Below are 72089 nucleotides of genomic sequence, written 5' to 3'. Positions count from 1 at the left end.
GAATGATATGATGGAGGTCGGCTCTGTTCCATCGTTATTCACAGGAGCTGGAGGCTGGTTTCAGAAATCACCTGCATGTTTGCATGTCGGGGATCAAAACACGGATTAATATTTTACGAGGGCATCACTTTCTTCTGTGACAGACATAAAGGAAAAGGGCTACGCATGTTGCTGCACTATATAACCATCTGTTTCTGCACTGTTAATGTTAACCTAAAGTGTGTTTCTATACATCTACACACTGTGTGTGTTAATCCTCTGTTTGACTGTCAAACATCTGTTCTGACATGACATGAAGTGTGTGCGTGTTTGTCAATTGATCTGAGTGTAATTAACTTTATGTGCTACAGGGCATTTTCCACGGCAAACATTAAAGATAAAAACAGTAACCTCAGCAGAACTGTTAACTTCGTCTTTTGTTTGTCATGTAAGTCATTTCTGTGTCAGCGAAAGAAAGTGCATGTTATATGATGGGGCCCCACCCAAACGGCGAGTTTGGGCATCACAGTGGCCCCATTGTACCCAAGAGTGACTGTTTCCCACTGATGTCTGATGTTTTTAGTGGCAGCCGAAGTGCTCTTTTGTTTCCAGATGACTTGAATGCAAAAAACCCTGTCTGTCTTGTTCAGCCGTCACCATGAGCAGATAGCCACGGTGAAGCAAAGGCTAACCAATAAAACACACGCACGCACACACACACACACACACACACACACAGCGTTTCGGGGACACGGATGAGGAGGGCTTTGATGTTTCCTCAAGATGTTTTGTTCTGCGTGGCGGACGCCATGCACCACAAAACCGTTCTCCCCCCTGTGTGTGAAGGCAGGGGATTAGCAGTTCCTGGAGTCCTTCTAATGAAGCCTGTTTGATGTGAGGGCCCAATTACCGTACGGGGGCCGAGAGAAAGGCGGGGTGTGTTCATGTCGAGGGGGGGTGAGGGTCCATCTACTGCGACAGCTCAGATGACCTCGCCATCCTCCCCTTGAGCCCCCATAACCCCATTCTCCAGTTTAGCCTTCCTGTCCCCCTAGTCAGAGTAGAGGCATCGTAAATCTTTACAGCTCAGATTTAAACTATATGATTTGTAGCATCATCTTGATCTCAACCACAAGCAGTTTCAGGTCATATTTTGCTCCTGTCACATTTCACTTGCTCGTCCTGCACCTCTATAGAAAGAAGAAGTAAGGAGAACTCAAAATGTATTTATTTTTGTGTAGTGTAGCATAGCTATTCCATTAATCATTGAAAAAGAAAGAAAATGCAAAGTAAATTATAGAAATTAAATATAATTCATTTAACAAAAATAATCAAATTAATATATGCAACATTTTACAAAGTGCCCAAAAGTCCTACCAATATTGGAACAAACTGTAACTCCACATGCTCTACATATTGAACTATTTACATTTTTACGACCTCTCTTGTCCTCTTCTCTCTGCTCTGTGTAAACATCCTGCAGTCTGTCAAAGCTTTGCTGAATTTTTGACAGGTGACTGTTGATCTCAGCCAAACCATTCATGGTTTCCCAATTGTGCTTAGGAGTGCAGAATTCAATGTTTTTTAACAGGATCTGGTTAGTGAAAACTGTGGGTCTTTTTGGGTCAAAATCTTAATGAGACATGATGGTATGCAACGTATGATTAACCCCTGCTGTCCAACATTGTTCTTACTTTATCTAGCTCACTACCTGGGTTGATGACCTGTGGTGGTGGTCCAGTATCACATTGGAGAACTCCAAGATCAACCTGAAAGGAAACAGGAAGAGCGCAAAGGAAGAACACTTTACAAATAAGGGGGTGGGAAGAGATCAAGTTTTTAATGACAGCAAAGCCAATACACATTGATTGTGTACACTGTGTATTTCACAGTTAAAAATTATTTTGGCCAGTTTTTTTTTTCAGTTTTCCAGCCATTGACAGATAGACCGAAAAGTTAATTTTGGACCCTGAGAACATCTAAAGGATATCTTTGCTCCAAAGACTATTTTAAGTCCTATTTTCACCCCGTGCACCCCCTGAGGAGGCGGCTTTTTGATGCAGTGCCAATGTACGTAGGGAGAAGTTCACCACAGGCAAGAATGGGAGTGTTTAAGAATGAAAGACACGGAGGGCAAAAAGAAACTGTTGAAATGTTGTCCCGTCACTCAGGCCCATATCTGAACAGGAGCAAATATTTGTCTTGTGGGAAGGGAAGAGGTTGGATATGTTAGCACCGGGAGTCTGGCGGATGTGCTGCGTGTGCGTGCTGATTACACTGAGTGAACATGTAGAGCATGTGTGTACGGCTACGACTGTGAAGTTTGTATAAAAGGAGTGTGTGGATGTGAGCATGCAATTATAAACATGCATATACACATGCATGGTTGCGTGTGTGTGAGGATGTACAGTTTATTTTTCTGTAAAGATTGAAGTCCGTCTTGAAAGTAGTTTTAAGAATAGCCTCACTACACAGACACAACAACAAGAAGCTCACTGGTATTTTACTACAAAAACAAACACCTCCTCCTCAATGCACAGTTTAATATTGATCATATTTACTTTAATAGACAAACACGATCATACTGCATGTTGTATTAAGCTGCTGCTGATTGATTCTCAGCCTTGGCACCACACACCTTTAATGCTTCATGTAGAATTATTATCCTTTTGTTTGACTGCTGGGTGTTGTACAATATAAATTGGCCTTGCACTGAGAAATAGGGTTTGTCTTTATTGCGTGTCATGCACTTAATCTGTTTCACATGAAAGACTGTCTGCTATTTTAAGTAAGAAGGACAGATCACGACAGAAGATATGGTAAACAAGGGACTATCCCGCCAGTCAGAGCTTACTCATCGTCTGCTTGGATGAAGTCCGGGAACCAGGTTCACCCACTCAGCACCAGTCTGTCCTGTTTTTGCTGCTATGATCAGCTGAAGTCATGATGTCTGACTTCATCAGCTCACTCTGAATGTTGGATGAGCTGACATCATGCAAACAATTCACACTGTACACCTCAAATGTCACATTTGTGGATCAAAATAGCCGAGGGAAATTCTGAGAGGATGTTTGCAAGTACTGCTACTGAGACTACTACTAATAGTGGCAACAACTGAGAACATTTACTCTAATGCTGTGCTTAAGTACAGTGTTGAGGTACGTTATTTGATTATTTCTAAGTAACCACAATTCAGAAAGAAAAGTCTTTATATTCTACTACATTTATCTGACAGGTCCAGTCACTATTTCTCTGATGAAGAATGAACTTAAAAAATATGATAAGCTTATAAAATACAATATAAAACACAATTGTCAGGACATTTTAAGGGAACTTTTGAAATATCGCTACAAATTAATGCAAATTAAAGCATATTTTTACTGTTTTTGAGCACATAGATTAGGCGTCACTAAGTGGAGTTTCATCACAAGTATGCTGTACAGACTGCGATTTACGCATGGTTGTAATCTGCCAGTAAACAGAGTGGAAGAACTAGAGGTTGCAAACTGAAACAAGAAAATGGAGAGGTTATCAGAGATTTGTTTCACTCGGGCAAGTTTTATTTGTTCTTCAATGCCAGGAATACTTTGGTCTCCCCATCAGTCCACAAGTGTTGTTGCAACTACCACTTATGTTTTCACACTTTGCAGGAATATCCGGCAAGAATGAGTCGAAAACGGCTCATTAGTCATGTGCATTAAATTTTCTCTAGGTCAGAACTTAATTTGGGAAAGGTGTTTTCATGTCCCATTTAGCACATTAACTCTTTTTCGACAAAGACCACGTCAAGAAAGCATAGAAACTTAACAGGTTTTATCAAATTGTGCATTAAAGTATGTGTGTGGAAACATGGCTTATGAGTTGTAGGAGACATTTGACCTGTAGAAGAAACTGTTCATGGTTCAAATGCATACAATTTTCCAATGTTTTACAAAAAAGAAAAAAGAAAAAGAAAGTGAACAAAAGCACAGAAAAGCTCCACCTCAGCCAGCTACAACAGTTAAACACAACAGTATAAACAATCTAAGGGGTAGAGCAGTAGCTAATGAGCTGGTGAGGTATTCTGTGTCCTAAGAAGCAACACGATATTGTTAACACATATCTATTTGAGGCATGCACGTCTATCTTCAGTTAACTCTATGGAGTCTTGGGCTTGTCTTTTCGTGTCTTTGTAAGTCATTTTGAGTGTTTTTTGGTCATTTGTGTCTTTTTTGGTAATTTTGTGTCTTCTGTGGGTTTTTTGTGGTTATTCTGTCTTCTCATTTTGTGTCTTTTCTGGTCATTTTGTGTCTTTTTTTTGTTATTTTGTGTCTTTTTTTGGTCTGCTTTGTTTTTACGTCTGGATGTGATGAAGAAGCCATGCTTTGGCGCTTTTGGAGACTCCAGAGGTTTAATTTATACTTAATGTTTTTGTCCGTAGAGGGGGCAGAGAGGGCTGCGAAAAGCAGTCTGTGGGGTGAGTGATTTCATAAACAAAGACGAGAGAGGAAGTAGATGACACGCAGTCTGCGGCATGGCTGTACTGGGTCAGTGTGGGTTAGTGTGGTCAGAGAGGATGTGTGTGTGTGCGTGTGTGTGTTTGTGTATGGGGGTGGGGTGAGGGGGGTGCTGCTGCGTGCCAACAGGGTCGTGTTTGCATCTCCAGAGAGGCCCAGAGAGGCAAGATCTTATCTGGCGCGTGCCTCAGCCGCTGTTTCCCACAATCTGCATGCTCCACTGCCAGGAGGGGGGTGAGAGGGGAGACTTATGATTATATATATATGTGTGTGTGTGTGTGTGTGTTAGCAGGGGTCCTGTCCCGTCAACTTTACGCCGTTTTGACTGCCATGACATAATGTGCCTCAATACAGTGGCCCCTCTCCACACACACACACACACACACACACACACACACCCTCTTTTTCCCTTTTTTATTCTTCAAAGGCTCCACACATCAACAAGGGCCTCCTTTTCTGTGAATGTGGCATATTTGGCTTTTCATCAGTGCCCCCATTCCTCTTTTATTTTTCTAAAGACCCGCACCCCTCCCTGTCTTTTCCCTCGTCTATGTTTTTCACTTTGATTGGGGCTTTGCTAAGGATTAAGACCCCCACCACCACCATCCCCGGCCCCCCCCACCATTACCACCGTAGCATGCTTTTCTTATGCTGTTTGCTATGAATGAGAAGTGGTGAACCATTACAGGACATATTGCAGAGATTAGATGATGACCTTGGCAGCCTTGTTGAATGGAGCATCTCTTCTGACAGCAAGCTTTGCAGGGAAAGCACACACACACATGTGCACACACACTCACCTACCACTCTTTCATACAGGTGCCTTTGACTATAGGGCTGGACCTGACTTTGACTATTTGCATAATCTTTTGTTGAGACTTTTGGGGTTGGATATTTATTGGGGTTTTTTGACTGTAGAATTAAAGATGAATGCCTTTACATTTTGCTGTTATTTACAGTAGCTCTAGTTTCTCTCCTCTCCTTTGATCTCTGCAAAACCTGTGTGATGTCACGCAGACCTCATCCATGCGGTAAACCATCTGTGATTTAAACCTGCAAGGGGCCCATTTAACTAAACTGCCAATACATTTGTGAATTATGCAGCTTGTTGCAAATATAGTTACGATCTGTGTCTTTATTTTGTTCACCAACCTTGGTGGACTGCACAGGCCTGAAAAATTTAGATTTATTAAACATTTTTGCATTATTCACCACTACTATTGCGCCTGTTCGGAACGGGTCGATTGTGCTTCTTGTGTCCTGAGCAATACGCTTGCCATAATATCTTTGTGTCCCCTACCAAGGCTTGAGAATATGCGTCATTCGCTAACGGCTAGCTATTTGAGACCAATATATTTCTTGGAACAAAAGCATTCATTCAGAAAGTAACATTGTGTTACACCAAGTTTACTACAATGCAGCAGGTCTCTGGTCTCTGTTCCTTCTTCTGTTCTTAAATGTACGATAGCAAGCAACTGAGTGCTGTACCCAACATGCCGTTCGATGGTGTAACAGTAAATAGGCGTCCCTGTCAATACACTACACAGGGTGTATATATCGCACTACTAATAAATATGTCCTCTTGATCTCAAGAGCTGGCAGTACATACTGCGCTTCACTGGGTCGTCAGCAATACACCTGCCAAGTGTGAAGTCGATCGGATGTCAGTTGTAATGAAAATCACAGGACAGACGTATGTCAGAGGTTTCTTTTATTTAAGTTAGAAAACTTAAACAATTCACAGATGTGCAGCCTGTCAAGTCTTCCACAGTGCATTCAAATGAACAGCTATGTCTGTCCATGTTCATCCATGTTTCCCTGGCTGTTTGCATGTGTGTGATTAAGTGTTTGTGTGGGTGCACACGTGGGTTTTGGACAAGCTTCCAGAGGTTAGCTGAAGAAAGCCTGGCAGATTTCAGGGAGTCACACCAGGTCAAACCCAGAGCCCCCTTACATCCACCGCCACCGCTTCAAGGTTAGGAATCTGATGTGTGTGCGTGTGTTTGCAGCCGCCCCCACAGCTGGGAAAAGATCGATGCAGCCTCCATCAGCAGGCTCCTGGCCCCCGGCTGCTACTGTCTGAGAATGAGAGGCGGCGGGGGTGTGTGTGTGTGTGTGTGTGTGTGTGTGTATGTGTGTGTATCTTAGGGAGGGAGCACAGACGGAAGGATGGAGGGAATGAGTGAGAAGCAGAGGGAACAAAATGAGAGGTGAGGAGGAAGGGAGGGAGGGTAGGGAAGAGACGAAGTATGCCCAAGCTGGCTGACTCACTCCCTCCTTACCTCCCGCCCTTACTCACAAACACACATACGCTCTCCCCCCTGAGTACACACAAGCATGCACAGACACACACACTCATGAACACACTCCTCTCTTTTCTCTGCCAAGCGCTCCTGTGCCCCTGCTCATCTGCGTGGGGGGCCCTGCAGGCAGTCTGGGCCCTTACGTGCCCTCTCTTTACACACACACAGATGTACACACACACACACATACACACAGGAACACAGAGGAGTTGATGTGTAAGACACGCTCTGATCCTGCATGCTGATGATGAAAGACAGGCAGCCGGGCTCGTGCCAGAGGGCAAGACCTGAGAGGAACCTCCTGATTCTTGATCCTCCTCCTCTTCCTCCTCCGTCTTCATCACTATTGGAATAATTTGAATTTCACCACAGTTTCAGTGTGCTTGCTATATTTCCTCTCTCATCTTCAATAACATCTACCCAGGTTCCTCTGTTTTACATTTAACGGAAATTTGGTAGACACCAGCATTCAGTAGGTCTCAAGTCGAGGTCTAAAGTTGATCATTTTAGCAGTTTTAATGGAAATAAGCAGAAAAAAACTGTTGTTTGCTTGTGCAGAAACAGAGTAGTAGTCGAATGAACATTCCCTGTATATGTGTGGTTTTACATTCATGCCTCGCTCTGTGTGGTGAAGTGCAATGCTTCATGTTTTTACGTGCATAGCCCCCAGCCTCACACCTGGCCTGGCAGGAGCTCTGGTCCCACCCCTCCTTCTCTGGTTCCTCCATTAAACCCACCAGCTCCAGCTCCACCCCCCACCCCCCTACACCCAAGAGAGGGAGGGCCAGCACAAGACTCCTCCTGGGTTCTCCAATCACATAAACAGTGCTCTCAGGTCTGAATGAAACCTGTTGCCCACATTCAAGAGCAATTTCAAGTGAGGATTCACCATATGTGGGTGTAGGGTGCAGATGGTCTGGGCGATGAAGGCATAAATTAGCCTGTGCAAGGAAGGGAGATCCCCCATTGTTCTGATGGATTGCACACACACACACACACACACACACACACACACACACACGCAAGCCCTCTGAGTCTGGCTCAAGCAGGAAGATCACACACTCTCTGTCACAGCCTCTCAGATCAGGCTGCCCAGAGCTTCCTGTAATCCCTCCTCTGTAACATTAATTATAAACTGGTGCTTTGTGCCCTGTGGACCAACCGTGACTTTCCCAGGACAATTAAAGTTACTCAGTAGAAGAAGGGGATTGGGTAGAAAAGGAGGGAAAGGGGATCAGGGAGTGAGTCAGGGGATTTGACTAGAATTGCGTCTAAGGGTGCTGAAATAAGGCAATGGGTGAGATGAGAGTGGGAGTGTGGGGCAGGGCATACAGGATGTCTAACTTCAGTCGGAGCAGGGATAAGTCATAGGCACTGGAGCCTTTATATTGTTCTGTAAGTGAGGTTTTTAGCATAAGCTTCGGCCCAGAGTCGGGAGTTGAGCAGGGTAGGGTCTGGGTGGGCAAATGCCTGGCCAGGGCGGGTGCGGATTAGCTGCCATCTCAGGGGAGTAATTGGCCGATGTGTGGGAAACACAACCCTGTTTTACTTCTCCACCCCAGTGATTCATGGATGTAATAAAAATGTATAAAGTCTCCAAACTACAGCACGACCGAATTATCGGTTGGCCCATTTCACCATTTGATATTAGCTATAGACAGTGGCAAGCTCAGTCTGTCAGAGTGGCAGGGGTGAAAAAACAAGTAACTGTATGCGGTGGGCCACCAGTGTGCAGGATACATGTAGGGCAGCCTATATGGCTCTACATCATGTTTTTTCAATTTTAAGGGCACCCTAGAGGGCACTTCCTCATATATCATGTAAGGGTAGGAGAAGGGCTGGGCCAAAAAATTTAGTTTCGGTTGTGTTTTAGCCACATGCTAAACAAGCAAAATTGAAGAGGTCAAATTAAGCTGCACACATGCATTTTGTTTACCACCGCTCATCATAATGTCTTTTTCAGCCCTGTGGCTTGCAGCTAAGCCTTTAGCTACCACGCCAAAATGACTGCACAGTACAGCAATGTCCCTGGGGGCTTGCAATAATTGCCTGAATATCTGTCCCACTGGTCACTGACCTTTAACAGGCCACCGAGGCACTAAATCCTGTTTGACTGTTTTTTTACTTCCTGCCAAGCGTGACTTGCTCCGCTAAGGGCACCTGTGCGCTGCTTTGCTGTGCTGGACGACAACAAGTGGAGGGGAAGAAAAGCATAAAATACAGTATGCAGCTGAATAGAAAAAAGACCTTTCTTGCACAACGTGGCTGACCAAGCCGTGTCCCTGCCCTGCCCTTTGCCTTCTGCATAGCCCTGAGATGACTTTACTTCTGCAGCTCACTGAGCCAGAGGCAAACCCTTTCAAGTTGCTCCTGATCTGTTTGCAACAAGAGGGCTGATTTCTAGATAAGCGGAGGCAGGACAGTTATCAGTCCAGCCAGTGAAGTGGCTCATTTGACAGATGTTGTTATCCCAAATGGATCTGATAGGCTGCTGTTTAATCCTGTTAAGGCACCTTGCTTCAGGACATGAGCCCAGCTTCCTCAGTGACGCCCTTTCTCTGAACCCTTGACCCTTCGCTGTGGCTACTGAGTTAAACCACCCTTAGCCATGATGATATGTGGACGTGTCATCTACTCCCACATGTTCCATTCCTGTATGTAACTATCCTGCATTAGTGATTCATGTCCAGTAGAAGCATTCTGGACCAAATGGGAAAAAACAGCTCATCTGACTGACTGGAAGAATCTTCTTTATTCCACCAACGCTTTTAGGTGTAGGGCATTCGTCAGGGTGTTTAACTTGAGCCTGCTGCCGAGTTGTTGTTGTTGGGTTTTTTTTTACATTTGAGCACCTAGTCGGCTGGTGAAAAAGCAACTGCATGATCCTCTTAACATTCAGCACGAATGCAGAAGAAGTGACAATGTTAAACTATAGGACAGCACAAAGAGAAGATAAGGTGGCGAAGGACATATTAAGCATTATCTTTAGTCAACCAGCAACCTGTGTTTACATTATATCTCATAGCGGAGTCTCGGGCTGTTCAATCCTTTTGGCGGATGGGGGCCACAATATTTTACTCCGTGGGGCAGGGACAGCTGCTCAGTGTGGAAGGATCCCTTCATGGGCCCTCTCCCTGGTGCTGGCTGGCCCTGGACACACGTATTTTCTCCATGGCAGTCCACCACCACCGTCTCTCAGTTGCCTTGGACAGTCCCAGGGTGGAGGTGGCTCACGGCTCCACCCTGAGCTTTCCAGCATCCCTCGCCAACACCAGGGCTGTGGACTTAGTGCTAGCTGGGGCCTTTGCTCTCAGCGCGGTTGTTAACCAGACTGGTTAACTGTCACTGTCATCAGTGTGTCAGGGGTCTGCCATGATGTCAGCTACCCCCCTGACTTATTCTGAAACATTGATCCCATCTCATTAGCCATGCATACATTGTATAACCATTGGGGGAAACACAGAATTTTTTTTTTTCAAGTTATGGACCACATTTTATATTTTTATTATTTTATGTGTATATATATATATTATTATGTTATTTTAAGTTTATATTATTATTATTATCAAACTTAAAGTGTTTTTGATTGCCTAACCTTACCTGTGCTGTAACCAAACTGTAGTTGCTATGAAAAATGAAACTGAAAGGTTAAGGGTCCAGTCCTGTAGCTGAGACGTCTATTCTTTGGAAAAGTCAGTTAACAGGACTTTTTGAAATAACCTTAATCACTTGTCTTTATGGATAATCAAAATGATAAAATCTAGAGTAAAACTGTAAACGACCACACAATAAAATGAGAGGACAAAGCAGCAGGTTGAAGAGAGACCGGGAGCACACGCTCCTCCTGCGATCCACGCCAACTGTGCCACAGGCAGAATAGCAGCATAACAACAAGTAAGAATATCTTCCATCTTGGCTAAAGAGAGCAAGGACAGGTATTGCCTCTGTCCACGGAAATATTTTAGAATTGTAAACAAGGCCTTGGCATAACATTACTGCTTTTTTGCTTGCTTTTGTTTACATACCCTAGATACTTTGTGAGGGAGAATGTGGTGTTTTTTCTCTTCTTTACATCTGGAGAAAGGGCTTGTGGTCATTGTTGTTCTTGAATATTTTTTTCTTTATCTTTTGACCCTTCGGGAGTAAAGCAGTGCATCTCTTCAGTAATAGTTGAGTGTTTGTGTTCAGCTCCAAGGGCTCTGTGTATGTGTATTCTACATAGGATAATAGTTAAAGGAACAGTCCATCCCCAAATAAAAAGCAACACTGGTCTAACCTCCACCTCACCTTGAATGCCACTAAAGTTAGGAAGGCCAATAAACCCTCAAAGAGTTAAACTAGGTCGTACTGCAATCTGCATCCTGCTGTGTTTGGTTGTGATTAAGTGGAGTTTCAACAGAGAAGATAATGACTGAGGGTCTCCTACATAATGCATAATCAGCCTCTCAGGACTAAGACATGTTGACGCAGTTCGTTTAATTTAGCCCAGTGTGTGGCGCGTTTAGTTGGAATCAAAAGAATTTGTTATCCAATATGGATTAAGTTGAGTGGAAAAGTGGTGGAGTGAATAGATGTAGTCAGCACAGTGTGGCTCTGCTGAATGAATAAAGATTATGTACACTAGATATCATTCTCTTCATTGTTAGTCAGCGCTGTGAAAAAAAAAGTGGCACCTCTAATGGCCCTTGAGGAGCTGTTCTGAGCAAACCAGCCCTTTTTAAATCACTGAAATTAACACTGCAGCAGCCAACACTTGACTCTAGCCAAACCACTTACATGTCAATGTAAATGCCTTTCCCATAATCCTGTGCCCAGTGGTGCCTGTGTGCAGGCTTGAGTGGGTGGAGAAGAGAAACTGATTGCTGAAACCAGTGCGAGGCTGAGAGTTGTAGCCAGCAGGCCTTCGATCTTACAGCAGCGGCAGTTAGCTCATCTCCTTGTTGAAAGGTGAAGCTCTCTGATGAGGAACAATGGAGCCTGAGATGGGTGTGGCAGCCAGGGAGGTGAGGGGGCAGATAGGGTGTTAAAGTGACTGAGAGGGAGAGACTTTGGCGGGGATCGGGGGCAGCAAGGTGAAACCTGGAATGTAGCAGGGATGAGGTCATACCTGTGTGTGTGTGTGTGTGTGTGTGTGCATGTATGTGTGTGTGTGGAAAGTCTCAAAGGAGGATTTGGTTCACAGCCCCTTGAGGCCCCATCAGTAGTGATGTCATGGGAAACTATTACAAAGCCCCTGTTTGTAAACTCTCTCCATTTCCTTGTTGAAATCTCAGGGCCACATGAAAGCCTCAGTTTTGAACTCCTGAATAAAAACACAACATATCAGAGGACAATCTACTGTAACATTACCAGACTGGAGTAAAAAAAAATACTGAGTGCAAAAGTACTCCAACATGGACAAGATGTAAATCATTACTTGTCCTTTGATGTGTCTTCCTCTCAGTCTCTGTCTCCCTCTCGTCTTCATTACTTATCGTTCCTCTCGACCATAAACATTGAGAACTGATCCCCGCTGCTGTCCTGCAGGAACACGGGGGCCCCTTTCTGTGCCGCGCGGTGAAAACAGATCAACTTGGAGGAGCTGGGAACTTGAAAGGAGGGAGCTAACTACAGGGGATAAACACATTCCTCTGCAACCCGGCCTGCCACCGTTGCTGCCGCCGATGGCCGCTGGCAGTGCAGGGGAGCTCGCAGCAAGAAGCATTGTTGCCTCAAAGCGAGGTGGAGGGGGGCAGCTGAATATCCCAGAGCTCCCTCAGATCTCACAGGCAGCAAGCAGCACTTGACCTTTCCAGCACTAAAGGAATATGACAGCCGTGAAGCCGACAGAGAGAATAGGGAGAGAGGCAAAGAGGGGGGAGCGAGAAGCAAGAGACAAAAGCCACACAAAGTGCAGGCTGACACCAAAACAGTTAGTTTGCAATCAACGTCAGTCATCCCTCTTGTCGGGACAGTTTGATTTCCACTTTTCAAATGAGGCGTTTATTTTTGGCCTGATAACAGGGCTGGCTAAATTGAAATTGGCAGCTCGACAATCTACAGATAATAGTCATCTACGCAGGAGATTATGTGAACAGCCCATTCTTTCACTTTACTTGAGCCCCCACCCTCTCTCTCCTGTCGAAGACGAGAAAGGAGGAAATGAGGGAGGGAGAGAGAGAGAAAAAGGGCTAATCTTAGTCACAATCAGAGGAGGCTGAGAAGGCAAAAAAGGGCCTAAAAATGAAGGGGAGGAGATAGAAAAGGGGGCGCAGAGAGGAAAAAATAGAGTAATGTCCCGGTGATCAGGAGGAGGGCTGGAGGGGCGGTGAGGTGGGGTGGGGGTGTACAGGAGAGGTGAGGATAGAGAGAGAAAAGGAGGGAAGGAGGGAATTTCTTTAATGTTTCTGGCAGCAAACCAGCTGAGGTCTCAAGGTTATCCTGGCTTTGCAAACTCCCACGGGAAAGGTGGAGTGCTGAGGGCCGAAGGGGGGGAGACGAGGGCTTGAGGTGGAAGAGAGGAGGGAGAGATGGCTGCCCTTTTTCTCCAGGAGGGAGGCTAATGCTCTGGGGGGAGAGTAATCCTCGGGGCCCTCTTGTCTGATAAGGTTGGCCTTGGCCCAGGTAGGAGGAGGAAAAGGGCTCTGGGGCCTCCCAGGGCATCCTCGCAGACAGCTCTGCCCTCTGCCAGGCTTGCACAAACTTGAATTATTACTCAAGCCATTAGTTTTAATCACATTTGAGTGATAACAATGTAATACCCCATTGATTCCCATAGTGAAACTCCTTCTTCCTTCCAGGGAGGTCAGAGATCAGGGGCAGCTATTGTACAGAACAGCTGGACCCAGTCGGAGTTCAGGGGTTTGCTTCAGGACACCTGAGTAGAGCAGGGCCTCATTGACACCAAACATGACCCTGACCAACAGTTTAACCAAAAACCCTAATTATATGCTGCTATCTTGATTTATTTATTTATGAGTATGTATTTGTCAAAACATCAGGCTTCTCTTCTTCCTCCATCTTCCATTTAAAGACATACACCTAGACATCCCGGCTGTGCACATTTAACTCCTTCTTCAATCAGTGGCCATCTTAAGTGAGATCATATAATATATTCATTACAGTGTATAGTATGTTTCTTTGTTGGTTGGTGTTTTCAAATGCACAGCAAGAAACTAGAGAGGGTGTAGTCGTGGTCGAGCGAGCTAAATGGTGGATGAAGATAAAATAAAGCAGTGAATCAGAGGAATAACGTGTTATTTTTCTGATTGTTTTATAGAGGTTATGTTAAAAAAGCACAAATAAACACACCAACACCTCTACACAACCCTGTGGGAGGTGCTGCATTAGTATCAGATGCTGAGGGATGAGACAAAGTGGCCCAATTTGTTGCAATATACAGATGGCGCCACTTGCTTCTAGCGGGTCAGAAGTGCTGACTGAGAAGGATTACTCATGTAATCTATACATTGTTTTTTTTTTTTTTTTTTAGAATAACCCTGTATATTACACCTTTAAGTTGAAATGTGGTTGATGCTGCAGCTGTTGTGACAAGACCATCCAGTCTAATTTCCTCAAACACTGCCACTTGAATTTGAAACAACTGTTAGGGAAGACAAAACTGTTTCATCATTCCTACTTATAACCCTTCACCCCTCCATTCCCCGCCAGACTATTTAAACTCATCACCTTTATGCAAATATAAGTGAACCCTGTATTTGACACGTTTTATCTGTATATTATGATGGGGGGGATCAGTGACTGCATGGGAAAGATCTGCATCGATACGCTGCATGTGTTTGTTTACACTAAACTAGGCCCATTAGAGATAATGATTCACAGCATTGAGCTGTCAGTTTAAGGAGCTGTGTGTGTATATATATGTGTGTGCGTGTGTGTGTGTGTGTGTGTGTGTGTGTGTGTGTGTGTGCATGCCTGCCTCTTCAAAGGCTGGCCTTCTTATCTACAGTCAACAAACAGCCTCCTCAGGAGGAAATGGGGAGGCTTCATGCACCTGTAATTCAAATGTCCCAGTGCTTGCTGAGAGTAAACAAGCAACACTCACAGATTCTCCCTCACTCATTTTTATGTAGACCTGATGGTTAATGGATAGAAAAAGAAAGGGGCCGACCTGTTCGATGGCTCAAAGAAAAAGATTAATGTTTCAGCTGTATTTTATTTTCTGTTTGTTTGTTTGTTTGTTTGTCTAAATCTGGAAACCCGCATTGAGAGAAATAGTAAGTCAGGGTGATGCGATATACCGGTATTGACGTTAACCGCATTGTTTAAAAACTTAAATATTGATATCATGTCAATATAATACACATGATAATATCGTTTACATAATCTAGCGCCTCTTAAATAATTTCTCTTTCTCTCCATTCTCACTTTGTTTCCCTTACACTGCTCCAGTTGACATTGTATTGATGGCAGATGTTAAGCCTTGTGGATTTTTTGTTTATTAGTAATTCATCTGGTTGCCTATTCACTCTCCATTAAGTGTAATTGTTCTTTTTGTATGCCTTTGTACAGTTATGGTAACAGACTTTCTCTCCACCTCCCAAATCTCATATTTTGAGTGTAATTAATTTGCCATAAAAGAGACAAAACACACTATAAATAAAGTTAAAGATGAATTTGAAAGATTTTTATATATATATATATATATATATATATGACTGATCGTTGTCCCATGAGGAGTCTTGTTTGGCCAGTGATTCTGCTCTGAGCAGCATGTAGGGATCTATTCATATTGAGCCATAGGACCAGAACCTGTACATGCCTTCAAGTCAGGTATAAAATGTAAATCTACGGCGGTGCAAATAGTTAACACCTGACCCAAATCTGACGCTACATAATCTTTTATCTTCCCTGTAGTTTGACGGTTTGAGATCTGCATACAAATATGTCTACAGTCAGAACATCCAGTAAATGGTGGTTGCACTGCATTTGCATGAGTGGCCCTCACCCCCACCCGCACCACCACCACCACCAGCAGCAGCAGAAGCAGAAGCAGCCGTATTCCCAGTTTGCTCCAGCCTCAGGCATGCTAACCAGAGACCCAGGCCAACTCGCTGGTCCTCTCCCCAACCGCTTCCTCTCCACCGCTGCTGGGTTTGACTCACCATGACCCCTGACCTTCGACGCCTCACCGCCTCCCCCACACATGCAAATATCGCTGGTCTGCTCCAGGAGGCATCAGAGAAAAAGGAGCAGGTCGGATGGAGGGAAGGAAGAGAGAGAGAGAGAGAGAGGAGTGACGTGGATGGATGGAAGCTAGCGGGGTGGTGTTGATGATGGTGGTGGTGGGGGGGTGAGCAAGAGGGAGACAGAGCAAAAGAGAGAGAGACCCCTAAAGGAAGTGCGAGCGTCTTGGTCTCTGAAGTAGAGGGAGGCTGTGGCAGCTGCCTGGGGAGGCTCCGGTCTACAGCCCAGCACTGAGGCCTCAAAACATTTCTCTCTCTGATTTAGCCAGCCAAAACGGACCCCAGCGCCTCTGTTTGCGAGGCTTACAGTGACCCGTGCTGATCTTTCTCTCTGTGTGTGTGAGTGTGTGTGCGTTTGTGTGTGTGAGAAAAAGAAAGCGTGAGTACATTCACTGTACTTATTGTTTTCCTTGCTCCCAGGCTGCTCCAGGCACCTCAGTGTGTGTGTGTGTGTGAGGGGAGGTAAGCGATGTGTGCGGCTGTATCTGGAGAGCCTCCAAACCCCCTCATCTCCTCTCCTCTCTCCTCCTTCTGTTCTCTCTGCTTGGAGGATCTGTCAGTTCTCCTTCTCTCTCTTTGTCCCTGCTTTGATCCTGCTCTCCAAGCCTTGGCTGGCCTCGCTAACAGCAGCTGAGCACAGGTCCTACTCCACTCCCACTAATAACACACATTCATGCCGCGCTGGGATGATGCGTGTGCACACACACAATCGCACACACATAAACACTCTCGCTTGCTGTTCCACTCACTCCCCCTCTCCTCTCTCACACACACTCCAAAATCGGTAACGACTGGCTCTGCTATCATTCAGCGCTTTCTGTAAGTTGTCAGAGCTTATCGCGTTCACACAACCCTCTGTTTGCTGTAACCCTGCGCTCGCACTGTGTGCTACATGGGTGATGGGTCACTCTATTCTGACTGATTGTGGGTGGTGCTAGAGCCTCTAAAAGCAGCCATACAGTGGATTCTTGTAGATACAGTATATTGTTTTTCACAGGCAAATGTAGGCAGATGCATTTTGCCGATTTCATGAATCTTCAGGATGTCACATTGTTTTGAAGATTGAAAAGCTTATTGATTCTTGATTTAAAAAAAAAAAATCTGCAACATTTCTATGTTAAACAACTCGACCTATGTTATATATTTGTTTGCACATGCATCAAGATTTGGTTGTCTGCCAGAAGTTGTCATAAATGTAGTTTTTTCTATCCAGTTTCCAGTTGGATCTTTACAGTAAATACTGTCCATCATCAATCTAAGTTAGCAACAGTCTCAAAGATGCAGGTGCAGCATGCAACATGGGTTCATTTTGTGTCATTTAAAACATGGCAGAAGGCAGTGACACTATCAATACTTTTTTTTTTTTAATTTTCAACACAAAAGCATGCCAATAACGGCCTAACTTTAATGCATTTCCTATATCATAAATCATTTGCAGAGCCTGTTACTGAATGATTTAGTCTTAGTGATGTAGTCTTCTTCTCTTCTATCACTGATACATTGCTTTGCTATTTATGGAGAGTGTTACCACCAACAACAGTTACTGCACCCCTGCAGGCAGCAGAATGATGTCTCATGTCAGAGCTGTGCAGGTTTTGTTCATCCTCATGTGCATGATACAGAGACTCACTGATCAAAACATTGTATTCAAGGAGCTTAAATTCTCTATACAGAGTATTTTGGCAAAAGAAAATTAACTCAAAGTTCTCTTACTTGCTTTTTTCCAGAGCTGTCTATCACATCTCACAGTCTTCCTCATATTTGACCACCTGTTACCATGCGACCAAAGAGCCACACTTGGTTCATGGGAAGACAACTGAGCAAACTCCATCTGCTGAGAAAGAAAGTGAGATGTTGATAAAAGAAGACCTTCGTCAAACTACTGTTCCTAAAGTCAAGAATGAATTTTCAGAGTGAAGTCATGGGGAACTTTCAAGCTGGACCGACTGAAATTAAAAACATATCTTCAACTCAATCACTTTACTCTTGCAGTCTTTCAAGTAAAAGTTGTAGAGAACTGTGAATCTTTGACTGTTTGTAATGAGCTTCTCATTTAGTTTGCAGTTTCCAAGCAGAGCTGCAAAGTTCACTGGCTGTTGACAAGCAGTGACTGTGCACACATTGGCCACTCAGCTCTGTAGGAAATGAAAGGATGTCTGGTGACTTGTTGACCATGCTAATCACAGTGTGAACTGTTGGATAAGTCAAGCCAGTCAACCACTGTGTGGCAGCCTCTTGGGAAAGCAGGCTGCGTCAACACAGTGCCACCCTCAGTTTGGCAGTGGCAGCCACATGACACCTCAAGGCTGGCCTTGATACAGCCTGTCTGACTGTCTGCTTACTTCCCACTCTTCTTGCCAGCCAGTAATGAAGCTTAAACACCAGCATAGGCATTTAAGCTTTCAACCATACCCCCTGAACACACACACACACACACACGCACACACACACACAACCTTGTCACCCTTGTGACACCAGGAGCGCCCGTTGGCAGGCGCTATGTTCACCAATGGCTTACACATTAAGGCATGAGCAGTGGGTGACAGCGGGCCAGATTGTTTTGTGAGCAGAATATCTCACACTTTCACACACACTTTAGCCCCACAATCTCCCTGCCTAATTGCATTATTGCTGCATTATTGCAGTGTGGAGGTCCATGGTCGAGAGGGCTCAATAAAGATATGAGTCCTGGGAAAGACTGGGAGCGGTGGAAATGAGAAAAGAGGAAGAGAGATAAAAAGGAGGAGGGGGGATATAAAAAGAGAAAAAAATGCAGAAGATCAAGGAGGCATGAGGGTTGGTGCAAAAACAGGGCAGGGGGGGTCACAGGTAAGAAAAAAAAGAGTGGCAGAATTTGTAGTGTGCAGGGCGGGGTGTCCCAAATAAAACATGTAAAATAATCATGCTTGTTTGTTTTCCTGTCTGCAGGCCAGACAATTGTCATTGGCTTTTCATCAGTAAAGTATCTCTAAACATCATGTGATCAAAAGCTTTAACAACAGAGAGCCGTGTTCGCTGTTAGTCAGCCTGTTTCCCACAGATTTCTTGTGATAGAGGAGTTGAGACACAGCAACAGGTAACACCCCGGGGACCGACGGCAGCCAGGTGCGCCCGATAAACTCGCAAGGAAAAGGGAGGGACCGACAGACCCAGGGCTCTGTGACTCAGCTCACCTCTTGCAACATGAGCGTGAGAAAGTCATTCAGGCAGAGAGCGTTTCAAAACCTACACTCTGTCTGCCTCACTTCAATACATTTGTTTTGGAACTCTGTCAGTGGCATTGTGCGAGGAAAATGACTCAGGTGTGCAGCGCACAACAATGAGACATGTTAGTGATGTGTTTGACAGAGGCAGCGTTGTGGCGCATGAAGGATATTTCGCATTTAGAGCCGCATGTACAGACCAGACTCCCTCCTGCCAAAAGCAAAGTTTGCAATTACACACAAGACACGTGTGTGGTTTCACTGATGTCTCCACATGCCAGTTAATCATTCTGACATTGTAGCTGGAGGAGTGGAGACCTCATTTAACCAGATATCTAACAAGAGGTCTGTGTTTTAAGGCTGAAATCTGGATGGTATAAGTAAAATCAACAAGTGGTCCCATGAGAATTAAATGTTTGAAGTGACAATTAATGCTTCAGATATCACAATCCATCGTGTCTGCAGTGCTGGTGGTGATGTCATATCGTTTTTGGAGACTGTTTACCTCATGTGCAGGCTTGGAAACAACTACAAACCACCCCTGCGCCTCTCTCGTGTTCAGCTACGGATCTGGAGCCCCGTGCAGCTCCGTGTTGCCTATCAAATTCACGATCTTGCGGCCAGCCGCCGGCGACGCCCCGCAGATCCAGGCGGCAAGCCGGCGAGAGGAGCGCCTTCCCCTGGTCGCCTGCGCGCCACGTGTCGCGGTCTCTGCAGCAGCTGGAGGTGTGTGAGCTCAGCGGAGAGCCTTGCTTTGAGCTCCATGTACACACACAAAAAATAATGGTCTGCTGAATATCTTAGTGTTATTCCTTTTTTGGATTGCACATTCTCATATTTGTCAAGATTTATGCATTTTGTTTTTTATTCATTTTATTTGAGAAAACGGCCATGAAGCAATGCAAACTTTGCTGTTGTTTTTCACACAAATAGGATGAAAGTAGTTGAAATCAGTCGACTTTAGTCTCTTAGCGAAGCCACTTTTCTTTTTGTGTGTGAATTAGTTGGATAATAGAGAACTCGAGGGTAATAGAGGAATCATTGTGATTATCACCTCAAGGACTGTTCAAACTTTGAAGAGCTCCTAAAGGCGGTGATGGTCTATGTGTTAGACAGACAGCGCAGGTTCATATAAACTTCCCTGTTTGTGACCGCAGTCGCACAAGCTGAACAAAAAAAAGCTTCGCTGCTGTCCGTCAATAAACTTAAGACGCATTATGAGCCCTATTTCTTTCTCCTTTTACTGCTCGTCTGCTCCAACTGCAATAAAGATAAGGAAACGAAATTATGACCTGAAATCTAAAAAAGCCTTGAACGCTGTGGGGCGACCAAGCGGGGAGGAGGAGAGAAGGAGGAGGAGGAGGAGGAGGAGGAGGCAGCGGTCTGATCGTGTGAGCTCTCCGGGCTCAGAAATATCTCTGCTCTGGCTCACATTCCGATAAGGGAGCCCGATCCAGCTCTCTCTGTGGGCGTGGTTTTCCCAGGCTTTTAAAACAGCAGCTGCTATTTACCTTCCCCTCTAATGTAAACCACCGCCGCCGCCGCCACATACCCTCCCCTCACTCCCCTCCTCCTCCCCCCCCTCCCCCCCTCCCCTCCTCTCCACCTCCTCCCTGGCCCGGCGGCCCCCCGGCAGCCCGGCGGCCAAACCTCCAACCACCGCGCTCATAAAACATCCTGGCACGTGCTCCACATTCACAACACCGACACATGATTAAATGCCAAAATCTGTACCACAAAGTTAGGAACTACAGTGGTAAATAGCATGGAAAAGGAGTGTGCGCTTTTAATTTTATTTCCTCCTCTGGGGGAAGGCTAAATGAACGTTACTTCAGGATTATAATGATTGTGTTTAAGGCTGTGTGTATCTGAGTTCGTCTCCTCTTGTGGTTTTTTAAGTTGTTGTCTAAAATTGTTTCTTTTACTAATGTCATTAGAGCAGCAACTGTCTGTGAAGTTTGGGAGAAAAGAAAAGAAAACGGTTTCCTCCTGTGCCTCTAGATAGCCCACCACTTCCCACTGGTGGTTTTTAAACTGTGCAGCAGTTTTACTTTCTTTTTTTAATGCAGTTAGCAATTAATTTAGGACACTTAAATTCTCAAAGAGTTAGAGGGTTACTTTGTGTGTGGAGACAGACCAAAATAAAACAGCCGTATGGCTGAATGAAAGATAGTAGGGGAAACATTAATAATGATGATAATAACAATAATAATAGGTATTATTTTTATATTGGTTTCAAATGTTGATTTGTATTCATTAGAATTATTATTATTATTATTATTATTATTATTATTATTATTATTTTGGAATGATTGTGTTTCTGTTGTTATGTGTTGTCTGGTGCCTGTGCCCGCTCCTGGTGGCGGTGCCCAGTCAGCGGCTCCACTGTTAATATGTAAACGGTACGATGATTGAAGACTGAAGGCAGTTTCCCCGGCTGTGCCCTGAACCCGGGCCGCGCGCCATTGGCCGCCAGCTCCAGCGGCCAAACAACCAATGGGAGGGCGCCGACCACGAGCCGTCCTCCCTCGGGCCGCGTGTCCCTCGCCCTGATTGGTGGAAAGTTACTGTGGGAAAGAAAGTTTGGGAAGTTTCACACGAGCCGTTCGCGTGCAGTGAGAGATATAAATACAAGCCACACGCGGAGAGCCCAACAGAGAGACTTTGCATCCGCTCGTGATAGCTGCAGCTGCGCATCGCTCACACGGATTCTACCTTGATACATATCTCAGGATTTTTTTAAAGGGAGAAGGGACTTGCGTATTTCAAGCTGAAAATACCCATCGTCCTTTTTTCCTTCACCAGTGGATCGTAATTTGCTGTGGTTTTGTGGGATATTTCCGATAAGAAAATGCCTGCCGATATGATGGAAAAAACCTCCTCCTCTCCGGTCGCTGCAACCCCGGCAAGCATGAACACAACTCCCGATAAACCCAAGACAGCCTCTGAGCACAGAAAGGTTGGTACAAAAAACATTTCCTCCTCAACTAAAAGCCAGAAACATTTCATTTTGGACTCAATTTTTGCAGAAGCTCCTCACTCACAACGAGGATTTTCACTTTTACGCACGAAACAAGAAATAGAAATTTAACAATGAATGTGATTTTGTTTTGATCTTTAGTCATCCAAGCCAATTATGGAAAAGAGAAGAAGAGCCAGAATCAACGAGAGCCTGGGGCAGCTGAAAACACTCATCCTGGATGCGCTCAAAAAAGATGTAAGTACTCACTTAGCTATCTGGTTATTAATAGATCCTGTCAAACAGTGAGAAAGTGAGCGCGTAATCCTAACCATGTGTGTTTTCCGTCTCCTCAGAGCTCCAGACACTCTAAACTGGAGAAGGCGGACATCCTGGAGATGACGGTGAAGCATCTCCGGAACCTCCAGAGAGCTCAGATGACCGGTAAGTCGCATTTCCCGGACTAATCTGTCTCATGACTGCGCGTTTTGGAGCATAACTGGGCTGGTCTAATAATCCTGCTTCAAGATACGCGTCTGAATCTTGCAGATTAAAGGTTTGCACGTGAATATCGTGACTTAAATATACCTGCTTTCCCTGCAGCTGCCCTGAACACCGACCCCACTGTTTTGGGAAAATACCGTGCTGGTTTCAGCGAGTGCATGAATGAAGTCACCCGGTTCCTGTCCACCTGTGAAGGTGTCAACACCGAGGTCAGGACGCGGCTCCTCGGCCACTTGGCCAGCTGCATGACCCAGATCAACGCCATGAACTACCCCAGCCAGCATCAGCACCAACACCAGCTCCCCTCCAGCGCCGGACCAACCCACCCCTCCTTCGGCCAGTCCATGGTGCAGATCCCCAGCTCATCCCCGCAGGTGCTGCCCATGAACCCGGTGTCCTGTAAAGGAGGCTCGTCGCCGGCTAATTTACCATCAGACGCCACCAAAGTGTACGGCGGTTTCCAGATCGTGCCTGCTACAGACGGACAGTTTGCATTCCTCATACCTAATGCGGCATTTGCGCCAAACGGCCCAGTTATCCCCGTGTACGCCAATAACGTCAGCACGCCGGTCCCTCTACCGGCTGCAGTTTCCCCCGGAGCCCCGTCAGGCAACTCGGATTCAGTGTGGCGACCCTGGTAGAAAGTGGAAAAAAGGACCATAAAGACTTTAAAACAACACTTAATAGTTCTCTCTTCGTTCAATGTTAGAAAGTTGTTTTGAATCTGTTTTTCTCTTGTAAAATGGAAAGAGTATGCACTATATTTGTACAGCTAACAAGGGAGTAAAGTTCATATTGAAATGAGATTTGTATTGTGGAAGTCCGTTCACTGCATTTTTTATATATTGGAGTTGTCTTTTTTACTGTGTGATGCCAAAGATATGTTCAATGCTCTTATGATGTTCTTCGTTTTGGAAGACAAATAAATTTGTAAAGATATAAAAAAAAACATGCACTTGTTTCTGTGTTGTTTCTTGGAGGCTTGCTCTGATTAATGAGTAAGTTGCAAATATTATGCATTTGATTTATAGTTCGTAACTTAATAGTATAATTTGCAGACTTTTCTGTGTTTGTGAAAGCACTTGAGTGGAGCACATCTACCAAAAACTTTCAGTTCAGTTATCCTGTTTGTTGTGTGAAAATAACTTCATATGAGTGGGTTTATGAAGTCAACAAGTGCTTTTAAAAAACTGTGCTTTAAACACAGAAAATATTTGGTTTAGGGAAGCTTTGAGCCTGCAGCATCAGTAATAACACTTCCTGAAAAGATAAAACACTAAGTATTGCTGGTTGTGTCTGACTTTCATCTGTGGTAATGTTTGTAGTCAGTTTAATTTCTGCAAAAATGAGTGCTTTTTTATCAAGATGCATTCATTTTTCCAAGTGTTTTCAAGCAATAACTGTTGCTTGCTGTACGTCACACTGGATCAGACTGTCAGTAAACTGTTGCCTTATTGTGATTCTGTTGTCTAAATAAGTGAGTCTACAAGATACTTCATTTCTGTAATTAACCAGGAACAGCAGCTGAACTATCCAATGCTGTTTCTTACACTGATAGTGCAGCAGCTTCACCTTCCTGATGGAAACTTTGGGAGTCTTACAGAGGTCACTTGCGCCATCTAGCAGCACAGAAGTGCATTGCAATGTGATTGGTAATTGTTAGATCAATGAGTGGAGCATGAATGGCTGCTGTGGATGTGTATCTCAGATGTAAAGGAGCATGCCCTCTGGCTAATTTAAGACAATGTGATGGAAATAGGAAAATAATCTGATTGTTATTTTTTTTTTAAATCAAGTAACAGGAGCATCTTGTTGGAGAGTTTTTTGGTTGTCACACCAGCCGTTGCAGGATTTGATGAAAACATATTGAATCTTTTGTTTGCATGTTTTGAATCTGTTGCATTATCGCAATAGATAAGCTGAATAAGCTGAATGCCTACTCAGTGTAAATTATGCAGTAGCTCTCTCTACTCAAGAGTTTCTAATCTGGACATCACTAATTTAGCTATCAGCCATCACTTGACCAAGATTTTTTTTTAAAAAGCTATAGAATGATCATTATGTGGGTGTCTGCTGTTCGGCCAGCTTTTCCATCGCCAGCAGCATTAATCTTGCGACAGTATGGAGCAGAGAGGAGCCTCCGGCTGTGTCTTTAATCAGAGCTAAGGGAGTTCCTCGATGCCAGGGGATGGGGGGGTTGACAGCAGAAGGACACGTTAAACACCTCGCCACTGAGCCATGTGGTAGCGCTCTGCTCTGCCCAGGTGTGTGTGCCCCCTCCAGCTATCCGAGTGTGGCCCTGCTTTGAAGGGGGTGTGTGTGGGGAGGGGGCTGCAGGTGTTTGCAATTATCAGTACGCTAAGAGGCACAAAGTGTGGATAAGTGCCATCATTTTGAATTTCCATCACACCTTTTTACGGGGGGCCATGCATCCCTGTTTGATTGAAGCCATGTGTGTGCTCGTGCCTGTGCGTGCATACGTCTTGTGTGTGTGTTTGTGCAGGGTGCTGGGTGAGGACATGCCTGGCCAAAGGGCACAATGGGTGAGGTAGTGGGGAGTTAAGTGGAAGGGAGGGGGGGTTCAAGGAAAGGCCTACCACACGGGATAACAGTCGGCCTCCTGTGAGCCAGAGCTTCTCCATACAAACACACACAGTCACACACACATACACAAAACGTTCCCACAGCATTCCAGCTGTGCTCGGACCAGTGTCGAGCTTCCTGCCCTGAGCCCCGGGGCCACAGCTGGACGCGGGACGTCTGGGAGGCACGTGGTGTGACCCGGACAACACCCAGCTGCTGAGCCCTCCCACACCACCTCACAGCCTTTTCCCCCCTTTTCCTCCTTTCCTCCCTTCCTCTCCCCACCCGCCAACATCTTCAGTGGTCTCTTCCCCTCTGGAGAACAGCTTTACGAGCCTCTCCAATTACCCAGTGCAGTGGCCGAGCTGCCGGAGTGACCGCACACATGTCACAACACGACCGGGGGGTTAGCTGCCATGCGTGTCCATTAACTTTTCCCACACTCCGCGTGCATGCAGAGAGCGAAAGGAGGGAAAAAAACCCCTCTGCTTCCTCCTTGGCTCCCTAAGTGCTACCATATGGTCTGCTCTCTCCCTCTCTCTCTCATGGTTTCTCTTTCTCTCTCTCCCTCTCTCTCTCTCTCTCTCGGCCCGTCACTGGGGCTGTCTTTGATTGCAGCCCAGACAAGCGAGAGCTTTATGATTTAAGCCCAGGGCTTGCTGTACCAAGCCCTGGACTCATTTTGAAGCCAAACTCCTCTCCCTCTCCCTCCCCTCCTCACCCCCCCTCCTCCTGCAGTTGCAGGGGAAGGCTGTTTTCTGGCAGGAAATGAATAGCTCCCAGATGAGCGCAGGAACCTGAGAGGTCGTGAGAAAGAGGCGAACCCCCCTCTGCAGGCCCGGCCTGCTGCCAGCCGCCGGGGGAATGTGGGAGAGCGCCTCTCTGACACACGCATCAACCCCTCTGCCCTCCACCACACCGCCTGACTGACTGACTGCCTGCCTCGGCGCTGGGCCCTGAGCCTGGAAATAGACTGATAGACAGGGCAACCGCCACCGAGCCAGGCAGCACGGCTCGTCAGCCAGCCAGCAGAGCAGCCAGGCAGGGAAAGGGAAAGCTGTGGGAGGGGAGAGAGAAGTGTTGGATCTGTGTGGGCGGAAGTGGATCAGTGTGTATATGCAGTCTGAATCCTGATCCCAGCATACAATACAATGGAAAGTTACATCAGTAATTCAAGTTTACGTTAGACTCATGTATGACCCTGACTGGGTATTTGCGCAGATTTTGTACACAGACGTACACACTCACTCACATGCTTCCCTCCCTTCGTCCCAGAGGCTTACACTCATTCCAGAGCATACACTCACTCAGACAGGTGTTCCTTGTCAGGAGCAAAGGGTTTTTCCCTTTGCTTCCCCGTGTGCTGAACTTACATTTATTCCTCCTGAGGTTGACAATGTTTTGGTTGGACGTGGTCAGAAGTTTAGCTGCAGCTGTCCAGGCGTATTTTAGGATCTTTTTTAATCATTGTTCTGCATCAATGTGACATGTTGAGATCAACTAATTACAGAGTGAAGGCCAGCCTTTTTTTTTGCCAAGTGTAACAAAGACACATGATTCTGTCAATTGCCTCAGGAACATAACAGCTTTCGTAGAGCACAGGCTCCCAATCTTTTGGCTTGTGAGCCCTTAAAATGAAGCAGTGTCTATTTCTGATCTGCATCACTGGTTATTTGAAGATTGGTGGATGGATGGATGGATGGATGGATGGATAGATAGATAGATGGATAGATGGATAGATGGATAGATGGATAGATAGATAGATAGATAGATAGATAGATAGATAGATAGATACAGACAGACATACAGACAGACAGACAGACAGACAGACATGTAGGCTGCCATGGTCAGGGATCGAACCACCAACCTTCCGATCAGTCACCCATACTACTACTATATATATATATATATATATATATATATATATATAGTTAGTTACACCTAGTGAGTCCAGAAGGACCTCAGCAGCCTCCCAGTACAGAGTGAAAAGAGTCCAATATTTTATAGAAAGAAAAACATATGAATTTGACCCAATATGTGAACATCAGTGGTTGACCAAAAGTGGATTTTTAAAATGCTGATACAATAATATTAGTTTTAATTTTAACAACCAGGCTTGCTAGATAAACAGAGACAGCATGCGTTTGGCAGGACAGCAGTTCTTTTCTGATGTGTTAATAATGCCATACTACAACAACCTTACCATGTTCATCATTTACCAATAGAGCTGTCTTATATAAACTTTTATTCAAAGGTGCATTATCACAGGTACAAATTACTTTGACTTTATGAGGCTTCCATGCAAAACTTTGACATCCTCGCATGACCGGTGGAGGCTGTACAGCCATGAACCACTAATGTAGCTGAGTTCCACCGTTAACGATAGTTGGTAAAAAAGTGCTTTTCTCGCTAATCGATCACCCTCTAGTGAACATAGTGTTTTCTCTCTATGTGCATGTATAATGTTGTAGCTGTAGATCAGAGTCCAGCTGTGGAACAAGAAACTATAAGGTAGCTGTGCTGAGTAAAGCAGAATTTCACAGTTCAATTCATGTATCGTATATAGAGGATGGATGTGGTTCCTGATGCTAAAATGCAGACTTGTGTGTTCACATGAAGCTAATGAACACCAATGTACCACTTATCCATAAAAGCTCCTGGAGTCAGCGAACTTGAAATTATGTGTACTCGCTTGCAAAAGGGCATCCAGGTCTCATGGACCCGATCCCCACTCCCCTATTATTAGTGTGTTAGTCATCACAGTGTCCTCTCTTAGCCGTGACTCCGTACCCATCTAACTCTACACGGTGTACCCTTCTTATGCTTCCATCTCCTGGTCTCCATATCTTTCTCTCTCACACTCTCCCTTTGTCTCTCACACACTCAGTTTGTGCGGGGCTCCTATGGTAACCTGTGGTCCCAGTAAACAGGACAAGCTGTCTACACACAAATCCCAGCAGTGTGCGTGCCCACTTTCCTTGGCTCACCCTGCATGGCAACAAAAACCCCACCAGAGGCTCCCACCACCAGCCCATTCAAATGTCAGCCACCTCGTTTGAAGTCGCGGACTGCTATGTAAATCCACAGTGTTTCTCACCAGCCCAGCCTCTCACACACACTCAAAAACAAGAACTCTAGCAAAGGTGGTCCTGTGATGCTGGATGATTGTTTCTTTTATAGTCTCCAGCCTTTAGAAGTAGTCTTTTTCATCCCTATAGCCCATCCTCCCAGTTTTGGTTTGTAAACATGTTGTTGAGGGGTTTTTTGGTGGATGGTTTCAGGGCATGGTGACTTGAGGAGAGCAGGACATGGCAACCATACGATGCCGTCAGTTACAAAGTTGGCACATCCCCCCAACTCTGAGCTGTGACAGTGATGACCCCATCACACTGCGCCTTTGTATGACCTGTCCTCCAGCTACCCTGGAACCCAAGGCCAATTGAGTGGGAGGGTTTTTTCCCCCCCTCAGAGACCATCACAACAAACAAATAGACCAGGCAAACAAGTTCCCACCAAACTAACGTCCAAACAACTGCCAACGGTGACAGTTTGGTGGGTTTTGATATCACACAAAGAGGTTCTTCATGAAGCACTTCTGAGCCTCTTGCTTTTATCATTCAAAGCCAAGTTTCCTGACTTGAGGGTCCCCACACACACACACACACAACAATCATTTGAAATGTGTAAAATTTGTAAAATGTAACTACATATATGTATCATATAATAACTGCAATATTGTTATGGTATTTATTGGGAGTTATTCAATATATGATTCACTCAGATATTCCAGCAAGCTTTGCTATGTCGCTTCCAAATGCTGTTTTATATTAATTGCTTCTTCTATATTTTCCGTTTATATTATATGTGCAATAATATTCTTACAGTGTGCCAAAATATCTTTCTGAGGGCTAATAGCATTTGGCACAATGCACAAGACAATTTTTTATATTCTACATTTTTTTTAATTCTTCCTCAATCATTATTTGTCCGTATTTCATGTGAGCATGTGGTTTGTGCATGAGCGAGCATGTGTGGAATGTTACTGTAATGTTTCAGCAAATTTTGTTGTACAATGCCAATGTTGATAAATGCATGAGTTGATTCTTTTCTCAATGCATAAAGGAATAGTTCATAGTACCGGGTACTTACTTGCAAAATGTGTGAATTTCAACAGGGTAGCATTGTCTCAAATTGAAATCTTCTTCTTTTTAATGGCAAATTGCAACTGTTTGGGGCATTATCACCCATATTTGATATATATTTGATTACAATTTTTGCCCACAGAATATATGTGCTGGCTGGTTTTGCTCACGTGTGTTAAAACAGAATCAAAATGAAAGTTACTAGTAAATTAATTTAACTTTTACTTGCTTTTGTGGTGTTCATCAGAGCAACTGCTGCAGCTTCCTCACGTGACATTTTTACAAGTTTGGTGGTCCCACAACTTCAGATCCTCAGCCCTAATTGTGACTGTGTCCCACTCAACTTTCTGACTGTTATGAGTACGCCATCTGGGTGCTTATAGTGCACTGCATGTGCACTGCCATAATTGTAAGTGTGAGCACAATATGCACCCAAACTAGTTAGTACAAGTATGCAGGAACTAGAATTAAGATACAACAATGCTTTTCACTGGACAGTGTCCAAAATGGATTTTCACCTGTCTCCACAAGAAGGTCAGAGGTCAGCTACAGTTTAGAATGTTGCCATGCAAACAATAAAACCACACAGTCTGAATCTGGTTATATTCCCATATGTGTGTTTTCATATGGCATATGGATGTTGAGATGATTTATGCAGGCTGTACATTGTGCTGCCGTCTGGAGAGGTTACAGTAGTACCTACTGCTCTGAGTTCATCTGCACTATGTATGTCTTCAGGTATGTGTAATTGTGTTTGCAGCTCACCAACCTCTACCTTCACACTGCATCGTCATTTTGTGGGGTTTGGTGCCTCTTTGCACATGCAGGCAAGGCTGAGATCAATTAATGTGGTCTAGGGAGACTTGTGAAGTCCAGCAGGAGAGCGAAGCACACCCCACTTACACACTCAACTTACACGCTGTTTGGCTGCATGATCTACGAGCTCTGCCCTCGCGTGGCTGGTTTTATTTTCCTGCTTTTAACAGCCCCTCCGCGGAGGCTCGGGCCCCTCTGAGATGAAGGGAAAAAGAAACCAGATTTTTTGACCCTTGAATACATCAAACGGGTCCGGATGTCCAGCTCTTTTTCACTCTGATGGCGCTGGGACAGATGGAGTCAGGGAGTTTGATGTCAGTGCATCAACACACTGGCCGTTGTTGTTGTAAAGTCATGATGACGGTGTTAATGATGTAATGTTAACTTCAAGGCCACACACACAGGAGCATGGGATACAGGGGAGGGAGGTGTCTGCACACAAACTGATGGATTAAGTCTTGACTGTGCAAACAGTTTTGTTTGTGTTCTTTGATTTAATGGCTCACACTTCAGCATGGGAAATGACGGTAATGTGCTCTGAAAGAAGAAACTCCTCCACAACTGGGGAATGGTGTGGAGAAACTTGCTGAGAAGTGTTTGACTGTTGGGTGTGTTCAGCCCTACAGCCTTTTGTTCATATTAACTTTTTCATCGTTCAGTCATCATTTTCATGTTCTTTTGCTTTTTACATTGACTCAATATTTACGTGATTTCTTAAATGGAGAGAAAAAGGTATTGCCTGTATACCAATATTTCTATCCGACTTGGATCTTTCAGGTCTAATGTGGTCATTTCAGAATCAATGATTGAATGATTCTGAGTATTGTAAAATGTTGCCTTTATTAAACTTTTGTGGCATGGAGTAAGTGTGCAAGAGTTTCCAAGCCTTTTTCTCCATTGACGCTGCTCTCTGATAGCTTTGCACCTTTGTGATGTGCATCTAATTACCCTCCTCAAACACATCTAAAAAGAATATAATAGAGTACAGTTATGGTAATGTAAAATTAACTATTGATGAATATGCATGAATGAATGCAGAGGGCAGATCCATTGGGAGACAAAAGTGCAGTGCATGCACATACACTGAACTTACATGTGTTGCACACTCTGTCTACACCAAAAAATATGAAAAAATGGAAGAATAAACAAACATTGGCGTGTCGTTTTTTATTAATATATGTAGAATATGCTAAAAAGCCAAATACTTTCTATCTATCTACAGGAATAAACCTTTCCTGTACATACAAAAAAAATGTTTTGCTTATGAGGAGCCCCTTCACGCTTTTTGTCACTATGTTATGTGATTACTTGTCTGTTTCCTGTGAGAAAATAGTTGAACCCAACACACACCCCCACAACCACTGTGTTTGTTATTAATCTATTCTGTATATAAGTGCATATTTATCCAGCTGTAGTGACTTTTAATGCAACTAACCAGGAACTTTTTAGAGATTCTCCACTCCTCAGTTTCACCCAAAAGATCCTTCCGGTCCTGTTTTCTTATTTGTTTCTGTTGGTTGGTTTTATTGTCACCATTTGTTCCCACTGCACTCAAGTGTTTCACCACTGAGATACATTGCATCATGTCAGCGCTCAGAGACATGAAATGGCATTATCCCACCTTCCTCAGTTCCGTCCACGCAAAAAGCAGCCTAAACTGTGACGTGGACCAGCAGTTAATCCTCTTTCCCTTTTTGGAGCGAGTGGCGGGAGCCGCAGAGGAGCTGGCCGCAGAGATACGACCACGAGACACAAAGCATGCCGTGTGTGTGTGAGTGTGTAATTGTTTGAGGGTGTGCACACAAAGAGTTTGTTTATGTCACTTAGAGTGTGCGAGTGTGTCTCTGCTTGTCTATCTGCCATCCAAACGCGTTGACAAAGCCCAAGTGTGGGTTTATTCTAGATTGAGTGTGTTTTTCTAAGCGCGTGTGTGTGTTCGAAGCCTCCCACCTCATTTGTCTCTGTAACTTCACCTTTGTGGAGTGTATTCTCCAACACTCCCACCAGACCCTGTTATCTCAGCTCCGGTTTGCATCATGAATGAAACAAATGCCTGTGTGTGTGTTGGGTTGGGGTACTGGCAAGCTTGTCATGGACGTGTAAACCCCGGTTTCTCTGGGAAATGGGTCCAACGTGATTATCCCTGGAGCTGTAAACTAGCCACCAAGAGTGGGCAGAAGAACTGAGACCTCAGAAGAATAAGTGGCATGTTTCTGATGGTATTGTGTTGTGTGGTCAAAAACATAAAGCTTCCATTTCTCTTTGTTTTCCTGAGTTGCAGCAGCTGTAAGGGAAGCAGCAGTGTGTCATCCCTGAAAGCAAAGATAAGTCATTGAATTAAGAAGGTGACTGACTGAGTAAGACAGCATGGAAACTATACATTATAGGGGAGCTTGTCAGACTTCCGCTGCCAACATTCAGTGCCAATACAAGATGTAGTGTGCCCTGTAATTTGTTTCACAATCAAACATGTTTAACCATAACTGCAGTTGTTCCCAAGTGTTTCCCATCTTGTTTAAGTAGTTGTCTAACCTTAATAGCTCTTGAACTTTACATTCCATATTCTCTATATTTTCCTGGCATTAACCATACTATCAGGCAAATGTTGGAAATGCACGTAAAAAAATGCTGTCCTTGACTGCAATCATGGCTTATACAGAATCGTTCAATATCATTGCTCATTTCTGGTGATAGGGTTGTTTTATTGCAGAACAGGTCAAGTGATCCTCCACCTAGAATCTTATCGTTATGGCATGAAACATTCACTCGAAATGTGGCTGTAAAAATGTTTTAATTTGCAAGTTAAAGTTAATATGAGGAACTTTCATGATGGGTTGATTTTGGTGACCCCTGTGGACAAAAGCAGTACTGTTTCCATGAGCACCACAGCTTTGTATCCTAAAGATTGGCACCTGCCAGACCACCTTTAGAAAACCTCTCATTTTACTACTGCAGGATCTGACAGTCTGCCTCTCTCTGTCCTGGTTCTGGTTTTCCAGTGCCTCCTTTTCCTCCCACCAGTACGGCGTTGGCCTCCAGCCGCATGGAGCCAGTTGACTCCCAGGAAGCGGGGCGGTGAGCTCCAGGACCTGCAGCTGCAGATGGGCCCTGCTGCAGCTTTTCTCAGACCACCAGCACTTATTGTGGAACGTACCGCTAAAGTCAATGTACAGGTCAACCAGGACCACATAGAAAATTCTCCAGACCACCACTAGGTCTTTCGACGTTCCCTTCTGGATCAGAGGGGACCGGTGGAGCAGCGAGGCGAAGCTCTGCTCCTGGCTGGAGGAGGAGCCGCTGCTCCCAGATGTAAAGGTCTTTGCCTCACACCAGAGCTCCGACTGCAGATTGAATTTGGCAGAGAAGCCATCTGGGTCTGTCTGCCGCTGGCCGGTCGCTGCTCCAGGCTCCAGTGAAGCGGAAGGAGTCAGAATCGGACCCAGTGGCATGCATTGAGAATAACCATAGAAATAGCTGCCCGCTGTCTAGGTCATATAGAGGCATCAGTTATAAATTGAGATTGTTTATAACCAGTTAAAAACTCCCTGTAGTAACTTTAAATGGAGGATGCTTTCTGGGAAGACAAGAGGACTCAACTTCTCTGCTGTCATCCAGACTCTGTGGTCGATGTGTTCCAGACATACTTTCGATCAACACATGGATACACACAGCTTGTTACACTGTCTTTAACTGTATTTTGAAAAAAAAATATGACAGGAGTTTGACAAATTGATTATGCTGGGTTGAGGATTTCCTATAGCTGTATTCATGCAGTGCTGCTTTAAAACACAGTGGCCCTCATTTATTCAGCGAGCGTAGAAACGAGCGCAGATCTGAGTGTATATTTTGTCTTACAACAGGGTCCACGTGTGATTTATCAAACGATCGTATCTCTCCAATCACAGCGTAAGAATGATGGCTGTTGATAAATGTGGCGGCTCGAAACATGCGTAATTTAAATACCACGCCCTAATATATACCCGATTCAGAAGACTCGCCTTCAGAGTTTACGACACCGAAGGGCGCAATACGGCCAAAAAGAGGATTTTTTCACCCTCTAAAGTCAGCTTTATTAGCAAAGTGCACCGTTACAATTTACAATAGGGGCAATGTAGACATATTAAAGAAATACGCAGCGACGGAGGTTTATGAAATAAAAGTACTTATAGTTATAAACTCAAACAAGTTCACTGAATATTTTACATTTGAAGCACGGACTTAGAAGTTTTCAGCTTTTTGGTTGAAGGAGGTAATGTTTTAAAGTAAGTTTTAATTCAAGAAGAAGAGGAATTTCTCAGTCAGAAAGTGAAACGCTGACGTCCAACAGCAGCAACACAACAAACTGGTTTTGTTTGGCAGCATAAAAAGTGAAAAGGAAGGAAATCAGTGGTGCTGTCAGCAGATATATATATATAGATATATAAAGCCTAATAATCTATATAATATCCGAATATTGCTATTATTATGATGGAGATATATTATTCACCTCTTTACATTTACTAATAATGATGTCCTAGTCAGAGTGGACCTAGTCAGACCTAGTCGTGTGGCAGCGCTGATTGGAAATGTTTCTATTCGGGCAGCACCGCTGGTAAAAGAGACGCTGGCGCTCCGGTGTCGGAGCGGGATAACAGTAATCAGCAAAAGACAACAACATTTTATAGCCTCGGCTGGTATTCTGTTTAAAGAATTTCAACGATCGCAGGGTGTATTTATTTTTGGATTATGTTTTAGTGATAAATTATGTAGTCTAAACATGTTTTGCTTTGTCACTATTAAAAATCAAAACACCACAGAGTTTTATCAGCTCCAGGCATCGATACAATAGTCTAAGATCAATTCTCCGTCTCAGACATGTGGACTTCATGCTGACTCAAATTTGCGTACACGAGCTGAGAGCAGACGTGAGATCTGATCGTACCGTCCGCTCACGTCCAAATTGATAAATGCCGAGGCTTGCGTAGAAATCATCTTACGCCCACTTTACGCACACTTTCTGACGTACGCTCGTTTGATAAATGAGGGCCAGTGTGTCTTAGCTTAAGGGCAAGGGATTTGTTTTTTCCTGCTCCATCCTGCAGGCCTTTTTCTTCTGCAGGTGTTACGTGGCCTACATGAAAAGTTCAGATGTTGAAATAGTTTGATGTTGCTCTTGACCTTGTGGTCATTTTTTGGTCACAGGTGATTTTTACAGTATGCAGCAGGTAAATGTATACATACTGACAGAATTTAAGCTCTATCATTCTTTGAAATTAAGTAATTGTAAACCTTAAAGTAATTGTGAGGATGACTTGACTTTAAGGGATGAAAAAAATAAAGCTACATATTCAGTAACTAAACTTGAAAGTAAAAATAGACGTCGGCAGATGCACAGACACTTCTGAAAGACTATTACTACTATTTTCCACACTGCTATATTTAGGTTTAATATTGTCAGCTGATGGTTTCGACTCAGTTCAAGCATCAGAGCTGCTTCATTATTACTAGGAAGACATATTTAACTGCACATCAGATCTCTCTTTTTTTTTCATTTTCATTTGTCCCATATTTAATTGGTCCCTTATGGTCTGCTGCTGGCTGCTTTCTTTCTTAGAATAGACATATAGACCTGCGTTTAAAACCATCATAATTACTCTGTCTCTGTGAGCACTGAGTGGTAGAGCTGTCATACATTTGCAGAATCAGATAATTTACATGATCCACTAATCTAAAGCTGGCATGTTCACTTCCTCCTTAACTCGGCCAATAGGCATTAGAGTGATTAGTGTGTGGCATCCCGGTCTGACAGGGGCTGACGATTTCTCTCTCTCTCTCTCACACACACACACACACACACATGCATGCATACACCTACTCTGATTTTCCCACATGTTTCACAGATCCAGCCACCAGTTGCTCTCTCTCCCTCTTTCCCCCTGAAGCGCTGGCTGCATGCGACCCTCCACAGACGATATCAGGGTAATTGACAGTGACTGGAAATATGCAGCATCATTGAGCCCTGACCCGTGTGACTAACAGGGTTAGGGCCTCCCCCCTCCGAGACCGACCCCTCCTCCAAAGCCATCAGTGATATTCAATTTGTGTTAAAGCTCCCTTTGAGGGGCCCCCAGGGGCCCGATTTGATTAACATATTTTATGGCGAGCCCTTGGATGTGCTGGGAGTGCTTCAGGCCCTGTATTAATAATAGTCAGAGCCCATTATGGCTGACTATGTGACGACAGTGACAGTGAGGCCTGACAGTGGTTTCTGAGAAGTGACTGCTCTTTAATGGGACGGGGACTCCTGATTTTTTGCGAGGCCGCTGTGTGAATGTGCAGTTTTTTGCTGACGGCTCGGCCATGCCAGCTTGAGGCTAATCAGAAGTGATTCATGTAAGCGAGTCACAATGCTGCACTGGATTGAATTTGTTTCATCTACGGTTCTCTCCATCACTTATCAGCGGAATGAACCGCACCGCAAATAAATGGAGGGGAGACAATAGACGGCGTTTGTAAGGGCACTTTTCCCACAGTCCTATCTGTCATGAAAATGGACACACACTGACACAAGGACAAAGCGACAGACAGACACACACTCGAACCCGACTTCCGAGAGTGTCTACAGTAAGGACATTCCTGCGCTCCACACGCCTCGATCATTGTCTGCTGCAGCCGTGCGGCAAACAAAAGAGGCGTCCTCTCTGCCTCCTCTGCCTCAATGCCACGGAGCAGTAAAATGTAACCATGTTACCCCATAAATGAGACTCCTCTCCCCTCAGTTTTTATAGCTGGTTGATGGAATCTGTATGTATGAGGAGCCCTTTTCACTGTCTCCTGTTAAAATCCCCAAAGTCCTTCAATAAATGCTTCCATGACACAGTTTATTTCAATGGGTGGGCACAAAGGAGACCCCCCTGTAAATCAACTCTTTTGTTTAAAAGGAAAAAAATACTCCCCAATATCATTCAGCGGCAGTGAGTCTTATGATACTCGTGCTGAAACTGTAAGACCTATAGAAACCTACAAGATAACCCCTTTCTCTGTTTTAATTTCCCTCACACGAAGACAGACACATAAGCAGCCTCTGAAAGGAGACTGTATAGGTTCTCATATATGGGGCAGGGAGAGGGAGAAATTGGCAAAAGCTTAAGTTTCGCCCTGGGCCTGTAATGGTTTGAAAGAATGTAAAGCCCATGACAAAAGCGACTACGGGGAGAAACGGGGAACAGGTGGTCATCGCTGCGTCCCCCAGCCTCGACCCACAGACATGAAATCAGCCGAGGGGTTTAGATTTCAGTGATAAAGACCCTGAGGTTTGTTTGCTCTTTATGTCTGCAAAGATGTGTGAAAAGATGCCGGACCTCTAACCCCTCCCCAAGTCTCCCACCAGACTCGGAGCTGGGAAATAAGAGGTTAAGGATTCGGGCGCACAGGAAATTGTCTGTCGCCGCTCGTTTCAGAAGGACAGATTGGATACGAGGCCTTGACTTCTGTTCTTCTCAGGATCTCGAGTGTTACTGGAGATGTTAAGGCTGTGTTTTGGAGGAAATAAATACACATTTAAACCTGGTGATATGTAGTTAAAGAGCAGTCATGTAATGTAAAAAAAAAAAAAAAAAAAGGAGATTAAATTAAACATTATCTTTATCGTCAACATAGCAGATTCATTCCAGGTCAAAGTAGTAAAACACCTTGTGTGCAAATACAGTCATCAAATTTCATTGAAAGAACATTTTGTAGGTCTTGTAGTTACATTTTTACCTACAGTAAGTTGATGATTCTAGTCAAATATGTTGATGGGACAAAATCACTCATAGAATGATGCCTAAATAACATGAGTTAGTAAAACTTGCTGTAGAATTCTTATATCCTGGACACTTAAGAAATTCAAAACACAGAGAAAAAGAACTACCTTGTAGGTTTCTTCAGTTTTTAAATGTTCAGCATCACAAGACTTGCTGCAACTGAATGATACTAAACAAGCAATGTTTTGACATGGTCTCCAACATTGTGGTGTGCAGACAAAATTCTACCTTTTGTGCACACTACAACAACATCTTTTCCAATAACGTCCCAAAATCTTTCTTCCATCTGTACAGCTTATACATCCGAGATATGCCAAAAAAGGAACAATTCCTCCAAATCATACGATCACATAGGTCATTTGTTCTTAACCTCTAATACGACCCACAGGAGCATTTCCGAAATTGGTGCCCCTACCCATGCAGGAGATGATCTCATACCTGAAAGTAACGTTGTTTTGTTTCCCCCTTGGTGTGCAACACTTGGTTTACGTTGTCAAACGGATGCAGTTTAGTCAACAAAACTAGTTGGTTAGCTTTAGGAAATGATCAGGATTTGGCTTAAAAAAATTCAACCCACGTTAACATAAACATTGTGAGTTTGTCAGTTAACATAAATGCAAATAAGCTTGTAAACAAAACAAAAAAGCAAACATTTTTGCAATGTTTGTGGTGATATTTGGTGTTGTATGGTGCATTGACTAACGCATTGACTAAGTATTAATATTAAATGGTCATATTGTATATGTTATAGCACAAATTTTATTTTTTACACTTGGTGGCACCCTTCATACAAAGGCTACTTGTCAAAATAATGGTGGTGAACTGCTGTAAAATCAACAGAGACAACATCAAAATGAAAAAGGAAACTGAATGGAGAATATTTACACCCTAATTCTTTCACATACAAGCTGAGACGGGCTGATCTGCCGGCCGGGGGGCCATGCAGTGTTTAACTGTGTGTTTGACTTTCAGTGTGTGTTTGTGTGTGTAACCATGTGTGTCCTCTCCTCCTTATCTATTTCCATCTGTGTGTGTGTGGTTTAGGGTTGTTGAAACCATAGGAGCATGATGACAGACAAGCGGAGCAGAGAGAAGGGCAGGCTGGGTAATCGGGCAGCAGGCAGGCCTTCAGGTGTGTGATAAAGTTGAGGGGTGGAGGGGCATACATGGATTTTATGGTAGCGGGTGGTGTGTGTATGTGTGTGTGTGTGCGTGTGTGTGTGTAGTCGAGTTCTGCTTGGGTGAGCTTGAAGAATGCCCATGTGGATCCTGGCAGTGAAAGAAGAAGCTCCTTTCATCACGGGCAGCTCAGTGCCTCAAACCCCACCCCAATTTTTTCTGCTCCATCTTCCAGTGACCCTGTACCCCCTCCTCCCCATTTATTCCTCCTGCGCACTTCCTCTATTATTTGCAGGAAACATTTCTAAAAAGAAATTGAATGCATGCTTTCCAGCTAATTCACAATCGGCCTCATCCTGTTTTTTTTTCTCTCCCCCCCCTCTCTCTTCTCTCTCACCCTCTTCCCTCCCTCCCTGCGTCTCCTCTGTAGCGTGGGAGCTGTCAGTGGCGTTTGCTCTGACACACACTCAGAGCCCCGGCAGCAGGCAGGTCCCTGTGCTTTAAAGGGCAGCAGCTAATTAGCCATAATGGCTTCCATTTTGTCCTGGCCTTGCGTCATGCCTTTGATGCTGTGATTGGGAGCGCCCAGGGGGGAACACCAGACAATTTTCCATGTCTGATTTGTTTGAAGGGTAGCTGGGTGTGATAACAATGATGTCAGGGTAAAAAAGGAACCATGTTAGTGTTTTCCCACTGAGTGTTATGGACTTTGTCCTTGTATCTTGAAGTAGGTAATTACTTCTCACGCAGTGACGGAGGGTTTGTTTCCCTTTGTGTTGTAAAGGAGTTCAGACTGTTTGAGGCGGAGAAACAAGGAGTGATGATACAAGAAGAAAAATATGCAAGTGGCTTATACACAGTGTCAGTTTTTCCAATTACAGAATTAATTTAGCAGGAGGATCATTTTAAACCCTTTTTGCAAGTTTTCACCCAAATTAAACTCTTAAAACCCACCTGTCTGCCAGCAGGTAGGGTTAGACCAAAAAAACTTTTTGTGTGTTTAACCTAATGTAGTTGTATTTTAGTCACATGAAAATGAAAGAAATTTCAAATGAAGCCCAATTCCATAATTTTGACCTTGCAGTTCTTCTGTTTTAGGCTAAAACATTTACCCCTAACGCTACCCAGACAGGCAGTTTTAAGCAATATGATCTCACAGAAATATGTGAAATGATCACTGAAGAAGATTCACAGAAGACACAAACAGCCGTCTCCTAGGTGAAAGTGATCCATCCTAACCTCTTCCTTACATGGACTTACTTCTGTAGAACCTGGGAGTTGTCCACCCTAATTAACTTTCCATCACTTTCTGTTTCAGTGGTGCTGGCATGTAATTTAAACACATCATGTGCCACCACTATGAATTGGGGTGTCAAGAGTTGATGGTCGTTTCACATATTTCTGTGATATCAGGCTGATTTTAACCACTCAACCCCTGCAATGAATCTGGACATACATATTATAAGGATTTGGTACATTGTTGGACTACCAGAATGCTTTTCATGTCCATAGGCTATACCTCGAAGACAATTCAAGCTACAGAACCTTTGTGATCAAAAAATCCTAAGCTTTCCTCACTGGAAATCCTCACACACTTACCTTGAATAACGTGACTCACCTGCAGATTTTGAGGTCATATCTTTACTAACCTGAGCAACTTAACTTAAACCCTGAAAGTGTCCCTTGCTGCCTCCCCTGCTGCCCCCTCAGTCCCCTATGGATCAGGTTGACTGGTGAACTATAGAGGTAGGACCCTTTGAACCTCCTAAACACACACACACAAAGACAAGCGCACATAAACACAAGAATACACACACCACTGAGGCGCTAATGGTGCTTGAAGCCCAGCGCAGCACAGCTCTCCCTGGGAGAAAGAGCAAGACAGAGAGAGAGATGAAGGGAACAAGGGGAGGAGGAGAGGTGGTGAGCGTCAGGTTCCCCCTCGGCATCTCTAAAATAGGTTTATCTCTGCCAGGGAGGTGTCTCTTTGTGTCGCTACGCCGGGGACTGAAGAGGGAGAGGATGCAGGCAGCCAGGGAAGAGAGACAAGAACAGGCAGAGGGTGAGAGAAAAAAAGAGCCTTCACTGGGATGGGACCACCTGCGTCGCCTCCTTTGCAGGGAGATTATGCGGGCACACAAAGCGAGCTGGGAGGAGGGCAGGGGCACCGGGGGAGCCCAGCGTCAGGAGAGTGAGCAGCGTAGAAAGTGAAGCTGGCGTGTGTGCCAGGGGTCTGCCACATACTGTACCACCACACCTCCCCACTACTGCCTCCCATGAGCTCTCAGAATACTTCCATTCCCCCTCTTGTCCTCCCACTGATACTGCTGTAGGTCATTTACAGGTTTGGGAATTTTTTATTTTTTATTGATAGTCAAATCCCTAATTTTCTCAAGTCTATGTCAAAATACTGATCGTACAAAGCCCAAAGTAAGAAAGAAACATAATGAATATTTTTGATACAGCATCGTGGCCCACAGACCATAGACTATCCAAAAAGAAGTCATCGTAACATCATTTGTTTGTCGACTATCATTTAAAAGCCTCAAGTCTGGCATGTTGGCTGTTGTCATCTCGTTTTTTTGGAAAAAGAAATTACCATATTTGTTTTGAGAGGCTGAAGCTAAATGACCCGCTAATGCTAGCTAGTTATCTCGGTTAGCAAGGTGTATCCACAATTCAAAATAAACATCCGACTCCTGAAAGTTTCTTTTAGTACAACCAAACGCTGATCGGGACAATTTTAGATGAGTTGTAGCAACCTATCAATCATAAAACAGCCCTTCCCCAAAGCACAATCTGCTTTGTTGTTTTTTTACTCTAAATTAGACCATCCACTACAAAAATTAAAAAACACCATGCTGTGTTTAAAAAAGACTGTGAACTAAGGATTGAGACCATAAAATAATTAGAAAAATGTTTACTAAGCTTATTATTTTAAGGGTAATTTTCTCAAAAACAAAATGCTTCTTTTTGCAGCCAGTGGAGTCGTCCTAATAGTAATATATTAGGTTAGTAATGGTTAGTGGTTAGTAATATATTACTAACCACGGGAACAATAAAATGGTCACTTTGGTCCAATTTTTTACACTTCTGTCTTCCATTTTCTTGCTGTTTCTTTCTTATCTTGTCTTTGATTAGATTGAGTCATTGTCATGTGTTGCAAATACAAGGGAAATGCATTGTCAGCATAAAGAAGAGAAGTAAGGTTTTTCCCACCGGCTTTGTGCCATTTGTTTATAGTCACTTTCCTCACAGAACTACAATTCATCCATCACTGTACTCAGTGAAGTTGATATATTGTAGCTGAACTACTCCTCCCCAGTGTCAGGGAGAGTCCCACAGCTGTGAGCCGAGGTCTCCAGAGTGGATGTTACCATCAATGATTGGTCAGTCCCCATTGTTTCAGGCACTGTCATTGGTCAAGATTAATAGCTGTTTCTGGTTAATTATTCCAGGCCTGGGTATTGGTCTGGAGCTGAACCTCAGCTAACCCCCAACTCTTCCATCAACGTACAATGACTTCATTTGGACTTCCCTATTCACTAGAGCCAGCCCTTAAATCTAATAATCGCAGAGTTCCTTTTGTCTTTTTGCTGATGCGGGCTATTAGCAGAGCAGTGAGAGCATCTTGGACCAGGTCTGGGCCACGCCAGTTTTGACGAAGCTATTCTGTAAATGTCCGGCCCCCCGTCTTGTTCTCCTTCTTTTCCTTTCTAAGAGGTCTCTGAAGAACCGCAGACCTCAGCAAATTCTCAGCCCAAGGTGAAGAAGGGAACAGAAGGAGAGGGAGAACAGAGGAGGACCGACCACAGAGGCAACCTGTCCTTCTCAAGGTCTGCCTGAATGGGGGGTTTAGGTATTCATTGTGGCCCTCTCTTTCACCCGCTCTCTATTCTTCAAAGTGCTGGCGGAGCCCTGGTGGCTTGGCGTGGGTCTAAGCTTGCATCCTTCCCAGCGAGAGCTCTGCGGGCCACACTGATGTTCTAATCATAACCCGGCGGCGGCAGCTTTGTATGGAGCGTTGGGAGAACTGAGGACTGGCTTCCTGCCGCTCACAATCCCATTGTCCCCCTGGAAGGTGCCGCGGCCAGGATTAAAGCCGGCCACAATAGAGGTCACCCCAAAAAGTCTATCCCTTCTCTCATGGTGTGTCTCTCGGGTGGTAACAGGGTGAAGAAGTTCTGTGTATGTGGATTCAATGTAAACACTTTTTTGTCACCCAAAGCAACTTCTGGAGGGTGAGTGGTTAAGTACCTGGAGAGCGGGTACATAGCAAGTCAAGCCACAGTATATATCATCAGATTGGTTTGTGTTATTGTGTCTGCAGCATTGTGCATATGTCCATCATTAAGTATGCATTCTTACTGTAAAGTGTGTTCTTATGTGGAAGGGTAACCATGCCATATACTGTACATGTATGTAGATTCATGAATGGGTGTTGCATAGAAATGCAGCCACAATTAACCAGAGATACAGTACGTACCAGAGATGTGGAGTCGAGTCAGGCTCAAGTCAGAAAAATTTAATGACTTTAGACCTGACTTGACAAAATCAAAGTAATATTTGCAACATGAACTTGGATACCAATGACCCATAATTTCACCAAGGCTTGAGCCTTTTAATGTGAAAATACTTGATACCTTCCCCAAAGCCCAAAGAGTGTGCTACAAATACATTTATAAACTAACATTAACACTATTCATTGCCAGCAAGTAAAACTTAAGTGAAGCAAGTGAAACTATAATTCCAAAGATTCCACTTTGTTAACATTACATCAGCACCACTTGGAAAAAAATATACCCAATAAAAAGAATGTTTGTGTCCAAAAAGTGTTGCAGTCTGCTCAACGCACAGGTCAAACATTACAGACATAGACACAATAATATCCGACTTCCTTTGACATTTGAATTGGAATAAAAATAACTGTAAGTTGAGGCTAATATTATTTTATAGTTAAGCTAAAGTTACTTAACTTAACAGCTGATAAGGAAATTAATGAAGCTGGTTATGTTATATACACGGTAATCTATTGTTTCCACTGTACTGCAAAGACTTGAGACTTACTTGCAAAACAATAACTCAGTATACACAATGTATGTTTGTTAAATTGCATCAGAAGATGGTTCTAATTAAGAAAGTTAAGTAATATTTTAAGGATATTTTCATATAGATACATGCATATTATGCAAGTTCCTTTTAATGATGTTGCACAGCGTTCTTTCTGTCTGTACAGTCATGAAAAAGAATCTTGCAGATAACTTTAAAGTGGCATTACATTGCAGTGACACTGACTAATTTCTGCATCTGTGCAAAGGCTTCAGACAGCCAAGTGACTTGAAAATCTCCGGAGAACTCTCCTGTTCTCCACCCACGCTGTCTCTAGTTTCCCTACAAAGACTCACAAAGATGTCATAAAAAATATCAGGTGAAACAATCCATGATGACATTATTACATTTGCAGGAGTCAAACGACTCACTGGGGATAACATGAAGACGTAATACTTAATTGTACAATGTATGGGCGGATATGATCACTATGATCAAAGTGATGGAGATGGGTTTGTTTTTTTTAGAAATTAACAGGAATATATTTCAGGAAAACTCATGTCAACACCACAAACAATTCCCACAAACTAATCACTCTGTAAAGTCTGTAAAAGTCTTTTCAGGCAGCAAAAACAAAACAAAACAAAACATATTTTTTCAAAAAGGTAGTATTTATTACAGGGTTGCTGGATTGGATTGCAATATGTTTCACAGTTGTTGCGGTTTTTGTGTAGAACCCTTACATTTCCAGTTTTATCAAAACTATTTATTGTTAAAGGATTAAATATGGCACATATCGGGGATCTGTTAAGACTGATGCCAAAATAATCGGTATCAGCATCGGCCTTAAAAAACCACTAGTACACAACATGCATCACAAAATACCCACAGTTAATGTATGAAAATAAAATATTCACACATAAATTTTGCAGGACCTAAGAAATAACAACTTTTGTCACATTAAAATCACAAAAATCTAAACTTTTCACTCAAGTGCAATGAAGTTAAATCAGTACGCCTAATGAGACATGAGTCAGTTATCTTCATAGTTTGTCCTAATTTTCTCACGGCTCCTCGGTGAAACGCGTGCACAGTGGTCGTCCCCCCGTGACACTGACAAAGTGTGTGATCATAATGATGACCCTGAGGATGAGCCCACATTCCTCTCTCCCCAGCACGCTCCCTCTCTCTCACATCTCCACCATGCAGACCCCCAGCCATCATGTAATAAATGTTCAGCACCATAATCAATTTGCAATGCTTGGGGAGCATCTCTCTTGATTTAGCCTGTAAAAAAGGGAAAGGGAGAGAGAAAAGGATGAGGCAGAACACAGAAGACAAGAGGGGTCCCTGTGAATGTGGAGAGAGCGCGAGGCGAAGAAGAGAGAACCGGGGGGTCTATTAGAGAAAAGACTTCCCGTGGCGTAAATAGTATTCATGGATGACAGAGTGGTCATGGGGGATAGACGAGGGTCTTCTTCTCTGTGGAGCTGGAGCTGACTCATTCTCCGCCTGGCTTTTCTCCCTGACGCGGCTCGCCAAGGGGCTCTTTTGTGCCTTAGCAGCAGGTAGCGACGGAGTGGCAGGTCAACTCTCGGGCCAACACAACTACCCCCTTCTCCAGCTGACCCCTGCTGAGTGTTTCTGTGTGCAAGAGAGAAAGCGAAATATTGTTCATGTGTGACGTTAGTGAGAGGAATTCATGGAAAAAGCACAATTTTTTAAAATCAGCTAAATAATTTGCATATATTATTCGCCAGGTCTTGTTTTTAAAACGTTTTCATCTCATAGTTTGATGCAACACACTCACACTTGACTGTTGAGAGAAAAAAACAAATCAAGTAAGATTTAATTTGGATTCTTTAGGATTCAAAAAGTATTCATAGAAAATCAAAAAGACTTATTTAGCTGACTTTTGCTCCCACCGAACATCTTTTGACCCACAGCTGCTGTAGCTTCCATATTGTAGATTTTCTAACTGATTTGATGCTTTTTTATCCCAGAGTGTTTTCTTTCTCTCCCCATGGTAACTCGAACAGTTTTCCCAGCGGGTGGCTCACTCAGCCAAGGGGCTGCAGAATGGAGTTGCCCACATAGCACGCAGCCTAATCGAATAACCGCCCCAGCATGGCGCCCAGCGTGAGTGTCGTCCCCAGAGGGGAGCTTGACCGGAGGCTGCAGGTACTTTTCATGGCTGCCTGGCAGGCCGGCTCCTCTCCCCAGCGTCCTGCTGCTAGAAATTTGTCAGCCCCCTCTGGGTTTCTTTCTGAGAGTGTCAGCTGTGGGGCCCCTGATGGGAGATTTGTTGATATGATAACTCGATTAGACTACAGGATGGATGACATGGTGGCAGCGAGCCAGTCAGCCGCACACAGGGAGGTGCTGACTCCTCTCCTTAACCTCTCCTCAGGAGCCCGGCGCTCAGCACCTGCCTTTGGCCAATCAGCCCTGCTGCTCAGAGTGGTGGCTGGAGGAAAGGTTGAGGTCAGGGCCTGTTTAGATGTGAATGATGGTGCAACCTGACATTGGCCTGAGGCCTTTTAGCCTCTGGACATGCAGAGGACTCTCACTGAGAGAAGGCTTCTGAAACATGTAGGTGTCTCTCAATGCGTCATTCATTCACAAATCCTGAGCAGAAGCAGACGGCTTTCAGTAAACATCCTATTTAAGTCTGTTATGTCAATGTTTTCTGCTGTAACCGTCTGTCATGTGAGGTAGGCCTCAGTCATTTGATTACTACTGGTATGTGAAAGGATGCACAGTGAGCTCATTTTAGAAGGAATTTACAGTAATCACTCCAATAATAGACCCTTTTTCTGCCTATGTCAAAAATATACACTTATATGTTGCCAATGAAAGTAGCCCAGCCATCCAGATGAGTTAACAAGGTTTAAACATTAAATGCAAACTGTTACCAGCATCTAAATGTGTTCGTTTTCAAGCACCATATTCCAACTGTGGACTGAAGTTCTACAGAGCAACAGGTGTTGCAGTTTAACAGGTGACCGTCCCAACTGGTCACTTTCAGCCAAATGTGTCCAATGTAACTTTTAGTAAATCTCATAAATGGATAGGACGGAAATAATACACACACATGAGTATGTATTTAAAATTGATGGCAGTAAAATTGAAGACTTACTCTTGAAACGTGTTGACCAACACTGGACTGAGGACATGATCAGAATGCTTGGATTGTAGCGTCCATTTTTTATATTTTTGACCTTCTGTACATGATCACACAGATGACATCTAGTAACTTTTATGCTCTTCATTTCTCCCTGGTGTACACATTAGGTTTCATTTACACATGTGTGTGTATATTTGGTGACTAAATACTGGGTCGCTTGTTAATTAATTCTTGCCACACACTAATAATAGACACCTGTAAGTCAATTTCTTTAGGTAGAAGTTGTGATCTTTGGTGGTTAATGCCCCTGCAAAGCTTGGTAATCTATCGCACTCCGCCGTACTTCTGTTGCCAAACCGCGTGTGCCCCTTTATGTACGTCATTATTGTTTACAAACTGTCCACTGCACAGGAGTCCTGTGATCTTGTTCATCGTGTCATCTCTCCACAATGCTGTTATCAACTGCAGCTCGGCTACATTTCACAGTTGAAATCAGATGGTATAAAATTCTCCAGGGTTTCATTAGCTGGGATCGCAGGGCTCGTAAAACTTTCCGCACAGGTATTCACCGCTATTAGAACAGCCAGGAACACTTTCAGATGCACAATACCTTCTCTGTATCTCCTGCAGGTTATTTGCTACACGGTGCATTGGGGCCACTCAAGTCAATTAAGTTCACATCTCCACTTTGGCCAAACAAGGGATTGTGGCGATATGAGGAGCGCTAAAGACCAACAGGAGCCTCCCCTTCCCAGCCCAGGCATTGAGGAGCAGCAAAAAGGACACCAAACAAAGGGCGGCCCCTCTGTGTCTCAATGACTCCTCTCTTTGTTGCCTTCTTGGGCCCCATAAAGGAAGAGGGACGCTCTTGTTTGCCCAGGAGGTGGTTTAATGGCCCTGAGTAGAACAATGGCGCCACATTCAAGCCATCCAGAGGGGCTCATTATATAGGACCGTCCCAAAGCGCGGGGTCTCTGGACGTTCCCACTGGATCGCTGGGTGAATGGTGGCGATGGGCGGGGCGGGCCAAGGAGGGCATACAGGGGGGAGAATAGAGACCATTGAGGTGACAAGCAGGTTCCATCTGCCCCCAGTGCCTCCTCACCTTGCATCACGACAGCTAGGGGCCTCTCCGTGCACAAAGGGCAAATTTAGTGTGTCGGGGTGGCTTAAAACGCTCACTTTAGAAGAGACCATTGAGGGAAATATCAACACTGTAGACCAGGGAATGGTGCATTCAGCCTCTCCTGCCCCCTTCCCATTGACAGAGTTCCTTTTCCTTTCAGTCCTTTTCTCCTTTTGGCTCCATTCAAGTCCCACTTCTCTCATCTCCCAAACTCTTCAGTGCAGGCCATTTTTCCCATACCTTGCAAAGGGGCGGATGACAAGAATTAAGTTAGTTCTGGCCCGGCCCAGAGTTTTGTCCTCTCTGAGTTGTGGCAGGTAACTGTGGCTGTGATGAGATGGCTCATCAATCACCAGCCAATCCTCTCTGGTGATGTGACACAGGCAACAAGGACCCCAGAGGTCAACAAACGTCAGTAATAGATAGTATATGGTCAATTGCTAACTTATCAGCTGCTGGCTGTTGGTGTATGTTGGAGAGGTTTGGAAAAGTTAGTGTGATGGCATGCAACTCTTAAACTCTCTTAGGCTACTTTCAGGCTGCATTTGAATTGGATCTTTAGGACAGACTGTCTACACTGTTACTTCCTTGCGATCAGAATGGATTTGTGTGTCCAGACATCACCAACACTGCATGGACTGCTGCTGTGATAATCCGATTTGATGTATGTTCAATTGAAGACTGTACAAAGACAGTATATTTAACATACAAACGGATACATTTTTATTTTGTGTTGTGTTCTAACATGTTGTTCTTATAAAGTGCTCTGCTAGTAGCAGCATGGATTCTGGTCAGCACTTTTATCACTTTGCATGCAAGTGATGCAAAAGAGACTTTGAAATATCGTTTGATACCTTTGACATTTATAGAAATTCAATTCAAGGAATCACATTTCAAACCAATTTCATTAGTTTTTTTTTGTCCAGACTTTCTAACGAATTGGGCTGAGCAAGGCCTTGGTGCACAAAAAAACCTTTTCAGGCTTCATTCTAGCTTTGTCAAAATTCCAGTCAATTTCTGCTTCCTCTCTGCAGAGGTTATTCAATGTATGACTCACACTGATGTCAGTATCTATGCTTTTTATAATGGAGATGGTGAAGACTTACAAGGCTTACATCAAGTGGTTACATCATGTGGTGTAAATTGACTGGCCTTTGATTTTCATCAGGCCAAACCTGCTTCATGATTAAGCTGAACATGATGATTTCAGGCTTCCAGTTAATTTGATTGTGCTGCCACAGCTCATTGTCATCATCTCAAAGAAAATAACTTGTTGTGTATTGCAATGCAATCCCATTAGTTCAGTTTCCTCTAACAAGCTTCACAGAAAAACATCTTCATGTTCATACACCACAAACTAAATAAAGCTGCTAAATGCACTTTCTGTGAGCAAAAATCTCCCATAAACTAGTCTTTAAAGTTTACATGTTACAGAAAGTTTGATTTAAAAAGTTGCTGTTTGCACACATTAACATGTGGAACCTCTATTTCAGCAGCCACTGGGGGTAAAGCTCTCAAGGCACTTTGCCAAAGACACCCTGATGGTAGTTAATGAGGAAGAGTAGAGTTGTCTTTAATCAAACATCTTTTTTCATAAACAGTCCAGAGATATGGACTACTGACATTTGGTCACACCTCTACATATGAAACAGCTGCAACTAGCCACTGGTGACTGCTGGGAACTGAGGGTGATTGAAAAACAACTGAAAACTAAAAAAAAGTTTTAGTTTGAAACTGATCACCTTTAAAGGCATACTATGCAGTATTCAGCAACAACATTCAAAATTAACCTAAAGCAATTAACAAATTAGCAAAGTTAGCAAGTTAGCAAATTAACCCAAGTAAAGGCCGCTTGGCATTTTTTGCCTCGCTATATTTGCATTTTGGCACTGTAGCTGAGAAAGATGTATGAGTTTAAACATTTTTACGGAAAAATCCTGCATATTATACCTTTGAATATTTAGGTCAAAGAGACAAAACTTGTGTGTGAAGGTAAGCTTACTTGTAATGATTAAAAATATAAATATATGATGTGTTGAAAGCATTTCTATTTATTGAGGATAGAAATAAGATCTCTCTAGTTTTCTTTATATATTAGAAAATCTAAATAAAGGTCACATTTTCACCAGGAAGAATCAAACTTCTCTAATATTTGCTGTTCATATATTTTCTTAATTTGAACTTCTATAATTGTCTGCTTTTATTGGTTTTGAAGTCTATAATATTCTTAGGAGCCAAAAACGGCCAAATGTGAAACAGTTCAGATTAGTTTAACCCTTGCACCTCATAGTGTCTTGATGCCTCTGTTCAAGCGCATTATCTAAACACTCATCAGAGATGACACATCTGTCCAGCCTGCACATATAAAGTCTATTCAGTGTTGATATTTCATGGGCCTTTAACGATGAAAACGATGATTAAGAGCTCTGAAATAATTTCTCAGGACCCTTCAGGTTAAGGCCATGGGAACGGCGATTGCAAAGGAATAGACACAATCGTCCATGTCTAAGAGCATATACCCAGGCCTGAGAAATGCTCTGTCTCTGGGCCTGTCTGAGGGACAAGGCCTCCATGGTCGACACACCACTCCTGGCCTTATAGTCTCCAGGACCGCATCTCCCAGACACCCCGCTGTGCTGCTAGCAGCTAGCCCTGGAGCTCCCACTGGGCAAGCCCAGCAGGGGCCGTGGGCGGCGGGCAGGCTCCCCGGGGGCCAGATTGCACCCGTTTTGCGCCAGGCTTTTGTGTATGTTTCTCCATATGTGTGTGTGTGCGTGTGTTCCTGTGTATCTATGTGGATCATATCTGCACACATACTTAGAAATATATATATAATGTGTGTTTGAATATCTGTGTTTTTTCCTATCTGGCACCATGAGTCAGAGAGGGAGGAAGCAGTTTTCCACCAGATGCCTTAGCTCCCAGAAGTCTTAGCGGGGTGCCAGTGAAGTCCCGCTGGGCCGCCACAGTAGGAACATACATCTCGCCGCAGGGGAAGGCCATTGGTCCTAATGATGAGACACATCAGTCTTCCTCTCAGCCTGGCCTGACATGCCCGAGTGTCTTGTTCATGGTGGCATATCCATGGCGAAAGAATGCATATGGTAGGGGTGCTTTATGAAGCCCTGTGGGAACCTGTGTTCACACTCAGCGGTGGAGAGCATTTAAAGACTGTTCAGCGCTGTTGGTGCAGTTTACTCGCTTGGCGGGAGGTTGTGATCTTATTTCCCTGCAAATGGTTTCCCTCCAGTGTGTGCAATTATGTAATTAAGGATTTGTTTTATTTACTTCTAAATGTTTGTACAAAAATAAATAGTTTTTGAATGTTAATAATAGGATTTGTGGTTGCCTGCAAACTATAAATGAGTTGTCATACCTCTGGTGGTTTGAGCAGAACTTTAGTTTGAGGGTTTTGTAACTTCACCAAAAATACAAAAGTACTAAAGTGAGGAGGGATAAAACAGCCCGGAGTATCGGTGTTGAGTTTTGGTTTCAGAGAGCCTCATGAAAAAAACGGGCAAAACAGGGTGGCAGGTGTACTTTGAAATCGCCTACGAAGGCGACGCAGTCTTCAGGCCCAGAACAAAACGGCTGTTTTTGGGATTTCAGCGATGATACCAGCAAGACTCTGCTTCCTTCCTAAAAGGAGAATAGGACATCAGAGGTCACTCTGTTCTGCCTCGCTAGCACACATCTCCCCCACTTTGCTTTCAACATCTCCATCACTGGGAGCTATCCACTGCTGCAGATTATATAATGACAAGCATTTTACTTCTGGAGCTAAAGCACATCAGAAAAATGAAGCAAACGGAGGAGAGAGATGGAGGAGCAGAGGGAAGAGCGCAGAATAAAAAGACAGGGGCCCATGCGTGGCCATGGATGACTCCAGAGGTTGTTTTTGCATGAAAGACTGCTTTTCTCTCTCTCTTTCTCTCCTTCTTTGTCTCCATCTCTTCCTTTCTTGCTTGCTGTGTGGAGAATGAGTGGTGCTTCGCTTGCCTCCAGCCAGGAGGTAAAACTGAACTGCAGAGCCAGGCTGCCAAATGATGAAAGACTCTGGCATCCAGGGATGCTCTGAGCCTGGACCAAGAGCTCAGAGCGAGAGAAAATGCTCGCTTTTCAACTTAACACTTTTTTTTCCTACTACATTTCTTCTCTCTCGCTTTTTTTTTGGTGTCGGTTTTTCCATCATCAGGGCGAGCAATTTCTTTTTTTTTTTTTATGAGCGCTTGCACCGCAGCCTTGGAGCAAGAGCTCCTCATGGGAGACAGGTGGATGGATGGAAGTAGTGAGGAGGAGGAGGAGGGCAAAAGGATGGGCAGAGAATTGAGTGTTTATGTGGGTGTGTGTATGTGTGAATTGTAGGGATGCAGTCTAAACGTGGGTGTGCAGTTTTTTTTATTGCTGTCTATGCTACCATGCCCCCCACCCCGAGTCCCATGTTTGAAGACTGATTTAAATCTCTTTCCAGAACTGAAGTAAAAAAAGTCTTCCGTTTTCCCCGCAAATTATATTACAACATCATCCCATTCATAATGATAGCACGTGAATTTAATTTTCGAAAAATACACAGGAGGCACCAAATAACTCTTCTTTACTCTTCTTCTACTCTCTCATTTACTGGATTCTGACAAAATGTATGTTATTCAGCAGCGGCATTACTACAAAGATGTCAGTTATCAGTCTTCAAAACAAATGCCAATGGACACCCATACACAAAATGAACACATTTTGGCAAATTCACTTCTTATTCCCTATCATACTATGCAAGCAAAAAGGGGTGAATCTTACCTTTGCGTAGAATTCAAATTTAGTGAACTTTGACTGGTGAATATTAACTTGGTTACTCACCTGCACTCACACATATGTGACTGTACCAGACAACAGTGTTTAAGTCTTGCAATTTTCAAATACTTCTAAGTTCACAAGTTTTGGCGTGCTGCAGCATTTTCAGACCTTGTTTTATTGCCTTTATCGTCAATATTTTATGGTTAGATTTTGCCTTTTGCTTGTGAGATGTATTTACATCATGCTTTTTTGAAGAGGGCTTGAAAAAGTTTACTGAGGTAATAAATCAAGTGAGAAGTGGGTTGTTTTCTCATAGACTTTCTGCATGAAGTCTTTTTTAAATGAAGTCTCCCCCTGCTGGCCATTAGAAAGAGTGCAGATTTAAAGCACTGGCGTATCCGACTCACTTTCAGACCTGGAGGCTGCATCCACTTCTTTTATAAAGTCTATCTTAAGAGTTTTTACGTTTACCCAACCCTCAGCAGCATCATAACCTGACAATACAGAAACTGATAATTGGCAAAATAAAATAAAAGACTTAGGTTTTGAGTCTAAAAATTGACATTATGTGAAGCGTTCTTTCTGCTCTCCTCCATTTGTTGTGAGACATTGAGTGGCCCAGCTGATAGACTAGTGTGTTTGTTTGTTTCAGAGGCTGTGTGTGTGTACACCGTGGCTAAATTCAAGCACAAACACAGGAATCCTCTGATTCTCAGGTCAGGCTGTGAGCGCCCTGCCAAGACTCTGGTTCCCTACCATAATCCTGTCTCAAACAGAGGGGAAATGTGATGCAAGGTGTGGGCAACACCATCAAGATTGTATTTTTCTGTCTTTACAGTAAAGCTACTCCCTTCAATATTCCAGCCAGGGGTGTAATCCTCAATCTTACACCATTCCCTCTATTCATCACACTTCATTTTTCATCCCTGTGTGAAGAAGGGAAGGTGAGGAAACTGGAGGAAAGACTTGACTGTGTTTGGATGTGCAACAAAGAGGATGTCGCCAGCAACACAATCACAGAGGGAGTTAGAGCAGAAAACAGACTGTGTGTGTGTGTGTGTGTGTGTGTGTGTGTGTGTGTCTACATCTGCCAATGCAGATACAGACACGCAGTGTGTGTGTGTGAGTTAGCCTGTCTACAGCTCCATCACTATACTGTACTTCCCTCAGTGTGATTTACTCTACCGCCCTCATTCAGGCGCACATTTACTACAGTAAGCAGTGTGTGTGTGTGTGTGTGTGTGTGCCTGTGTAAAAAGGAAAAAAGCTCCAAGCAGTGGCCAGAGTCCAGATCTAAAACAAAATCAGTCTCATATGTGGAGGCTGTGTGTGTTGAGGGGAGGGGGGGCTGTAACCCGGGCCTGTTTATGTACCACACTGTGTCGGTGGGGAGGCCTTAAATTGGAGCCATGCTGCAGGGGATTACGCCTGCACTGCAAAAAATGTCCATCTTAACAACACATTTAGTCTCGTAACCAGTCTGGGAACTAATTTTATTTTGGACAAGTCTGTTAGTTAGAGTAAGCATGTAGCGTCCAATTTATTTCAACTCAATTTAATAAATTAAAAGAACTAAAGGAAGTATATGCTTTTAAAACAAATCAAAATAATCTAAAAAAAATTGATGTTTTATTTAAAGGAGACATTTTCATTGCAGGTTCATACTTGTATTTTGGGTTTCTAATAAAAATATGTTTACATGCTTTTTAAAAAAACTCACTTTCTCATACTGTCTGTCTGAATAAACCCTTTGTTTGAAACACTGCTTTGTAGTGCCTGTCAAAAAAAAGAAAAAATAGAATCTGCTCTGATTGGTAAATGTTTCCTGGTCTTTTGGCATCTTTGCACCATCATTGCAGCCAGGGAATGACTGCACCATAGCACCCACTTTTTACCAATAAATATTACAGTCACAACCTTACAGAAGTCCTGATGGCTAGTTGAAAGGCACAGTTTCTGAATACAGGCTGTGTGCATCTGTAGATTGAGCAGTTTTAAATTTTTACAGTATTCATATAGTGCCACCACATGGAAATCTCACATTTTACAATATGGAAATTTTAATATACTTCATATAATAGACCAGAATGGGTTTGAGTTTTGAACTCCTTTACTTGGAAAGAAAAATACTGTGAAGTGGTCCACCATCTTTCACTGTATGAATAAAGGTTAATTTATGGATATTGGGTCATGCTACTGGTCCGGGTGACGTGAGGTACAACCCATGTAACCGCAGCAGCAAAGCAACTTTATGTCACATGACGTCTTTCTAATTTGTTTCTATGGCTTTCCTGCCGCACTCAGTTTAAACCTAAAAAATGCCCTCAAAATGATGCATATTATTTTCAGTGGGCGAAGTCTTGGAGTTGGATGGGGCGTAGGGACGTAAGTAGTGGTGAATTGGTCAAATAATGTGTTCGTGGGATTGGAAAACAGGCAACCAGGCACCCACCCAGCCAGTCAGCCAGCAGAGGCCAAGAAGGATCAGCGCAGTCCTCCATGTGTGGCGGATGTTTTCCACAAGCCGAGCAGCCAGCTTGGCCGCAGCTGTCCAAACCGCAGGCCCTGGGAGAAGATGAGGAGGTGGAGGGAGGGCTGGGGAAGGAGGAAGGAGGCTCAGGGGGGGCAGTGGGGAGGGCGGTGGGCTTGGCAAAGGTCAGACAGGCTGAGGCGGCCGGGAGTGTGGGAACTGTCCGGGAAGGCATGTGCGAAATGCTCCTAGACGAGGTATCATCTTACAGCCAGACCGCCTGAGGGAGAGTGCTGTGTGCCTGCATGTGTAAGTGTGTGTGTGTGTGTGTGTGTGTGTGTGTTATGCCTTCTGCATGCCTGTGTGTGTGTGTGTGTGTGTGTGTGTGTGTGTGTGTGTGTTTGTGTGTGTGTGTGTGTGTGTGTGTGAGTGTACATTTGGGAGGCTACCGTGACTCTTGGGGGAAAAAAAGGCTGAGCGTTTTGATATGAAAAGATAGGGGGTGAAAGAAGGAAAGATGGACTGAAGCATGGAGAGGGGAGGAAATAACTCTGATGCCCCCCACCCCCCCACCCCACCCCCCATTGCACACACACAGACACACAGACACACACACACACACACACAGACACACAACTGTGAACATTCCTGCTATTGAATAGGGTTGTCTTTGAATGGAAGTCATGTCAGCACTAAAGACTGTGTACAGAGGTATGTAGCACATGTGTGTAACATGATTTCATGTCAGGGGAGCACTGACAATCTTAACTGCCCCATCACGTAGAAATTAGCCTGCTGCATCATTAATATTGTTGTGGTTGTGGTGAAGTAATGTATGGCGTGTGCTGCTAAACCGTGTGTACGTTATAAATTGCTGTGGAGAGTCTCAGTGAGCTCCTCAAAGCTGCAGCAGTCAGATTCCCTCACGTTTTGGGGGAAACTAGCTCCATAATGATCCGTGTTTGTCTGCAAGCTGATGGTTTTAATGAAACGCAGACATCCTCGGTTGAACTTTAGTTGCACTCAAAGATGGGATGAGAAGTTTCCACACACATGAATGCACATGTACACACACACCCTGGCAGGGGTAGCCTGCCAAGCCTGGCTTGGCTTGGCTGAGCGTCAGACTAACACAGCAAGCAGGTGAGGTGAAGTCTGATCCTGCAGTGTAGATGCCTCAACATGCAATCCTAACGCTACCCCCATCTCGCCCCCCAAACTCTCACACACAGCCATCTTCTTCCTCATGTGCCTGATCCTCCGTCTTAGAAAAACTTGAAAACAAACAAACAAACCCACACCTCAGCTGGATGGAGTTTCATATCTCAACTTTCTGTGTGTGCGTCTTACTGTCATAACAGTACGAGTGTGTGTGTGGCTGCTGCTAACTCCCACCTTTGTCTGCTCCTCCTGCTCCCATCTTTCACAGGGCCAGGCCTTTGAAGAAGCCTAATCCGGGTTATTTGCTTTCCCATGCTTGTGTCAGGTCCTGCTCTGAATTGACTGTGGAAAATACACTCTAGTCTGCCGGCCGCTCCCTCTGTCCCTGATTTATCCGAATAGGATGTGGCCGATGGGCGTATATAAAGCAGGCTGAATGGTGGGTAAATATGATCTCACCGCCACTCTTTTTATCCACAAGGCAACACTCTCACTGTTGCTCAAAAACCTTTATGTAGCCTGACATCCATTCAGGGCTTGTTGCATTCAGCCTGGCTCAATGAGAGGTCCCAGAAGAGCGCCATGCTCACAATAGGGCCCAGTTCATTACAGTAAATAACAGTGGCAGCCGCCGCATTGTTTCCGCAATGCAAGTTGATTTAGCAGACTTAAATGGGTAATTGTTTTAAGCCCACTGGAGCTTCCTCTCTGGGTAGAAAAGCACGAGCACAGACCCCAGTGCATGATGGAGCACTTTCACCCCCTCGCCAGGGGGTGTGGGAGGGGGAAAGGAACAAGCATGCAGCTTGAGAGAAGGAGGCTTTAAGCTGTTTTACAGGGGAAAGGTGATGCCTGATGTGGACTTCTGGGTGAGCAAAAGAGGAAGTTGCGTTGGTTAACAAGAGTGTATGTGGCCTATTTGAGATGACTGAGAACAACCCTGTCACCTATAAATGATATTCCCTGACAACTAAACCTCATTCTCAGCTGCATTTTTACCATGTGTCCCTTACACATGCTGTGAAATGGCTGCAGTTTCATTAGATGTAGACACCAAAACTGCTTGTTTAGGTTTAGTAAGAGATTATGGATTGGATTAAAGACTTTCACTAGAAAATAATTTACATGGGTGACATAGAACATCTCCAACGTCAAACTCCGGGGTTTGTTTGAGCCTTTCACCACCTGAAACAGACCTTTGTGCTCTTTATATTACGTCAGTAGCTGTGACGTCTCATCATGATGCAGACGGGTGTACATTGGAGTTATTTTACAAGCCTGATATGACTCATACAGACACTTAGGGCTGCCTTGTGCGTCCGTATTTGACACCACGGGGTGATGATCAGGTGTCAGTATTTGACAAGTGAGTGAGAACAGGTCGGTGTGGGAATCGTCTGCAAGTACTCTATATATCCAAATATATATATGTGCCGATACAACGTGTGGTTGCTTCTAGATCTAGATGTTTGACTATATATGTACACCTATATTACTGCACAAGACATCCCTTTTGTGTGTGATGTTTCTCAGAGAGCCAATCTCTCAGTGTAGCTCCGCTGCGTTACGCACGAGTCATCGCTCTCCCACAGTCACGCGATGGCCGTCTGTGGGCGCCTGCCAAGGTCTCTGCGGCCTCCAAAAGCTGTGCAGCGTTTTCCGTTCCCAGGGGCCCTTGGAGCTCCAGCCTGGCCTCAGCGCACCGTGTTTATGTCCTGTGTAATTGCAGACCTCAGTCTGAGCAGGAGGCCAGCGTCTGTCAAAATAGCCATGTGTTCCCTTCAAGCGAGGCCTAAATCACATCAACTCCCGCAGTCAGACCGCGTTTCCCACAACCCCCTGCCTGACTAGCCTGGAGGCCCCCAGGCCTGCTGATTGGATAAAAGGGGAAATGAAATGGAAATTCCACTACGAGCCATACAACTACCTCTCATGGACACCAAAACTATAGCTACAGCAGTCTAATCAGTCACAACACTTTTACACAGACACACTCACATGTGCAAAAATCCAAACACATTATTTCTCTTTCACATCCCCCCAACTAGTCATGGGGCCCCGTGTTTGGTCCCACACCTTGAGCAGGCAGCCGTGAAATGGGGCCCTGTCTGGGAACTGTTGGCAGGCCTGGTGGAAACAGCAAAAGCGTGGTCCTCGTTAGCTGTGATGACGCTAGCCCCTCCGTCGTCTCTGGGGAGCATGCTTGGCTGCTGCTGCTGCTACTGCCAGGAGGCTGGGAGAGGAAAGGTGAAACATAACCAGCTCTGGGGCCAAAGACTGAATCAGAGGCAGCTGTAAGCCAATTACATCTCCATAAACCAATTATTTAATAGCTAGTTAATGAGTTGATCTGACCCCAGACAGCACCTTATTCACTTGTTACAGTATCAGCAGCTATGACAACATCCACTGGCCTCGAGGTCACCCAACCCAGTGACCTATTCTGACCAGAGAGGCCTGACCACATACTTCTCCTGACCTCTAGCGCGTCTCTCCCCTCCCACCCTCTTTCTCTTCCCTGTTGGGAAACAGGGGCAGATCAAGGAGTGGGAGGGGTGATGGGTGGGATGCTGACAGGAGAGTATAAGGAAAGGGGAAAATTCCTGAGTGCTTAAATCCCTTCACATCCACCCTGGAATCAGAGGATCCAGCTCACATTCTGCCCACACAAACCCAGCCCCTGTGACACTCCTGGAATGCTGAGGCTTTTTTTCTTCTTCACCAATTTAGGTAATTACCGCAGCGGTCACGGTGCTCAGAACAGAGACCGTGACCCTGGGCGGTGCACAGTGACAGCCCGTGTAGCTGAGGCGGCGCTCGGCTTTGTGCTGCCGAAAACAAACCTGCCGACAAATTCATCACTGACTTCTCCACAAGCAGCCCATATTTGGTGGCTATAATGCCTGCCAACTGGTGCATTGTGTCGCATCAGGGATACCCAACATTCCCATGGACTGTGTTGGAATGCATCGTATAATGATTGCGCGCCATTATTGTGTTTCATGTGAACTATATTAGCAAGCCCTTCATTTGTAGCTGCTTACTTTATGCTTTAATTAAAGGCAGGCACCTATCACAGGACGTTTGAATCAGTTGCTCCCTGATTTGTATCTCGCCAAACTAATTCGTAAAAGTCTGGAACTTCTCCGGGGTTTTTATTTTTCAGTTTCCAAGAGGCGTCATGCAAGTTTATGTGATGTTTGTTCCATTTTCAACCAGTAAAATAGCAGCCTCATCACTAACTCTTCAATTCCAGATATTAAGTACATTAAAATGTGTTTGAGGGAATGCAGGAACAGACTTCTTTGATTCATATTTCATCTGCGCTCCCCAGTTTGATCTGAGTTTCGTGAGTTGCGCTGGACACCAGTAATTGTATCAGACCTGCCCCATATCATGGCCTCAACCCAGGGCCACAATATATGGAAATATGTGGGAACGGGAGAGAGACCAAACACATCTGTCAAAGCTAATAAAACATGAGTTTGGCAGATTCATCTGGCTCCCAGGCTACCTGATTTGCGTTTCTGGCACGATTTTTATTTGGGGCGTTGGTTTTTGTCCATTTATGTAAATATTTCACAGATAAAACCTTCCACGAGCCTCTTGATGACTCTATTAGGCCTTCTGTTATAATTTCAGACCTGTCTCTCTTTGTTTGACAGTTAACAGCCCCACAATAGCCAATGGTGGCCTTGAAGCAGGTGTAGCAGGTTTTATGAAAATGTGTCCAGAAGTGCTGATGTTTCAACTGTTAAAATGGTAGCTGAGTCGAGGAAAACTCATTATCATGAAGTGTGTGATCCATTATTATATCTTAATCTTATATTAACTTAAAATGTTACCGTTTTCATAAAACTTGGAAGGAAGGGTGTAGGCCAAGGAAGAACCCATTACGTTTTAGAGTGGATCTGAATCTTAACTTGAATCTAACTTTCATTAACATTGCAAGATAGTGCATTTGTGCTGCGTTCAAGTGGTGTTAGAAAAATCATAACAATAATAATAATAATAAGTGAGATTCCGGTTCATATTTCATGGCTCATCTGTTTCCTTTGGTCTTCGTTCTTAGGAAAATACTGGAGACAGCTTTGACTGTGTTTGCACCAAAGTCACAAGAACAACTTTTAGTTGTAATAGCATTTTTGTTTGGAAAACATGTTTGTGAAATGTATTTTTAAACTGAGCCTACTGGAATTTAAAGTTCAAATATGTGTACTAAGTCATTCAATGGGGAACGGCTGTTCAGTAGGTGTTTGCAGATCGTTCCTAATCCACATATAGAAGCAAACTCTCTGTGGCTGCACATACAGTTTCCTGTTGTTGTTTTTGCCTCCAGGTATGAACTGCCAGCAGTTTGAGCTATCTCTCACATCTTTGCTGTGTCATCAAGTACTAAATAAGCAAGGGTGTTTTTGTTTGTGCTTTTGCAGACAGCTGATGTCTTGTTTTTCTACCCAGTAAGACCAGTTCATATTTGGATCACATGAATCTATCTTAAAGGTTCCATTTTGCAAAAAAGTGACATTTCCATGTCTCTTTCAGTGTCTCACAGCAGAGAAATGGACACTTTTCTTGAAAACCCACAAACACTAAAATCAACACTATTCAGAAACTGTGCCTTTAAACGAGTTATCAGGACTGTAAGGTTGTGATATGATACATATCAGTAGAAGGTGCCGCAATTCTCCATTATGGTCATTCCCCGACTGCAATGATGGCACAGAGACGTTAAAGCGCAGATACTAAAAAAAACGGAAACATTGATTAATCAGAGCAGCCTGAGCTTATTCAGGACGGGGCCTTAAAGAGACAGGCACTAAAATTGAGCGTTTTAGACAGAGGGTGAATACAGGTATAATCAGAGACACAGTATGAGAAAAACAATGGGTTTTTTTTTTAACATTAAAACATGTAAACATGTTCTAATAATAACCCAAAATACAAAAATGTACCCGAGCATGAGCATTAAATGTCCCCTTTAATGGGGCATGGTTTTACTTCACTAAGACAAAATAAATGAAGATTTTGTTTTTTACAGAGCAGAAAGTGGATGCACTTGATGCACACAATCCAGATCATATTGCAAAACCCAGGTTGCAGCAGGTTAGAGGTAACCCAGATATTCTGTATCCACAGACCGGGGTGCAGAGCGGGGGCTGTCTGTGTCAGAGGTTTCACTGCTCTCTGATATCACCCTTACATCCAGTGGCACTGACGTGAACCTTATATTAGCCTTGACAACAGCCACCTATAATAATCTTCAAAGGCAATGGCGGTGGTATGTCTGGAGTCCAACACACGCTCATGCCCCCGACCCCGTGGCGGGTCCCACAACCCTCCATCTGTGTGGGGTTCAGGTTGCACCGTGTCCAGTAAAGATCTCGTTTCACTGCAGGTGTTCCATCAAAGTGCTGGCTGGTGCACTGCTGGACTCAGACCCTGGCTTCGTGAAATGCCTGACTGGCTGCAAAGAGCCAGCCGGTGATTAGACTGCACGCGTGTGCCGGGGCCCGATGATGGGGCCCACCGCTGCAGCACATCTGAGCCTCGTGGCCAGAGGTGTCATCCAGGGGATTCACCCAGACTCCTTGAGGGCCCTCCTCCTTTCTCTCCTCCTCCTTCTCTTCCTTTTTGTTCCCCAGTGCTTGTAATTGAAAATGTATTTATTGCAGGGCCAGAGGCTGGACTGAGGAGAGGGAGGCGCTGCAGCTTATGAAGATGTGGCTGAGGTGAGGGCCGCAGGGTTTGGCTCCTCTTCAGCACCACCAACTCACCCACACAGTCAATTTTTTTCCCTCTCTTTCTCTTTTTTGGCTGCTCTCTTTGTTTACTGCTCCCTCACGTACTTCTCTTCTAACTCCTTCTGTTTGCTTGTCTTTTCCTTCAACGTCTTGCCTTTCATTTTTGCCCTCTGTCTCTTTTATCCTTTGTCTCTCTTTATCGTTCTTGATTGGGCGTGTATAAAGTCCATTTCAAATGCAAATGGTGCCGCTTGGATTGATAGAAGTTATGTGCTGCCAATAGCAATTTGTTCAAAGGAGAGTTTCATCCGTTTTAAATCCAGTTTTGCCTTTTTTTCAGGGAGTTTTTGAAGTTGAAATATGTGAACTCCACCATAACACAGAGCGATGTCTGCTTTGTGATTTATTCATTTAATTTCTGTTGATATTGTTTGATTTGCTTGTTTTATAAAATGTGTGCTTTTAGTACACACAGCCAGTAAAAATAACTATGATACCTATGATACAAATTATTGTTATACAAAAACTACCTTTAACCTCTTGAAATATGGATACTTTCAGTCCAGAAAATCTTAATTCAATAAATGACGTGTTTGTATGAACTCAGAAACCCTTAGTATAGAAGATTGGGTTCAGTTTAACTAGTTTTGTGGAAAATATACCCTATATTATTTGCCAAAAATATGGGTGCAAATATGAACTGTTTTGGAGATGCATTGGTCCGCTCAATTCCAATCAATATATTCTGCAAAAAATAACAAAATAAATAAATGCTGAGCAGATAAATCTCAAACTCCTCCCCACAGCATGGGACAGTCCTATCTGTGATAAATTGGTTTTGGATGATGGGATTTCAAAATTATTTGTATAAAAATGAACAAGCAGACTGACAGTGTGACACAAAATGGAAATATTACATTTTAATGGGGAGTATTTGTTTCTGGTGCCCTGTGTGTAACTGGTAGCCTGAGCACTCTGCTCTCCTGCTCCCCATTAGACTGGAGCAAAGCTGTGAGACAAAAATGGCAGCAGACCTCTTGAGGGGCCCTCATAAAGCGTGATTATCTTTTACGAGCTCCCCTCTCATTCCCAGGTCTGGCTCATTGGGGAGTGCAGTGCAGCCACTGGGCCTCCCTGCTTTATCAGACCTGTGGACAGCGAGGAGGGAGGGGAGTGAGAGGTGAGGAGAGGTGAATGAGGTGCTGGGAACTTTCTCCCCCCAAATCCTCTTTGTGTTTGTGCAGGCTCTAGGTAAAAAAGAGATAACCTGAAACATATGTCATATGGGTTTTGGTTCAATGTGCATCCTGTAGACTGTGCCCACATCACTGTTTCCTGATATTTCTTTATTTGCAGAATGGTAGTCTCTTGAACAGCATTTAACACAATCAGTCTTATCCTCCTCTTCAATGGTAGAGTAAACTGTGATTCATAATGCTTATGGCTTTTGATTTGAGAGGATATTCCGAATAGAAAACATTCATACCTTCTTTTTAAACCTTCTTTTTTTTTGCCTGGGCCAAATAAAATAGAGCAACATAATAATAATAATGCACATTTTTCTATGATTCTTCTGATATTGCAATACAGTTGAAGATGTTATTATCTCCACCAGGTGTAAGCATGGAGTGGATCGTGCGTTCAATCATGTTTGTGTAAATCTGTCTGTTTGTAGCTAATGTGGCATACTACTGCACCCGTCAACCTTGTGTTTTTTGTACATATATATCTCATTATGCTCAGAAACGTCTTGTCGTTGCGATCATTTACAATATTTCAAAAAACCTATCTTATTGACAGCTTTATACCATCATTGATTGCTGACTCTTCAGCAGTCAGCTTGGCTAAAAACAAGCCTTTACTTGTCTGTTGCAGGCCACATTTTGGCCTTTGTCATGGCTCGAAAACTGACATCCTAGAAACGTTTGATCTCATTTTAAACTAGAGCACCTGCACATTAATTCCATACCCAATATGTTATGATCCACTAAATATAGACATGATATGAGGTGAATAAACCTTTGCTGACAACAGGACAGTTGAGTAAGATTCAGCTCGTTTTTATTTGGGAGTGAAGATAAAGACTACTGAGTGCACTTTTCTAGTTTCATTTTTTTTTCCAGGAAAATTTTTTAAAACATACCCTCCAGGAGTTGCACTTGTGTGTACTTGTGTGGTCGGCACCAGGAAAGACCACAGGACATCTTTAGTATGCCCTATTACCTCTCCTCCCTACATCTGTCTCTGCTTTGACCCAATCTATTTCTAAACCAGTGAAAATCATCCGCAGGTTTGCTTAAGACTGCACCAAAATGTGTTTTTTTACTCCTTTTCTCTAACAAAAGTGTAGAAACATCTGAAGGGAAGGTTGCAAAATGTGTCCCTTTTGTGGAGAGGCTCTAGGAGGGCGGATGTGCGGGATAGCGTGAGCGTGCCTTGAAATCACCCACAAAGGGATTCAAGGCACAGCAGTAGCCTTTGGCTGGGGATGGTTATCACTTGCATCCGCTGCCACTGCCTCCAAGACACGCTGGCTGGAACACCAGCACTCCTGGAATCTGTCAAACTGTCAGCTGCAACAGGAAAATAAATAGGAGGGAGAGATAGAGTAATAGTAAAGAACCTTGAAAGCACAATGGCCAACTGAAGAAATCACCCCTGCGAATGGCTGATTGGTAGCTGGCCCAGGCTACGCATCCTGGCAGGCAGCAGCATGACAATGGCGTTTCTGGAATAAGATAGAGAGCCTGAGCTGCGATGAAATGGTGGCCGTTAGTATTGTCTTCGTAGCGATTCTTTGACTTCCCTATGACAAATCCCAGTAACACAGACACTTGGCAGACCAAAGTGGGCCACTTTGTGCTATAGAGGGCCCCTGCACATGAGAAGCCAAAAAGAACCTTTAAAAAACGGAGCAAGATGTAATGCAGCTTTTTTATGCTCATTCTGGGCCTGTGATAGCTGCAGTGGCATGGATTTGTATCCCAGCTACACTGAAAGGGCTGCTGAATTGGATGGAGCTTTAAAGTGAAGCAAGAAAGCTCTGGAAAATCGGCCCTCAAAGGCACATTTCAACTGGAAAGCGTTTCTTTTAAGCTGTCACTCCTTGGTAGTTGACAATCCTATTATGGCACCAACTTATTGTAATTAAGAGGGAGACGAGATATATGGGCAAAAACACATTCATAGGACCATCTAAGAGACAAAGAACTTTGTTGTTGTTCTGTGTTTGGGGGCAAATGCAGTGCTGAGCAGCCAGATCACCTTATTTGCATTGACATGTGAGTGATGTAAACGGTATCCAGAAGCCAATTTTTCTTTCTCTCTCCGTCCCTTCACTTGCAGGCGCCACTTTAAAGAGACGTAATGGAAAATAGGTTTTATGGCTTTTCTTTTCTCCCATTTTTAGAGGTCAGAGGAGTGGAGGCTTCAAAAGAAAATCCAGAGGAGGTAACGATCCCTCACCTCATCAACTCTTCTGCTAAAGTCTAAATACGCTTTGCACTGAAATTGCGCCCAAAGTCCAATATAAAGCTGCAGGGAAAGGATTTTGAGCGGCAAGTCCATATGCTGCTATTTATTTTCCCAATAATAAGAGGATTGTGTCTCTTTCTTCTTCCCTCGCTCCACAATGGGCAGCTTTTGAAGCAGGGACAGATGATAGAGTGGCATCAGTTACCATTGTAGTAAGTGAGAGATGCCCTGAAATTTAGGGCCGATGAGAGTTATACAAAGCCCCCTGTGCATTGTGGGTAAGAAGTGTGCACATGTGGTTATTGGCAAGTGTCTGTTCTCCCTGGGGGCAATGAAGCCTGACCCTTGACTTCTCTTTTACTGGCATGCTCCCACTCAGAATGATTGTGACCATGAGATTTAAATAAAGTCTTACTAGTCAAACATTGAGGGATTATTAATCTATCTATCTATCTATCTATCTATCTATCTATATATATATATTTGTTTTACCTTTATTTAACACACAAAGTGCAGGATTAGTAAGGTAAGGGGTCATAATCTTAGTGCATCTGATACTCTTCTTTACCTCTTTGATCTCCATTCTCTGCTCCTTCTCTATAGACGTGTCTTGTGTTACAAATGGAGGTGCTGAGAGGGTCAAAATATCATGGGCCCGACTGCTGACATACAAATACATAGAGGTGCTCCTTCAGTGTTTCTCCACACCTCCAGCAGCTGTGTTTCAGCTTCTCCAAGAGCTCGTCTATAGAGACTCCGCAGCTGTGTCACAAATCCCCTCAGCATCATGATTGTTCAGTGAATTGTTGGTATTATCTTCATTTCAGGGCTTTCACATATATTTAAATCACTTTTTGTTGTTTTTTGGCAACGACAAACATGGGCTTGTTGGATCTGGTGATTATTCCTCTTTTGAATATGTGAAATAATGTAAGTAGACAAAAAACCTTTTCATTATGTGACTGGAATGATAAATTACATCTTTGGGGCAAATGCTGCCTTAGTATTGTTTCATAGAGCAACACCATCTCCTAGAAATTATGTTTATATACTAATTTGATTTGCCAATTATGTTTTGACAGGTAATCACTTCTATGAATTACATTCATAATGCATGTTTTATGGTCGACATTATGTCTCAAAGCCTCCGTCTGAATATGTAATATGCACTTGTGAAAAAGCAAGCCGTTGGTATGCTCATGCATTTCTTTCTTCTTCTGAAGATTGTCCGTTATCATAATAACTTAAATGTAAACACACTCAGGTTTGCTTAGCCATCTAAATGAAACTGAAATTAATAATAATAAGTAGGTAATTTGTTAATTCTAAAATAATCAGTTCTGAATTTAAAAACGGGACCATAAATTAAGCCAAAAAAAGGGGAGAAGTAAAGAATGTGTGCCAGCAGGATGATGTTATGTTGCATCAGACGTTGAACTTGGTTCATCTTTTTTGTTGTTGTTCAACTTGTTGTTTTGCTCCCCTACTGTCCCGACAGGCTTAATCACTTCAAATAAAATAAGGTGATCAGCAGAAGGCATGCACTAAGGCTACAGCCAAATTAATAAGTTTTATGGTTTTAAATGCATAACTGTGGGGGGCTCCCAGTGGCTCACTGGTAGAGCACAGACCACTAAGGCTGAGTCCTTTTCACAACGGACCCGGGTTTGAATCAGGCCCATGGTCCCTTTACTGTATGATCTCCACCTTCCATTGTCTCTGTCACTATCCAATAAAGAATCAAAAAATGCATATAAAGGGAAAAATAAATCATAACTTTTGCTATGCTAATGTGTAGCATCCAAACTACACTTACATTTTTGAAACCCTTGAGAAAAAGAAGCCCCTTTTCATACTGCGTTTCCACAAAATTACCATAACGAGCTCTGCCGGCATGTTGCCTTAGGACATTCATACTGATTCTGCGACGGCATAATCTTGGCGTCCATTACAATCCAACACTGCGGAACAAAGTGGATGGAGGCGGTAATGCAGTGAAACAGAGCAGCGGCAGGATGTGAACGACGCATGCATTCAAAGTAATGACGGTGGAAGAACAGCAAACAGTTTCTCGCTGCAGAGATTCTACATACGCACAGCTTGAAACAGCAGTCTGAAAGGGGCTTTTAAAGGTGTTGCTGTCTCCTTTTTTGTTTGAAAACAAGATATTTGAAACCTGTTGTCACAGCCCATATTCGCTTCATGATTGGGTCTTATCAGTCACAACACGTCCTCCTCTGATCATGCGCTGGTCACTTTATTGCTTTTTGTGACAGAAAACAAACAACACTGGTCAATACAACCAACAACTATCTTGGTTTTCAAATTTCTAGCAGCGCCCCTGCACGTACACATACAATCGCACTTAAACAACACAAACACACAGGTAGCGTTTCTCACCGGGAGTAAAGCTGGCTCGGCTCCCCCTCTGTGCCTGTGAGTTTGGCCCGAGTGATTTACATTGTGTGTGAAAGAGGGCGGCTGGCTGTGTCTTAATGCACAGCACCGCGAGGGAGGGAGAAGTGGCCCGTAATGAATTGGTGTTAATGAGCTGTTAACTCTGCTCGGGCCCAAAGCACCACAGTAACCCCTGCTGCCTCGCTTCCAACACAACACAAATATATACAATCTCACACCCACACACACCTACACACAGCGGAATGCATACGTTTGCTGAGAAAGACATTTCTCAGCACAAACACCAGTCGTCCAAGTGCACACACAGACATCACGTCACCCACAGACTCCCTCCCTCCCACACACACACACACACACACACACACACTCGAACACATGTCCACTGTCACGAGCGTACATGTACGTGCACACATACTTCCACACACACTCTCCATCCCAACACGTACTCAGTCAATCAGCCTCTCACTCCCGGGCTAAATGGGCCCCTGGCTCAGAGGCAGTAAATCTTCCTCATGCTGACATGTACTTGTGGATGGCGTACACCCAGCCGAGCTGCTGAGCAGATCAGAGTCAAATAACATTTGCAAATGATTCTCAGTGTTTGTTTTTCCCTAATGGAGCGCCAGGTGGACGGGGTTTACCACATTTCTCATAAGGTCATATGTCAGACACCAGCAGAAAAGTATCCCAACTGTATATTTAAGTCATTTCCTGTGTTACCCTACATTTTCTAGCACTCATGTCGTCCTATGTTGTAAATTCATGACTTCCAAATTGCATGCTTTACTATTTGTTCTACTATTATACTAGATTATACAACTTGTGTTTGCATCATAGTGCAACAGTCACACTATCAACTTATTTATGTGCTGATCATTTGAAGGCAGAATGAGTATAATTTTTCTAAAACATTATGTATGGACTCACAAATATGATCCCTCTCAATCATCACTTTGACCCACTAGAAGTGTCTTTATCTGCAGAGACCTGCCCTCTGCATGTATTTTGTCTTTCTTTGTATAAGGTGTGAGGGCGTAAGCACACATCCAAAACTAAGCTAATGGCAGACACAGCACAGAAAAGCACAAATATAATGATGACAGAAGCCAAGCTATCAAAGCCACCACGTTTGTGTTCTTGAGCCATGGAGGAGGGGCCAATGTTGAATTTTCTTTATAGAAACTGCAACAGATAAATCCTACTCTTTATGCCTCTAACCTTTTAAAGAACCACTTGGTTTTAGCCTGATGCTAAACATACAGAAGCCCTGAAAGGCAAGGTGTAGAAAAACATTTTGGGGCATTGTTGGCCAAAACCAACAAAAAGTTTAGTATCTCGATACGAATCCCCTGAAAGGAAATTTTTTTTTCACCTTTCAGAGCTTCCATATGAATAGGTACATTTTCAGAAACTAGAACACGTCACCGATAAATAAAAGGAAAACAGAGTTTTCGGAAAGACTCATGATAGTAAGACTCATGATCACTAATATCCAACTGTTGATCTAACATTTCTCAGCTCAGTGTGAGTCTTCATCATCAGGGTAACTACAACAAGTGCCTTTTTTTTATAGATTTTATACTTTAAGGATCCAGTGATTTCTGTTGTAAACTGCCAGCTCCCTGCACAGCATCAAGCTGTAGCTTACATAAAGCGCTCCACCTTCATGCTCTTCTATAAAAAAGTTCCTCTCATTTTTTTTGACAGTACGCTGCTCTGCCTCCGAAAAAATCCATGCACAGTTTTGTTCTCAGTAAAGTTTCCACAGTTTGTCTGCTTTCCATCTACTTCATGTTGAAAAGTTGTGGTAGTAGCTGTCTGAAAAGAGCACACTGCTGTGAATGATTGTTCTTCTCTTGTCAATGTATGTTGGCCTCAACAAGTACTTATGAAATTGTCATAAAGATACCTTATGAATACATGCCATCTTGTAAAACCTGACCACTTCAGTCTTTCAATCAAGAGGAACCTCATAAAGCATGAATCAGCTGGTGTTTCACAATCCGTCTTTGTTCAGCCAATCCTCCGTAGTGGTGCTTCCGCTGTATGTTTATGACCAATGTTGGGATAGTTACCAAACATATTCCAATAGATACAAATTTGAAATACTTTGGATTATTTTTGGATGCACATTTTCTTGCTAAGCTCATCTCTATGGTCTTACATTTTAGATGCAAAAACACATTAATGACCGTGTCCTGGCTGTGCTTCTCCTCTGCCATTGTTGTGTTGCAGGTGCACTGCGTGTGCACAAATTGTTGAACTTTTAATAAAAGTCAGTTTATGGGAACAGTGTGCCTGTGCTCCAAATTGTATTGGGTTCTTCTTTGGCCCATGCTCCACTCTCCCAGCAAGTTTAATGAAAATCAGGTCAGTGGTTTTTCTGTAATCCTGCTGACAAACAGACAAACTAACTGAACCGAAAAAATATCCTCCTTGGTGTAGGTAAAAAAAAAAAAAAAAAGTAAATCTATATTGGACAGTTAGACAGTACCTGTAATCAGAATTTAAACTGTAACTGTAATGGAATATACACAGTTGCCCATAAAGTTGGAATAATTTTGTTTTTTTTAGACACTATTCTATGTTAATTGTGGTTTAATTTCCATTGGGATATACACTTAATGTGTCGAGAATAAACCATGTTGTCACAATCATTTCATGGAAAGAGGTAAAAAAAACAACAACATTTTATTCCAACTTTATGGCCGACCGTGTACTTACTCATATTTTGTATTTGTAAATACATAATGCCACTTGCATTCAGATACCCCAGTGGTGGAAGGAGTATTCAGATCCCTTACTTCAGTAAATGTATTAATACCACACTGCGAAAAATACTCCATTACAAGTAAAAGTACTGCATTACAAAATCATCAAAATGTACTAAAAGTATCAAAAGTAAATATACTCGTTATACAGAATGGATCCACATAGATTATCATATATATCCTGACCTAAAAAGTAGCTAAAGCTGGCAGCTAAATGTAGTGGAGTAGATTAATAAAGTTACATAGAATGGAAATACTCAAGTACAAGTACCTCACTGCTTAAATACAGTACTTAAGTAAATGTACTTAAATTCCACCACTGGTCCCCTGCCCCCAACACTGTTTATGAGTGATGTCACAGAATTGATGTGCATCATTAGAATGGCCCACAGTTTCTTGCTGCAGAGATTCTACATACACACAGCTTGAAACATCAGTCTGAAAGAGGCTTGAGACTTTTAAAGGTGTTGCTCTAGGATATTTGAAAATGGTTGTCACGGCCCATATTCACTTCATGATTGGGTCTTATCAGTACCAACATGTCCTTCTCTGATGCCCTGCTCACTTTATTGTTGTTTTGACATAAAACAAACAACACTGGTGAATAAAACAAACAACTTTGCTGTTGTCTTGAGGCCCAAAAGTTCTAGCAGCACCCCTGCACGTGCACATACACTCGCACTTAAACAACACAAAAACACAGGTAGTGTTTCTCATCGGGAGTAAAGCTGGCCCGGCTTAGTTGCCTTTTGCATCAACAAAATGAAGATGAATTCCTCCACGTTTCATTCAGTGTATAAATGACTGTGAGCTGGTGGCTGTTGAGGCAGGATCCTGGCCTGCTCTCTGCCAGGAGGACAAAGGTGCTCTCTCTGCACCCGCACAGCG

The 72089-nt window shown here is 43.7% G+C and overlaps 1 protein-coding gene and 1 pseudogene across 1 annotated transcript; one reads left to right on the top strand and one right to left on the bottom strand.

Annotated features, from left to right (window-relative positions):
- Window positions 1–21775: 21775 nt before the first annotated feature.
- On the top strand, window positions 21776–23578 carry her6 (hairy-related 6). The gene is made up of 4 exons (XM_059341386.1): window positions 21776–22125; window positions 22288–22383; window positions 22482–22569; window positions 22729–23578. The coding sequence occupies exons 1-4, from the start codon at window positions 22018–22020 to the stop codon at window positions 23268–23270; spliced, it is 834 nt and encodes a 277-aa protein (XP_059197369.1). The 5' UTR covers window positions 21776–22017; the 3' UTR covers window positions 23271–23578.
- Window positions 23579–33116: 9538 nt separating this feature from the next.
- LOC131977181 (small ribosomal subunit protein bS1m-like) lies at window positions 33117–33619 on the bottom strand (annotated as a pseudogene).
- Between the last annotated feature and the right edge of the window lie 38470 nt (window positions 33620–72089).

Source organism: Centropristis striata, chromosome 9 (assembly GCF_030273125.1).
Source record: "Centropristis striata isolate RG_2023a ecotype Rhode Island chromosome 9, C.striata_1.0, whole genome shotgun sequence".
NCBI classification, from domain to species: Eukaryota; Metazoa; Chordata; class Actinopteri; order Perciformes; family Serranidae; genus Centropristis; species Centropristis striata.
Note: the sequence above shows the minus strand (reverse complement) of the source record. Positions and strands in the feature narration are given on the sequence as shown.

What these genes read in the sequence shown, in the direction of transcription:
- her6 (XM_059341386.1), top strand. Translation starts at nt 22,018, where the DNA reads ATGCCTGCCGATATGATGGAAAAAACCTCCTCCTCTCCGGTCGCTGCA. An exon ending in TGGATGCGCTCAAAAAAGAT is followed by an intron (nt 22,384 to 22,481) that starts GTAAGTACTCAC and finishes CCGTCTCCTCAG; the next exon opens with AGCTCCAGACACTCTAAACT. An exon ending in CCAGAGAGCTCAGATGACCG is followed by an intron (nt 22,570 to 22,728) that starts GTAAGTCGCATT and finishes CTTTCCCTGCAG; the next exon opens with CTGCCCTGAACACCGACCCC.